The sequence below is a fragment of the Tamandua tetradactyla genome, chromosome X, assembly GCF_023851605.1.
Source record: "Tamandua tetradactyla isolate mTamTet1 chromosome X, mTamTet1.pri, whole genome shotgun sequence".
NCBI lineage: Eukaryota > Metazoa > Chordata > Mammalia > Pilosa > Myrmecophagidae > Tamandua > Tamandua tetradactyla.
This window is the reverse complement of record NC_135353.1, coordinates 102,833,658-102,905,746: the sequence shown is the minus strand read 5'-3', so window position 1 is coordinate 102,905,746 and position 72,089 is coordinate 102,833,658. Positions and strand designations below refer to the sequence as shown.

The 72,089-nt window shown below is 44.0% G+C and overlaps 1 protein-coding gene across 1 annotated transcript; it reads left to right on the top strand.

Moving 5' to 3' along the window:
* The first annotated feature begins 35,186 nt into the window (after positions 1 to 35,186).
* NALF2 (NALCN channel auxiliary factor 2) lies at positions 35,187 to 68,610 on the top strand. Its single transcript, XM_077144813.1, has 3 exons — positions 35,187 to 36,056; positions 65,100 to 65,271; positions 65,682 to 68,610. The coding sequence occupies exons 1-3, from the start codon at positions 35,187 to 35,189 to the stop codon at positions 66,065 to 66,067; spliced, it is 1,428 nt and encodes a 475-aa protein (XP_077000928.1). The 3' UTR covers positions 66,068 to 68,610.
* Positions 68,611 to 72,089: the final 3,479 nt, after the last annotated feature.

The following is a 72,089-nucleotide window of genomic DNA, read 5'->3' as shown; positions in this document are numbered from 1 at the left end:
TCCTAAGTTAGGTCATTATTAGTGTATAGAAACATGGCTGATTTTTGTGCATTAGTCATGTTTCCTACCAGTTTGCTGAATTTGTTTTAGCTCAAGTAGCTTTGTCGTAGATTTCTCAAGATTTTCCAAATATAGGATCTTGTCATTTGAAAATAATGAGAGTTTTGTACTACCTTACAGATTTTGGTGCCTTTTCTTTCTTTTTCCTGCCTAAGTGCTCTAGCTAGAACTTCTAGCACAATGTTGAATAATAGTGTGACAGTGAGCATCTTTGTCTAGTTCCTGATCTTAGAGGGGAGGTGTTCAGGCTCTCACTGTTGAGTATGATGCTGGCTATGGGTTTTTCATATATGCTCCTTCTCAAATCGAGGAAATTTCCTTTGGTTCCTATCTCTTGAAATTTTTTTATCAGAAAAAGGATGTTAAACTTTGTCAAATGTTTTCTCAACATCAATTGAAATGATCATGTGACTTTCCCTTTTGATTTGTTAATGTGTCTTATTACATTGATTGATTTTCTTATGTTAAACCACCTTGCATGCCTGGAAAGAACCCCACTTGGTCATAGTATATAATTCTTTTAATGTGCTTTTGGATTTGATTTCCAAGAATTTTATTGAGAATTTTTGCACCTATATTCATTAGGGAAATTGGCCTGTAGTTTTCCTTTCTTGTAGTATCTTTATTCAGTTTTGGTATTACAGTGAAGTTAACTTCATAAAATGAGTTATGTAGTGTTCCTTTTCCTTCCACTTTTTGTAAGAGTTTGAAAAGGAAAGGTGTTAATTCTTTTTGGAATGTTTGGTAAAATTCCACTGTGATACCATCTGGCCCTGGGTTTTTCTTTGTAAGAAGGTTTCTGATGACTAATTGAATCCCTTTATTTATGATTGGTTTGTTTAGGTCTTTTATTTCTTCTCAAGTCAGTGTAGGTTGTTCATTTGTTTCCAGGAAATTGTCCTTTCCCTCTAAGTTGTCTAGTTTATTGGTGTACAGTTCATAGTGTCCTCTTATGATTTTTTAATATTTCTTCATGATCCATGGTAATGGTTCCTCTCTCATTTCTGATTTTGTTTATTTGCATCTTCTTTCTTTTTCACTTTGTCAGTCTAGTTAAGGGTTGGTCAATCTTGTTGATCTTCTCAAAGAACAAAATTTTGGTTTTATTGATTTTCTCTATTGTTTTTCTGTTATCCAGTTCATTTATTTCTGCTTTAATCTTTTATTTCTTCTCTCATACTTGTTTTAGGGTTAGTTTGCTTTTCTTTCCCTAGCTTCTTCAGTTGTTCAGTTATGTCTTTAATTTCAGCTTTTCTTACTTTTTAATGTATGGGTTTAGAGCTATAAATTCCCCTCTCAGCACCACCTTTTCTGTATCCTATAGGTTTTGATATGTTGTATTCTCATTACCATTTGTCTCCAGATATTTACTGATTTCTCTTGCAAGTTCCTGTTTGACCCACTGGTTATTTAATCATGTATTATTCAATCTCCATATATTTGTGAAAGTTTTGTTTCTTTGGTGGTTATTGATTTCCAGCTTCATTTCATTATAGTCAGAGAAAGTGCTTGACTAATCTCAATATTTTAAAATGTATTGAGACCTGTTTTGTGCCCCAGCACATGATCTATCCTGGAGAACATTTCATGAGCACTAGAGAATGATTTATATCCTGGTGTTTTGAAATGCAATGGTCTACATATTTATGTTAGATTTAATTCATTTATCACATTGTTTAGGTTCTCTGCTTCCTTATTGACCTTCTGTCTGGTTGTTCTAGCTATAAAAGAGAGTGGTATATTGAATTCTTCCACTATTATTGTAGAAATGTTTATTGCACCTTTCAGTTTTGCTAATGTTTGACTTATGTACCTTGGAGCTCTTTGATTGGGTGCATAAACATTTATGATCATTATTTTGTCTTGCCAAATTGTCCCTTTAATTAACATACAGTGTACTTCCTTGTCTCTTATGACATCTTTGTCATAAACTTTAAAGTTTATTTTTTCGTGGAATTCCCATGTAGCAGAGACCCTGAGGTGAAAGTTAGCTGCCTTTCCCCTGAAGAACTATAAGTTTTTAACTAAACAAACCCCCTTTTATTAAAAGTCCACCCATCTCAGGAATGTTGCATTCTGGCAGCTTTCACAGACTGAAACACATACCAAACTCTGCAATCTGTTCTACAACTAATTGTTGCAATGTGCTTTGAAAGTTATTGCTTTATTGTATATATGTTATTTTTCACAAAAAAAGAAAAAAAGCCGATTGTGATGATAAATGCACAGCCATATGATAAAAAATAATGCAATCATGCACTGCATTAAAGAATAAAGAATTTAGGAGACTTCTGGGAAAATGGCCAAATAGACTAGCTAGAGCTTAGCTCTGCTCCATGGAAAAGTTAGAGAAGGGACAGAAGGGTAACTGAGGTGGCAATTCAGGAGCGCAGCTGACCTGGGAGTGTCTTCTGCACCACATGTGGCAGCCCTGGTTGCAGAGGCTGAGAAACTGAGAGGCAGAAAGCTGGAGCGTGGGTCATAGGTGCAGAGATGCAGAACCTGCCAGGATGCATTCCTTGGGTGCACTACCCTCACCAGTGCAGCCCCATGACTGGTAGCTAGCGCCACACCCCATGCACCTGAACCCTATTATCTGCTAACATTCCCTGTGCTGCAGGTGCCCTCACCCCACCAGCCGCCAGTGCAGGTACCTGCCCCACACCTACACCCCAAGTGCAGCCCAACCCACATCTCCTGCTCCCCTCCCAAGCACTACCTCCCCCTCCCTGTTCCATGAAGGTTGTTGCAAGTGCATAAAGGCTGCATACACTAACCTTCATAACCAGGCTACCCCTACCCCACCACCCCCATGTGCACAGTGTTGCACAGCCTCACTCTGCCCCACCTGAGCTCTGTGCATCCATTTCCAGCACTCCTAGGTCCACACATGTGCACGGGCACCCAATCATGTCATTCAGCTCTGGAAACTGCACATTACAGCAGTCCTAGAACTGCACATGCACAGGGCCCTGAAGTACACTTCCCAGCTCAGAAAGTGCTGCCTGAGCAGCCGGGTCACATCTGCCCCCAATCCACAAAGGCATAACGCTGACCTGCTGCAACAGCTCTACATATGCACATAAAGGGCCCCGTGCCTTAGACTGGCACACACCAGGGTTATGTCCCCCAAGACCAGTGCACCCACACAGCTACATCCTCCCTGGCCGCTGGGTGCCCATGTTTACAAGTATCAGCATAACATCCCCAACCTGTGCCTATACATGCCCTGAAACAAAACACCGCACTGAGTGCCCACCCCATGCCTCCCTCCCTGCTGTACAACCATCCCACAAACACAAGGCCTTAGACTACTAAAAGAAATCAACTTCCAAAGTAAAACAATCAAGATATTTACATGCCACAAAGACAGCAGAAGATCACTAAGCATATCACAATGCAGAAAGATATAGTCCTGCCTAATGACCAAATTAAAACACCACAGGAGACACAGATGTTGGAAGAACTAATCAAACATGTTCATACAACTCTACTTAATAAAATAAGTGGGATAGCAAATGACATAAAAGAGATCAAGAAGACAATAGGAGAGCATAAAGAAGAATTTGAAAAAAATAAATAGAAAAATAGCAGATATCACAGATATTAAAGACTCTGTTGGCCAAATAAAAAACATACTAGAAGCAAACAGCACCAGATTTGAAGAAACAGAAGAAAGAATAAGTGATATAGAGGACAGGATAACTGAATTTGAAGACTCAAAAAAGCAAATGGCAAAAAAGATGGAAAAAATTGAATGAGAACTCGGGAAATAATAGAAATAAAATAATAGGAAAAAAAGGACAAATATAACAATCATTGGTGTCCCAGAAGGAGAAGAGAGGAGTAAAAGGCTAGGAAGAGTACTTGAGGGTATAATGGGGGGAAACTTCCCAACCCTCCTAAAGGACATAAATATATAAGTCAGAGAAGCCCAATGAACTCCAAACAGAATAAATCCAAATAGGCCTTACCCAAGGCACATACTAAACAGTCTTTCAAATATTGAAGAGAAGCAGAAAATCCTGCAAGCAGCAAGAGAAAAAAAAATCTACTACATACAACAGAAATTAAATAAGACTGACTTCAGACTATTCAACTAGCACCCTGGGGGTGAGAAGGCAGTGGTAGGATATATTCAAGATCCTGAAAGAGAAAGAATTCCAGCCAAGAATTTTGTACCCAGTCAAATTGTCCTTCAAAATTGAGGGAGAGATTAAAGTTTTAACAGGCAAAGAAGTCCTGAAAGAATTTGTCAACAAGAGACCAACCCTACAAGAAATACTAAAATGTTTTGCCAGCTGAAAAAAAGAGACAGGAGAGGGAGGTATAGAGGAGGGCACAGAAGTGAAGAGTACCCACTAAGGATAATTTAAGGAATACAAAGAGAAAGAGGGAAAAGAATATATAGATCTGACAAATAATATAACAAAGACAAAAGGGTGGAATCAATAAATGCACTTTCATTAATGACTTTGAATGTTAACAGACTAAACTTACCAATTAAAAGATACAGATTGGCAGAATGGATTAAGAAACATAATCCAGCTATATGCTGTTTACAGAGACACAAGGATACAAAGGGATTGAAAGTGAAAGGATGGAAAAAGATTTTCCACACAAGTTGTCACCAAAACAAAGCAGGAGTAGCTGTACTAATATCTGACAAAATGGACTTTAAATGTAAAGGCATCATAAGAGATACAGAGGGACATTATATACTAATCAAATGGTCAATTCACCAAGAATATATAACAATCATAAGTCTTTATGCTCCCAATCAAGGAGCTCCAAAGTACATGGGATAGACATTGGCAAAACTGAAGGGAGAAATAGATGTTTCAACAATAATAGTAGGAGACTTCAGTAAACTACTCTCCTCTGTAGATAGAACAACAAGACAGAAGATCAACAAGGAAATAGAGAAGCTAAATAACTTGATAAACGAATTAGACCTAACAGACATATATAGGTCATTAACCCCAAAACACAAGGTTATAAATTCTTCTCTAGTGCTCATGGAATATTCTCCAGGTTAGATCATATGCTGGGGCACAAAACAGATCTTTATAAATTTAAATATATTGAAATTATTCAAAGCACTTTCTCTGATCACAATAGGATGAAGCTGGATCTCAATAACCACCAAAGAATGAGAACACTTGCAAATATATGGAGATTTAAAAACACTCTTAAACAAGTGGGTCAAAGAAGATATTGTTAGAGAAATCAGTAGCTATCTGGAGATGAATGAAAATGAGAAAACAACTTATCAGAAGCCATGGGATGTGTCAAAGGCTGTGCTGAGAGGGAAATTTATTGCCCTAAATGCCTATATTGAAAAACAAGAAAGAGTAAAAATTGAGGACTTAACAGCAAAGTTGGAGGAACCTGAGAAAGAATGGCAAACTAACCCCAAAACAAATAGGAGAAGAGAAATAACAAGGATTAAAGCAGAGATAAATGAATGGGAGAACAAAGGAACAATAGAAAGAATCAATAAATGTACACGTTGGTTCTTTGAGAAAATCAATTAAATCGATGGGCCACAAGCAAGACTTACAAAGAAAAAAGGAGAGAGGATGCAAATAAACTAAATCAGAAATAAGAAGGGGTGTGTTACCACAGACACTGAAGAAATAAAATAAATCATAAGAGGATACTATGAACAACTATCTACCAACAAACTAGACAACTTAGATGAAATGGACAAATTTCTGGAGACACACAAACAAGCTACACTGACTCAGGAAGAAACAGAAGATCTCAACAAATCAATCACAAGTAGAGATTCAATCAGTCATCAAAAATCTTCCTACAAAGAAAAGCCCAGGGTCAGATGGCTTCACAGGGGAATTTTAACAAGCATCCCAGAAAGAATTAAACACAGTCCTGCTCAAAATTTTCCAAAAAATTGTGGAAAAAGGAACTCTACCTAACTCATTTTATGAAGGTAATATTTTAATACCAAAAACTGGGTAAAGATGCTATAAGAAAGGAAAACTACAGACCATTCTCCCTAATGAACATTGATGCAGAAATTCTCAATAAAATTTTAGCAAATCGAATCCAACAGCACATTAAAAGAATTATACCCTATGACCAAGTGAGGTACATACCAGGAATGCAAGGATAATTTAACATAAGAAAACCAATTAATGTAATACAGCACATTAGCAAATCAAAAGGGAAAAATCACATGATCATCTCGATTGATGTTGAAAAAGCATTTGACAAAATTCAGCATCCTTTACTGATAAAAACACTCCAAAAGATGGGAATCAAAGGTAACTACCTCTATAAGATAAAGAGAATATATGAACAACTGATAGCCAGCATCATACTCAATGGAAAGAGACTGTAAGCTTTCCCCCTAAGATCAGGTACAAGACAAGGTTCCCCACCATCACCACTATTATTCAACGTGGTGCTAGAAGTTCTAGCTAGAGAAATCAGGTAGGACAAAGAAATAAAATGCATCCAAATTGGAAAGGAAGAAGTAAAATTCTCATTATTTGCAGATGAAATGATACTATACATGGAAGATCCTGAAAAATCTACAGCAAAGTTACCTGAGATAATAAACAAATTCAGAAAGGTGGCGGGATATAAAATTAATGTGCAAAAATCATAACATTTCTATACACAAGCAATGAGCTAGCTGAGGAGTCAGTTAAGGAAAAAAAATCCATTCAAAGTAGCAACTAAAAGAATCAAATATATAGGAATGAACTTAACTAGAGATGTAAAGGACTTGTACACAGAAAACTACATAATATTGCTAAAAGGACTCTTAGAAGACCTAAATAGGTGGAAGGACATTCCCTGTTCATGGATAGAAAGGCTAAATATAGTTAAGATATCAATTCTCCCCAAATTGATCTACACACTCAACACACTACCAATCAAAATTCCAAAAACTTACTTTGAAGATTTGGAAAAGCAAACTACCGAATTCATCTGGAAGGGAAAGAGACCCCGAATAGCTAAAAGCATCCTAAAAAAGAAGAACAAAGTGGGAGAATTAACACTCACTGACTTTAAAATCTATTATGAAGCCACAGAGGTGAAAACAGCATGGTACTGGCACAAAGACAGAAGCACTGACCAATGGAATCTAATCGAGAGTGCAGAAATAGACCACTAAATCTATGGTCAACAGATTTTTGACAAGACCCTCAAATACTCCAAACTGGGACAAAATAGTCTTTTCGACAATTGGGCGTGGAAGAACTGGATATCAATAGCCAAGAGAATGAAAGAGGACCCCTATCTTACATCCTACACAAAAATTAACTCGAAGTAGATAAAACATCTAAATATAAGAACTAGCACCATAAAGCTTCTGGAAGAAAATATAGGGAAACATCTTCAAGACCTAGTAATAAGAGGTAGCTTCCTAAACTTTACAACCAAAGCACAAGCGCAAAAGAAATATAGATAAATGGGAGCTCCTCAAAATCAAATGCTTCTGCACCTCAAAAGACCTTGTCAAAAAGGTGAAGAGGCAGACAACTCACTGGGAGAAGACATTTGGGAATCACATATTGGGCAAAGGTTTAACTTACTGTATATACAAAGAAATTGTACAACTCAACAACAAAAGAACAAACAACCCAACTATAAAATGGGCTAAAGATATGAATAGGCAGTTTTCTGAACAGCAAATACAGTTGGATCAAAAGCACATGAGGAGATGCTCATTTTCATTGGATATAAGGGAAATGCAGATCAAGACCACAATGAGATACCACCTCACACCTATAAGAATGGCTCTATTAAACAATCAGGAAACTATAAATGTTGGAGAGGATGTGGAGAAACTGGGACACATATGCACTGTTGGTGGGAATGTATAATGGTGCAGCCACTATGGAAGACTGTTTGGCAGTTCCTTAGGAAAATAAATATTGAGTTGCCCTATGACCCAACAGTAGCACTACTTGGTATATACCCGGAAGAGCTGAAAGCAATGACACAAACAGACATTTGCACACCGATATTCTTAGCGGCATTATTCACAATCACCAAAAGATGGAAACAAACCAAATGCCCATCAACAGACGAGTGGATCAACAAAATGTGGTATATACATATGATGGAATATTATGCAGCAGTAAGAAAAATGACATCCTGAAGCACATGACAAGATGGATGAGCCTTGAGGACATAATGTTGAGTGAAATTAGGCAGCCACAAAAGGACAGATATTGTATGATTCCACTTTTATGACCAGCATAAAGTATAATCAGAGCCTTATAATACAGAACATAGGGGACTTAGAGACACATAGAAGATAGAGATGGGTGAACCATTTACTAATGAGGTTGAACTCCAATGTAAAGGAATAAATAGGAGCAAAGGTGATGCTCTAGTGGGTCTAGCAGTAATATTACCATAATGAAAATGAACAAGGTTGAAAGGGGTTGTATAGAGCTACATGTCCCACTGATACACAGTAGAAATATGAATGAGTTTTGTAAGAATTATTTCAAAGATATGATTCTTGTACACAGAGTGTTTAAGTCCAAGGTACAAGGGGAAAACTGCTATTGCATGTATAAACTATGTTCAAAAGGAAACCATCAGCACTACCACAGCAACAGCAGAGGTAAATAATGGGGAGAAGGACAAGAGTTAAGAGGAGGTTTAGATATCCTATTTAGCAGAGGTGTGTTTATTGGTTTTCTTTCCCTTGGGAATAATGAAATTATCTAAAATTGAGACTGTTGATGAGCTGTGGACTTTGGGCCTTCTACATGATGCCCTATAAATGCAGGTGGCTGAAAGATGTGCTGATGGAGAAGTAGATTGGCAAACGATGGTAAATGCTTATGAATGAAGGTTGTGCTGCTACAAAAAGGAACACAGTCGTGAGGCATGTAATGATGTGAATGAACATGTGGGACATTTGGTGAGACAAAACAAGCCAGAAACAAAAGAACAACAATGGTGTGGTCACCTTTAGAAAATGCTTATAAGAAAACAGGGTCCTAGATTGTAAGCTTTTAGAGCAGACACATTAAGTCTGGAGTGGTGATTATTATTTCTGGATTTTGAGAGGCTCTTTTATATATATAACTTGATATTTAGAGATAAGAATGAAGCCAAACAGGTTGGATTAAAGTAATTCAGAACTTAGGGGTAATGAAGATAGTGTCTATATTTTAGAACCACACATACTCTTTGAGACCAATGGAACAAAGATTTATTTGATCTGGAACTGAAATTTTCTGTAGTGCATAATCTAATTCAACCTATCTGTATAGCTCACTTGAACAATTGAAACACAGGGGGCACAGAATAAAAAAGAGGTTCTTTAATCCTTTATAGATTAGTGTAATGCCTGGATACACATCCTACAGTATATTAAGCAGATAATCAAAAAGTATTGGCAAAGTTCCCTGAGGTAGGGGAGAAAGAATATGGAACTATTAAACTTTACCATCAGGGAATCTCCTGATACTGTGTCAAACTATAGGGACACCCAAATCAACAGGCCATGTCCTCGATCAGGAGGCTTACTCTTGTGAAGCTTATGTAGGTAGCAGAGAAACTTAGACTCCCTATAGGCATGCCTAAGAGTTACTTCTGGAGGATCTCTGTTTTGCTCAGATGTGGCCTCAGTTTCTCTAAGCCCAACTCTGCAAGTGAAATCATTGCCCTCTCCCCTACCTGGGACATGACATCCAGGGATGAAAGTCTCCCTGACAACATGGGAGATGACTTCCAGGGATAAACCCAGACCTGGCACTGTGGGATCAACAATTACATCTTGACCAAAAGGGGAAAAAGATGTGTAATGAATAAAATATCAGTGGCAGAGAGTTCAAATACAGTCTAGAGGCTACTCTGGAGGTTGCTCTTATGCAAGCTTCAGGTTAAGTAGACCTTGCTACCTCTCATAATCTGCCAACCCCCAACCAGGACCATTCCAGCCAATCCTAAAGAACACCTAGGTTAATATATAAGATTCCAATTCCACAAGGGTTCCATGCACTAAAGTAGCTTTCCAGAAACCTACAACCTCCAGTTGGGTCCCTGGTCCAGATAAGTCCTGACACCTAGCCCAGTCTCTCCAGAACATCAGATAGTTCCATCTCCCTACCCTATATTAATGACAGACCCTTCCAATATAAAAAATTTATAATTGTCATAGCCCACACAACCCTAAAGAGAGGTATGGAAAGATTAAAGGTGATGTTGGAGTTATACAGTGAAGATAGGATTTAACAAATAAATATGAATGCTGAATCATGAAATTGATATTTCTTTTTAGGCTTCAGTATTTTAGAGCAGCTAGAAGTAAAAACCTAAAATTGTGAAATTGTAGCCTATATCAAAGTCTGAAATATGTTCTACAACTACTTGTGGTGCTGTGCTTTGAAATTTATAGCTTTTTTGTATATATGTTATTTTTCACACAAAAAGATGGAAAAAAGTCGATTGTGATCATAAAAAAAATATTTAGCCCCTCTAGCCTCCTATATTCTGGAGTAGCTAGAAGGAAAAATTTGAGAGGATCATACGGTAGCCCATGACAAACTCTCGGATCTTTCCTGTAACCACTTGTTGAAGTGCTTTGAAAACTATTGCTTTTTCATTTCTTTGCTTTGTATATATGTTATACTATACAATAAAAAAGTTAAAAAATGATTTATGGAAGAAAGAAAAATAATAAAGAACTTAAAATCTTTTTTAAAATTTCTATTTTTTCTGATATTAGTATACCTACCCCTGCTTTCTTTTGGTTACAGCTTGCATGGAATTTTTTTCCACCCTTTCACTTTCAATTTGTTTGTGTCCTTGGGTTCAAGACGAGTCTCTTGTAAACAGCATATAGATGGATCATGCTTCCTAATCCATTTTGCCAATTTGTTTCTTTTAATTCAGGAGTTTAATCCATTCACATTCAAAGTTACTACTGCAAATGCAGTATTTGAACCATCCATCTTATCCTTTGGTTTTTGTCAGATCTATTTTTCCCTCTCTCCTTTTTATCCTTTAAGTTACCCTTCCTAATCCCGTTCTCCAGACCTCTCTCTTCTGTTTCTTTCTCCACCTGACAGTTCTCCCTTAGTATTTCTTGAAGGGAAGGTCTCTTAACAGATTTTCTCAGCATTTGTTTGTGAAAATTTTAAACTCTCCCTCACTTTTGAAGGACAGCTTTGTTCAACAAAGAATTCTTTGCTGACAATTTTTCTCTTTCAGAATCATAAATATGCCATACCACTGCCCTCTCACCTCCATGGTGTCATTGGGTAGGTAGTGCTTAGTCTTATGTGGCTTCCCTTGTATGTGGTGTATCACTTTTCTTTTGTGGCTTTCAGGACCTTCTCCTTCTCTTTGGCATTTCACAATCTGATTAGTATGTGTCTTGGAGTTGGTCTATTTGGATTCATTCTATTTGGAGTTCATGAGCTTCTTTGATTTGCATATTTATGTCTTTTATAAGGGTTGGGAAGTTTTCCCCAATTATCTTTTCAAATGCTCTTCCTAGCCCTTTACTCTTCTCTTCTATTTCTTGGATACTGATTCTTATATTTGCATGTTTCATGTTGCCCATCATTTCCCTGAGATCCAATTCAAATGTTTCATCTTTTCCACCTTTTGCTCTTTTGTGTTTGCATTCAATTGCCCTGTCCTCTTGTCAACTCATTCTTTCATCTGACTAAACAAATCTGCTGTTGTATGTCTCTAGCATATTTTTAATTTGATCTACAGTATTGTAGTAGTTAGGTTCAGCTGTAAACTTGGCCAGGTGATGGTGCCCAGTCTTGTTGCCATGGATTTAAATCATCAGCATGTGAAGTTTATCTACAGTCAGCTAAGGGGAATGCTTTTGCAATGAGTGACATTTAATTTAATTAACTTCAGGTTTAACAGAGAGAGCTCAGTTCAGCCCAGAAGAGCTTAGCAGAAGCCCAGTATACCTAGGCTGAGAGCTCAGAGCCAGCTCAGACCCAGACATTTGGAGATGCAGAAAGTAACTACCCTGGAGAAAACTGTTTGAACCCAGAAGCTGAGAGAGGGGCTCAGCAGACATCACCTTCTGCCTTCCCAAATTGGTAAATTTGTATCTAAATAAATTCCCTTTATAAAAGCCAATCCATCTCTGGTGTATTGCATTCTGGCAGCCTTAGCAAATTAAAACAAGTATCTTTCATTTCCATAAGATCTGATATTTTTCTATTTATTCTTTCAAATTCTTCTTTGTGCTTTTCTAGTGTCTTCTTGACATCCTTTGTGTCTTTAGCCAACCCACTGAAGTTATTTTGGAGATTTGCATGTACTTCTTTGATGAGTTATTCCAAATTCTGTGTCTCCTCTGGCTTTCTAATTGGTCATTTGGCTTTGCCATATCTTCTTGCATCTTCATGTGCTTTGTGATTTTCTGCTGATTTCTTGGAATTTGATTATGTGATAAGGTTATTTATTTTGAAAGTTGATTTCCCTTGTTTGCCTAAGATTTTATAGTTGCTTGGGTTTACGCTGGTCTCTTTTGGTTCTTAGTTTATCAGTAATTCCCATTCAGACCAAGGTCAAGTCCTCCCATGGGAGATGCAAGTCTGTTTGAACATCTGTAGAAGATTTGGCAGAACGAGTTTGCCAGACTGCACTTTCCCCATCTTCCCAGCAGATGCTGATCTTTTGTCCCCTCTTCCCTCAAGCCAACTTTTCCCTGACTGTGACAACCAGCTGGTGGAATCCAAGCCAGGTAAAAGTCCAATAAGTGCAGCAGGTCTCTGCGCATGCTGGAGACCATCAGCTCCTGGGATGGGGGTTGGGCACTGTGCACCTCGGCGAGAATCCGCTTGAAAACACACTGGGTCTGGTAATTCCCAGGTTTCTGAGTGGAATAATTTCAGGCTGTGGGACTGAGAGTTTTACCTTCCCCAGCCCTCAGCCAGCTCAGAAGTTCCCTGCTATTCATCAGCCAGCAAGATCACTGTCTGCCATGCACTCACAGGCCTCTGGGGTGGGGGTGTAGCTCTTGGTGCTTCTGTGTGGCTCTCTCCCTTGTCCCCATCTCTCCACCATGCATGTGGTGAGTGCCAAAGGCCTCTATGGAGAAAGGATACAGGCAGCGGAACATAGAGTGTCTCTCTCACCTGCTAATTATTGGATCGGCTCTAGTCTATCCCCTCCTTTGGAGAGGAGAGCCCTCGGTCTTTCCCAAAATCAGACACCTTCAGCCACCTGCCTGAGAATTGGGGTTGCTGTCCATCACAGCAAGGTCTCTGTGTGTGGCTAAAATAAGTCTGCTGGTTTCCTAGTTCTTACAAGGGAGCTCCTGCCTGCAGGACTGAGAGTTGAGTCCCTAGTTGGTTGTGGAGATGGGAATGTAGGAATGCTACAGCTGGCCCATTGCAGCCAGCCCCAGAGGCACTCATGATTAAATAAACCTACCCCATCCTTTTTGTAATAATTTCTCCACTTTTTCATCCAGGCCCTCCCTATATAATGTGTAAGTCCCTCTCTGGCCGCTTGTACCCTGGAACCTTTTCTGGTCATTTTCTGCCTTTTCTCTAGTTTTTCCATGGTGAAGAATTTAGCTCTGCCTTTCTTATGCCACTGTCTTCCCAGAAGTCCTAACTCTCCCACCACTTTTGATACTCTAGGCTGAATCTCCCAGCCTAGAAGAATTGCTCAGAACAGCTGCCTCAGTTTCTGCTTCAGTTTGCCCTAGCAATGACTTTTTCCATGTCCAACACACTGGCCTTTCTGACTTAGCAGAGTCATCTTCTTACTTTTATGGTCTATATAGTTAAATTATCCAGATATGGTCAGAATGCAGTTCAGGGACTCTGGAGTTTCATCCTTGCCCTAGGTACACCAGAGGTGTAAGTGATCTGTAATTACTTGGAGAAGAGGGTGAATCTGGCAACCAGTGTTATCTCAATTAGTTACTAAACTCAGAGGACATTGATCATCCATGTTCTGCAAATGAACTGAAAGTCAGAAGCACTCCTACAGTAAAGGGCCTTACTGAGGTGTCTATATGTGGTCCCAAGCTTCAGAACAAAAAGAGAGCTTGTTAAGTGACTCAGCAGAAACCAAGATGACATCCACTTCAGAGACCACAAGGCTGATAGAGTAAACAGGCCCAGGTGTAGGTTCAGACCAACTAATGAAGGTGGGAAGCTTCCCTGAGAGATGGACTGGGGAAGCCTCGTATGCATTTCCTCTTAAGCTCCCAGACCATGTATCAGGTTCAGACCAATTCCAGGAGAACATCTGGCTACCTTTCTGCAGGCCTAATGACTTAGTCTCTTTTCCTTTCTTCTCTAAAGTTGTCATTGACACTTGTTTCAGTTTTCTAAAGCTGCTGGAATGCAATATACCAGAAATGGGTTGATTTTTTTCGATGGGAATTTGTTAGGTTACAAATTTACAGTTCTACAGCTATGAAAATGCCTAAATTCAGGTATCAAAAGGAAGATACCTTGATTCAAGAAAGGCTGCTGGCATCCAGGTCACATGGGAAGGCACATGTTGATGTCTGCTGGTCCTTTACTCCTAGGCTTCTTTACTCTCAGCTGATTCCAGTGGCCTTCTCTCTGAGCCTTTCTTAGGGTCTCTGGAACCTTTCTCCCTCTGTCTCCAAATGTCTCTGAGCTCTAAGCTCTTGGTGTCCAATCATAAAGGACTCCAGTAAAGGATTAAGACCCACCTTGAATGGAGTGGGTCACATCTCCATGGAAACAACCTAATCAAAAGGTCACACCCACAAGAACAGATAAAAGAGATGACATGGGTGGTTCAGTGGTAGAATGCTTGCCTTTCAGGCAGGAGACGTGGGTTCAATTCCCAGACCATGCACTCCTCCCACTACTCAAATAAAAAGAGATGACATTTTCTGGGGTACATGACAGTTTTAAATCAGCACAACATCCTAATCCTTTGGACAGAGGCAACTCCCCTTTGGGCTAACTAAAGAATGGGTTATGAAATAACATCCAGAGAGAGTGCCAAGATGTCGGCTTAGCGAGATGTAGGATTTAGTTCATCCTCCAGAACAGCTACTAAATAGCCAGGAACAGTACAGAACAACTGCTGGGGCCACATCAGTGGCTGGACACACAGCATACCTCTGTCTGGATCAGCTGGACCGGTTGTGAGCCCCCCCAGAACCGTGACTGCCCCAAACTGCGGCAGCCGGTGCCCCGCCCCCACAGGCTGCTTCCCAGAGGGGAAAGAAAGGGACTTTTTATTAGCAGCAGGAACTGAGTGCAACTAAGCTCCAATTGTGGAATTAATTCACAAATTCTGACTACTAAAAATAGGCCCCTAGCTCAGCTGAACCTCGTCAAAGCAGAGGTTGCTGATTTTTGCCCCAGTGCCAAGGGGACAGGGCTGACGGAAAAAGAAAAAAGAAGAAAGGAAACAGAGCTTTTTGGATGGGATATCACATAATACTTGAAAGCATCTGGGCACTGAAGTAAAGGAGGGGGCACATAGGATCTGAAGGTACACAAAGCAATATACCAACTTATGCTCTTGATTGGCAAACCCAAGGAACATGGGTCCTGCTCTGAGAAGAAGAAGGTCCTACCCTTTCTTTTTTGTGGTTGTGTTTCTACAAAGGCTTGACTGCCTTTGGATAGAGCAGCAGGGCTTCTCGGGCTGCAACTGTCCCATGCATAGGCATAAACAAGCTTGTTTGAGAGCTTCTCTGGAGACTGTGAGTTCCCCAGGAGAGGGGTGTGGCCCAGTTCATGTGGATTCCCTCCCTCAAGGAATTCAGAACCCAGGGTTTGGGAAAATGAAGTGATTAAAGCCAGCCTACAACCACTCCTCTGTCTCCACCATGCCCTCATCAGGGAGAGTCTGCTAAAGTTAAAGATATTGCATCACCTTATGCTTTTGGGGCCTACAGGCAGAAAAGCACCACATACTGGGCAGAATTGGAAAAACACAGAGTCCAGAGACTTCATCGGAAAGTCTTTCAACCTGCTGGGTCTCACCCTCAGGGAAAACTGGTGCAGGTGACTCCTCCTGACAGGAGGCCAGTTTGGTCTGGGAAAATCTGGCTGTGGCCTATGATACCTAAGTAGACCCTCCTAAGGGGGATGGGGGAGGCACCATACAGGCAGGGCAAGAGACAAGAAAACAAGAACAGAAAAATTCTGCTCTGTTAACCAAACCTAAGCTAGTGGTGCAGAATAAGCTGAACTGAATGTCAAATAACAGATAGAAAACAAAGTCATCCAGCAAGAAAATCCTGGAGCAAGACAAGGATGTCCACTGTCACCATTGCTTTTCAACATTGTACTAGAAGTTCTAGCCAGAGCAATTAAGCAATAAAAAGAAATAAAAGGCACCCAAATTGGAAATAAAGAAATAAAACTTATGGACAAGTTCCTAGAAAGGCATGAACAACCAATTTTGACTCAAGAAGAAATAGATGACCTCAACAAACAAATCACAAGTAAAGAAATTGAATCAGTCATTCAAAAGCTTCCCAAAAAGAAAAGTCCAGGACCAGATGGCTTCATATGTGAATTCTACCAAACATTCCAGAAAGAATTAGTACCAACCCTGCTCAAAATCTTCAAAAAAATTGAAATGGAGGGAAAGCTACCTAATTCATTCTATGAAGCCAACATCTCCCTCATACCAAAACCAGGCAAAGATATTACAAAAAAAGAAAACTACAGACCAATCTCTCTAATGAATATAGATGCAAAAATTCTCAACAAAATTCTAGCAAATCGAATCCAGCAACACATTAAAAGAATTATACATCATGACCAAGTAGGATTCATCCCAGGTATGCAAGGATGGTTCAACATAAGAAAATCAATTAATGTAATACACCATACCAACAAATCAAAGCAGAAAAATCACATGATCATCTCAATTGATGCAGAGAAGGCATTTGACAAGATTCAACATCCTTTCCTGTTGAAAACACTTCAAAGGATAGGAATACAAGGGAACTTCCTTAAAATGATAGAGGGAATATATGAAAAACCCACAGCTAATATCATCCGCAATGGGGAAACATTGAAAACTTTCCCCCTAAGATCAGGAACAAGACAAGGATGTCCATTATCACCACTATTATTCAACTTTGTGTTGGAGGTTCTAGCCAGAGCAATTAGACAAGAAAAAGAAATACAAGGCATCAAAATTGGAAAGGAAGAAGTAAAACTATCACTATTTGCAGATGATATGATACTATATGTCGAAAACCCAGAAAAATCCACAACAAAACTACTAGAGCTAATAAATGAGTACAGCAAAGTAGCAGGTTACAAGATCAACATTTAAAAATCTGTAGCATTTCTATACACTGGTAATGAACCAGCTGAGGGGGAAATCAAGAAACGAATCCCATTTATAATTGCAACTAAAATAATAAAATACCTAGGAATAAATTTAACTAAAGAGACAAAAAACCTATATAAAGAAAACTACAAAAAACTGTTAAAAGAAATCACAGAAGACCTAAATAGATGGAATGGCATACCGTGTTCATGGATTGGAAGACTAAATATAGTTAAGATGTCAATCCTACCTAAATTGATTTACAGATTCAATGCAATACCAATCAAAATACCAACAACTTATTTTTCAGAAATAGAAAAACCAATAAGTAAATTTATCTGGAAGGGCAGGGTGCCCCGAATTGCTAAAAACATCTTGAGGAAAAAAAACGAAGCTGGAGGTCTCATGCTGCCTGACTTTAAGGCATATTATGAAGCCACAGTGGTCAAAACAGCATGGTATTGGCATAAAGATAGATATATCGACCAATGGAATCGAATAGAGTGCTCAGATATAGACCCTCTCATCTATGGACATTTGATCTTTGATAAGGCAGTCAAGCCAACTCGCCTGGGACAGAACAGTCTCTTCAATAAATGGTGCCTAGAGAACTGGATATCCATATGCAAAAGAATGAAATAAGACCCGTATCTCACACCCTATACAAAAGTTAACTCAAAATGGATCAAAGATCTAAACATTAGGTCTAAGACCATAAAAGAGTTAGAGTAAAATGTAGGGAGATATCTCATGAAACTTACAATTGGAGGCAGTTTTATGGACCTTAAACCTAAAGCAAGAGCACTGAAGAAGGAAATAAATAAATGGGAGCTCCTCAAAATTAAACACTTTTGTGCATCAAAGAACTTCATCAAGAAAGTAGAAAGACAGCCTACACAATGGGAGACAATATTTGGAAATGACTTATCAGATAAAGGTCTAGTATCCAGAATTTATAAAAGAGATTGTTCAACTCAACAACAAAAAGAGAGCCAACCCAATTACAAAATGGGAAAAAGACTTGAACAGACACCTCTCAGAAGAGGAAATACAAATGGCCAAAAGGCACATGAAGAGATGCTCAATGTCCCTGGCCATTCGAGAAATGCAAATCAAAACCACAATGAGATATCATCTCACACCCACCAGAATGGCCATTATCAACAAGACAGAAAATGACAAGTGCTGGAGAGGATGTGGAGAAAGAGGCACACTTATCCACTGTTGGTGGGAATGTCAAATGGTGCAACCATTGTGGAAGGCAGTTTGGCGGTTCCTCAAAAAGCTGAATATAGTATTGCCATACGACCCAGCACTACCATTGCTAGGTATCTACTCAAAGGACTTAAGGGCAAAGAAACAAACGGACATTTGCACACCAATGTTTATAGCAGCGTTATTTACAATTGCAAAGAGATGGAAACAGCCAAAATGTCCATCAACAGACGAGTGGCTAAACAAACTGTGGTATATACATACGATGGAATATTATGCAGCTTTAAGACAGAATAAACTTATGAAGCATGTAATAACATGGATGGACCTAGAGAACATTATGCTGAGTGAGTCTAGCCAAAAACTAAAGGACAAATACTGTATGGTCCCACTGATGTGAACTGACATTCGAGAATAAACTTGGAATATGTCATTGGTAACAGAGTCCAGCAGGAGTTAGAAACAGGGTAAGATAATGGGTAATTGGAGCTGAAGGGATACAGACTGTGCAACAGGACTAGATACAAAAACTCAAAAATGGACAGCACAATAATACCTAATTGTAAAGTAATCATGTTAAAACACTGAATGAAGCTGCATCTGAGCTATAGGGTTTTTTTTTTGTCTGTCTGTTTGTTTGTTTGTCTTTTTTTTCTTTTTCCTTTTCTTTTTTTTACTATTATTATTATTTTTATTTTTTTCTTTATATTAACATTCTATATCTTTTTCTGTTGTTTTGCTAGTTCTTTTCCTAAATCAATGCAAATGTAGTAAGAAATGATGATCATGCATCTATGTGATGATGTTAAGAATTACTGATTGCATATGTAGAATGGAATGATTTCTAAATGTTGGGTTAATTTCTTCTTTTTTCTTTAATTAATTAAAAAAAATGCTAAAATTGAAAAAAAAAAAAAAGAAATCACAGAAGACCTAAATAGATGGAAGGGTATACCGTGTCCACGGATTGGAAGACAAAATCTAGCTAAGATGTCAATTCTACCTAAATTGATTTACAGATCCAATGAAGTACCAATTAAAATCCCAAAAACTTACTTTTCAGACATAGACAAACCAACAACCAAATTTATGTGGAAAGGCAGGGTGCCCCGAATAGCTGAAAGTATCCTAAGAAACAAAAATGAAGATGGAGGTCTCATACTACCTAACTTTAAGGCATATTACGATGCTACAGTGGTCAAAACAGCATGGTACTGGCATAAAGATAGATATATTGACCAATGGAATAGAATAGAGTGTTCAGATATAGACTCTCTTGTCTATGGACAATTGATCTTTGATAAGGCAGTCAAGCCCACTCACCTGAGACAGAACAGTCTCTTCAATGAGTAGTGCCTAGAGAACTGGATATCCATATGCAAAAGAATGAAAGAGGATCCATATCTCACACCATATACAAAAGTTAACTCAAAATGAATCAAAGACCTAAACACTAGATCTAAGGCCATAAAACTGTTAGAAGAAAATATAGGGAAATATCTCAAAAATCTTATAATAGGAGGCAGTTTCCTAGTCCTTACACCCAAAGCATGAGCACTGAAGAATGAAATAATTAAATGGTAACTCCCCAAAATTAAACACTTTTGTGCACCAAATAACTTTGTCAAGAAAGTAAAAAGACAGCCTACACAATGGGAGACAATATTTGGAAACGATATATCAGATAAGGGTCTAGTATCCAGAATATATAAAGAGAATGTTCAACTCAACAACAAAAAGACAGACAACCCAATTATAAAATGGGCAAAAGACTTGAACAGACACTTCTCAGAAGAGGAAATACAAATGGCCAAAAGGCACATGAAAAGATGCTCAACTTCCCTGGCTATTAGAGAAATGCAAATCAAAACCACAATGAGATATTATCTCACACCCACCAGAATGGCCACTATCAATCAACAGAAAACAACAAGTGCTGGAGAGGATGTGGAGAAAGAGGTACACTTATCCACTGTTGGTGGCAATGTCAAATGATACAACCACTGTGGAAGGCAGTTTTTTGGGTCCTTAGGAAGCTAAGTATAGAACTGCCATATGACCTGGCAATACCATTGCTAGGTATCTTCTCAGAGGACCTGAGGGCAAGAACACAAATGGACATTTGCACACCAACGTTTATAGCAGCATTATTTACAATTGCCAAGAGACAGAAACAGCCAAAATGTCCATCAACAGAAGAATGGCTAAACAAGCTGTGGTATATACATATGATGGAATATTAAGCAGTTGTAAGACAGAATAAAGTGATGAAGTATGTAACAACATGGATGGACCTTGAGGACATTAGGCTGAGTGAGATTAGCCAGAAACAAAAGGACAAATACGTATGGTCTCATGGATATGAACTGACATTAGTGAATAAACTTGGAGAATTTCACTGGTAACAGAGACCATCAGGAAGTAGAAATAGGGTAAGATATTGAGTAATTGGAGCTAAAGGGATACAGATTGTGCAACAAGACTGATTGTAAAAACTCAGAAATGGATAGCACAATACTACCTCACTGTAATACAATTATGTTAGAACACTGAATGAAGCTGAATGTGGGAATGATAGAGGGAGAAGGGCTGGGGGCACAAATGAAATCAGAAAGAACGATAGATGATAAAGACTGAGATGGTATAATCTAGGAATGCCTAGAGTTTATAATGATAGTGACTAAATGTAGAAATTTTTTAATGTTTTTGCATGAGGAAGAACAAAGGAATGTCATTACTGCAGGGTGTTGAAAATAGATGATAATTAATATTTTAAAATTTTAACTTATGTGTGAGACTAAAATAAAAACTGTTTATTTGGTACAAAATTTATATTTTGACTAGTGCAGTTCCTAATATAACTTTAGTGGACAGCTTAATTGAACACCATAAGTACATAAAACCTTGAGTAGGGCATAAGACTTTGTAGGTTTGTCCAGTGATGCCCCAATAAATCCAAGAGTGATTTGAACAGTGAGTAAAAAAGTATTTGCAAAGTCCCCTTGGGGGAATGGTGAGAAAGGGGGAAAATTTAACTCCCCCAAGTGGAGAATTCTTGATATTCTCACAAGCAGTGGGGACAACCAAAGTAATAGGCTGAGTCCCCAGTCTTGGGGTTTGTTCATATGAAACTTAACCCCACAAAGGATGGGTCAGGCCTACTTAAAATTAGTCCTAAGAGTCATCCCCAAGAGAGCCTCTTTTGTTGCTCAGATTTGACCTCTCTCTCCAGCAAACACAACAAGCAAACTCACCGCCCTCCCCCTGTCTACATGAGACATGACTCCCAGGTGTGTGGACCTTCCTGACAACATGGGACAGAAATCCTAGATTGAGCAGGGACTCAGCATCAAGGGATTGAGAAAACCTTCTCAACCAAAAGGTAGAAGAGAGAAATGAGACAAAATAAAGTGTCAATGGCTGAGAAATTCCAAATAGAGTCGAGAGGTTATCCTGGAGGTTATTCTTATGCATTAAATAGATATCACCTTGTTAGTCAAGATGTAATGGAGCGGCTGGAAGGAACTGCCTGAAAATGTAGAGCTGTGTTCCAGTAGCCGTGTTTCTTGAAGATGATTATATAATGATACAGCTTTCACAATGTGACTGTGTGATTGTGAAAGTGTCTGATGCTCCTTTTATCTACCTTATCAACAGACAAGTAAAACATACAGAATAAAAAATAAATAATAGGGGGAACAAATTTTAAAATAAATTTAGTAGATTGAAATGCTAGTGATCAATGAAAGGGAGGGGTAAGGGGTATGGTATTATGAATTTTTTCCCATTTTCTTTTAATTTCTTTTTCTGAATTGATGCAAATATTCTAAGAAATGATAATGATGATGAATATGCAACTATATGATGATATTGTGAATTACTGATTATATATGTAGAATGGAATAACCATTTGTTAAGAATGTTTGTCTTTCTTTGTTGTTATATTTTTGTAAAAATATTTAAAAATTAATTTAAAAATTAAAGGAAAAGAATGGGTTGTCCTGGCACTCTCCAAAAATGGATTTAAAGATAACCCTCAGGGAGGCAACTCTAGAGGTCACTCTTACAAGTTTCAGTTAGACATTGCTACCTACCATAACTTTCCGAACCTGAACCAAAACCATTCCTGCCAATCCTAAAGAACACCTACAGTGTTATACAAGATTCTACAAAGGTTCCATTTACTAGGGTAACTTTCCAGAAACCTACAACCTCCAGATGGGTCCCTGGACCAGATAAATCCAGAAATGCAGAGGGGCAAGCCTTTCCAGAGCATCAACTAGTTCTGTCCCCCTATCCCATGGTATCAACAGCCCCTTCCAAGATGAAAAAGTTAGAATGGGCATTGACCAAATACTCCTAAACAGTTGGAGAAAGGTCAAAGTTGATGATGGAGTTATACAGAGAAGTTAGGGTTTAACAAATGCATATGATTGCTGAATCATTATATTGATATTTCTTTAATCTACAGTATCTTAGAGCAGCTAGAAGTAAAAACCTAAACTTGTGGAATTGTAACCCATACTGAACTCTGAGATCTGTTCTACAACCAATTGTTGCGATGTGCTTTAAATTTTATTGCTTTTTTGTATATATGTTATTCTTCACCAAAAAGAAAAATATATATTTCTTCTAGCCTCCAGTGTTTTGGAGCAGCAAGAAGGAAATATCTGAAATAGTGGAATGGTAACCCATAACAAACTCTGAAATGTGCTGTGTAACTACTTCTTGAAGTGTACTTTGAAAATCATTGCTTTTTCTTTCTTTTCTTTGTATATATGTTATATTTAATAATAAAAAGCACTTTTTTTAAAAAAGATAAGCTCATGGGTGGAAACTCTGAAATGTGCTGTGAAACTGCTTCTTGAAGTGTACTTTGAAAATCATTGCTTTTTCTTTCTTTTCTTTGTATATATGTTATATTTAATAATAAAAAGCACTTGTTTAAAAAAAGATAAGCTCGTGGGTGGGCCACAGAACTCAGCAGGTAGAGTTCTTGCTTGCCATGCCGGAGACCTGGGTTCGATTCCCAGTGCCTGCCCAAGCAAAAAAAAAAAGATAAGCTCAGGTAAATGGTGCTACTGACCACCACCAAGGCAAAAGACAATAGAGGTAACAAAAGCAACATATTGCACATACTAGGTTTGGTGAACCGTTACAGTGGAATGAATATAAAATGGCAAAGTCTCCATTGTCTTCTAAAGTCATCAGATAGCTGGGAGTTGGGCCCAAGCTCTTGACTCCCTTCTGAGGTGGCCATTGGAAATCCTGTCAGCCTTCCTCCTTGTTTCTCTTAACCTGAGGGTGGGGATTACTTCCCCCAACACCTTCAACAGACATTTCTTTCACTCATAGCTTAAGTAAGGGCAGGTTCGTCTGCTCTGTCTGCATGGGTAATCTATGTCTCTGAGGATGTTCAGCCTGGGGGCAGAGTAGCACCCAACCCACAAGACTTTGCTACACACCGAAATTGTGCCCTCTGGAAATTTTCTCCAGACTTAACCATCCCAGCTGGAAAAAACAGTGTGTCAAGCAACAAAATAGAACAGAAAGAGACCAGGAAAGAAGAAAAGAGGAGTGTTTACCTTGCCCTACAAAGAACAGTTTGGGATCACATATGAAGAACTTTGGAACCGTCATGAGGTTTTATGAACACTACAAATCTATGAAGTAACTATTTTTCCCATTTTACTGATTGATGAACAGGCTTAGGAAGTTCACTTGTGCAAGGAAGTGTTGGACAGAAATGCAAACCCAAGTTCATCTGACTCCAAAGTCTATGCTATTTCTACTACCAATGTGATACTTCCTGAATAGGATAGGAGATCTAGGATTTCAAGAGCCAAAGACTAAACCTGACAAGGCCAGGTGAAAGAGGCAATTTATAGGCCATTGTATCATGACCCAAGCCTTAGGAGGAGAATCACAGCCTGCCCCCTGCAACACCCCCCCTCCCCCGCCGAGGATACAAGGCAGCTTTGGCTCTGTAGAGCCAAAGTGCAGCACATGACAGATTATAGAACACCCACCCAGAAAGAAGTGTAGGAATAGGTTGTGGGAGGGGCTGAAGACAAAGCTCATAAATTCAGGTAAGCCAGGTCTTCCTTGGGTCAAAAGTTCCAGGTCAACATTCACAGTGATTCAGATTATTGCGCTCAGCCCAGTTCTGCTTTTTAAAGACTTCTACTCAACTCCTTCCTATGTTCAGCTCTGTTGATGGCAGGAGATGGGGCAAGCAGTGACCTGGTATTCAAGACAGACCAAGTTGTGGAGGGTGGAGCTCCTTTCTTGCCCCTGGGCCAACCTTTCGCAACCTTTGCTAGGCAGCTCCTTCTGGTACAATTATGCAGGAAACAGCAGAGGGGGGATTTCTGGCCTTCACAAGCAATCTGCACCACATCTCAAGCCAGTAACTTCTTGGCCAAGGCCTTAATCTGCCTAGGAGGCTGGCTTCAGGGAGGACTGAGAAGTAGTGCTAGAGAAGCCCCATATGTCCAACGCCACCTGTGAAATCTACCTGTTTCTACAAGTAGGTCTCTTGCTGACCTATGGGAAAGTACCCAATAAATAAACTGCCTTCCTTGTTAGGAGACACATAGCTTCCAAAGTTAAGCACTGAAGAGGGTTTCTCCATGGGAGAAGTAGTCCCACACCCCCATCCATCTCTGGCCCTTTGAATCTCTCCTGCCTTAGGGCTGTAGGTCACACTCTGATCTTACCACTGTCACTTTCTTAGTATAACGGAACATGGAGTCTCCCGGATTGGGGCAAATAAGACTTTAGGAAGGAGGACATACAGGAGGGAAGCTGTCACCCCCAGTACCCCTGCAGTGGGCCCCATGGCAGGGCTCTTTCTCTTTCTTATTGCTCCTGCCATCACACACTCAGTCCCAGGCATGTGCCATTCTCCTTTTAACACTCTGGCCTAAGAAGACCACAAAGTCCATCATTGGTTTTCCTTGGGCACAGTTGAGACAACAGGAAACATCTGCAAAAAGAACTTCTTGAAATGCTCTGGGAGGAGCACAGAGCCATGCCAGAAGACCAAAGAGCCCAGCCTCCACAGCACACATATCTGAGCCAACCACAGTGAACTGGTCTCTTGGGGCTCACACGTTCTGCCTGTACTAAAATCCCTGGAGAGAGTTCATAGGGTGTGAAACTCTTACCTTCCACCTCAGGGAGCAAGTGTTTGAGGGCTAGGTTCTCTTCCTAGCCAATATTAAGAAAACTGAATCCTAGACTTCCTTGAAGATTCCCCCTCAGCCCTGGTTATTTCTTTCCCAGGTGATTGTCAAGACCCTGTGATGATTGATACCATTTATTATCCCACCATTCAGGTAAGAATCAAATCCCTACATTGAGAGGCATGCCTTTGACACTTATAGGCACTGCAGTCTAATATCATCTCAGTCTTACAAGACCCTTAATAGCCAAACACCACGAGTTCCCCATATACAGTATAATAAAGAGCTGATTCTGTCACAGATTTTTGCACCTCAATTTTCTGTACTGTGAAGTGGGGGGAACTGCACTCAACCCCCAAAAAACTACCTTATGCTATAAATATGAAGAAACAGCTTTAAATTTAAGCAGGAAAGATGAAAATTAGAAACATGATTTCCAGTGAAAAATGGAACCAAGAGAGATTTGGAAGTTGTAGACCCTCTACCCAACGGTGATCATTAATGTTGGGAAAATGCTAGTGCCCTCAAATGTGGAAGCATCTACTGGAAGGGAAGGAAATGAATGAGGTGATTTTAGTTGGAGCTAGGAACTTAAAGACGTTTCTTCTATGGCTTTTCCATCCCAGAGGATATCTGAATCCTCTTTGCTCAAGGCACCCTCTCTATGCACCAAACCCTAGAATCACTAAACCTTGGATGGTAAAGACTTTACAGGTCACTCTCCCAACTCCTACCACTTATAATATATCACCGAAAGCAGTCATTTGACTTCCACTTAAATACCTGCTTGAATACCTTCATCAAGGGGAATTCACCACCTCTGGAGGCATCTATAAGGGAATGACCCTGTTTCTACAAGTTTTATATTAAAATACAATCATACTAGTAGGTCCATTAGGGCAAAACTACACTCCTATGATGGGGTTAGGATTATCTCATTTGAAGTGTCTATTAATTTACTCACTCATTCACTCATTAATTCACTCATTCAACAAATACTGAATACCTATGTTCTAGGCAGTATGCTTACTGCTGGAGGAAAAAACACGGACATGGTTTCTACTCTGATGGAATTTTGAGACTAATGAGAGAGACACTAATTAACTAAGTAATCACACAAATAAGGTTGTAAATGCAACTGAGTTACATGCTATGAAGAAAGGAAGACTGTTCTATAAAAGATATAACAAAGGAACTTGATCTAGCTTGGAGAGAATGGTTACAGAAACCTTCCCTGAGGAAGTGATGCTGAAACTGAGATCTGAGTAATAAGCCGGATTAATCAGGCAAAGTGGATGGGAGTAGGGAATGGAAAGAGTGTTTTAGGAAGAGGTAACAACATGTGCAAAGGCCCTGTGGCCAAAGGCATGGCATATTTGGAACTGAAAGAAGGCCAGTGTGGCTGGAGCACAAAGAATGAAGGAGAAAGTGGTGTGGCTGAGGCTGGAGAAGTAAATTGGGGGTGAGACCTAGCAGGATCTTGTAGGCCCCAATTAAAAACTACTATTATTTTTCTTTTTTAGAAGTAATATGATATTAGTGGATGTTTTTTATACAAAGTGATAACATGATCAGATTTAATTTTTGAAAACATCACTTTGGTTGCTGTATAGGGAATGGATTGGAGGGGACCCCGGGTGGATGGGCAGAGACCAGTCTATTATAATATATTAGATGAGAGATGATTGTAACACAGACCAAGGTGGTGGCTGAAAGTGTAATTGGACAGATAATGGACAGACTAGGATGCATTTAAGATGTAAAAATAGATAGAACTTAGTGATGGATTGGATATGAGGCATGAGGGAGAGGAGTGCCAAGGATGACTCCTAGGTTTCTGAATTGCATAACTGGATGGTTCATTCACTGAAAAAGGGAAAACTCATAGAAAACCAAATCTAAGGGAGGAGATCATGGTTTTGGTCTTGGATATATCAAGTTTGCATTGTTTTTCAGTCACCTAAATAGAGACATAAATATGGTATACATGACATGGGCAGGGATGAGATTTCCCAGGGAGAGTACAGAATGAAACTGCTTCAAGGAACTTCAATTTAAAAGCCAGTTAAAGGAAAATGAGCCCCCAAAGGAGACCAGTAAGGAGTTGTCAGAGAAGTAGGAGAAAATAGAGAGGAGGTTAATGGAAGGAAGCATCTCAATAAGGAGGAAGGGGTCAATAATGTCAAAAGTTACTCAGAAGTCAAGTAAGATAAGGATTGAAGGTGTTCTTTGGATTTAATGATATGAAGGTCATTAGTGACCTTAGTGACATCATTTCCAGAGTAGTGATAAGGCAGAAGCCTGATTGGAGGAGGCTGAGAAGTGAATGTAGCCATCTGGTTTGAGAAGTTTATTGAGAAGAGAAGGAAAGGCATATGGGGTTGAGGGGGAAAATATTTTAAGATAGGAGAGACATAAGCATGTTTACCTGCTACTAAGGATGATACAATTGAGAAAAAGAGGTTAAATACATAGGAGAAGAAAGGGATAGCTGATAATGTGAGGTTCCTGAGAAGGTGGGGAGGGATGGACCTTCAAAAGACAGGTGGAAGGAGTGACCCTCTGAGAAGAAGGGATACCTCCTCCACTGTTACAGAAGGGAAACCCTACAGAGGATGTAGATGAGGTAATATGTAAATAAGGTGGTGGGAAGAGGCGGCTTTACCTGATGATTCAATTTTCTCATTGAAGTAGGTGAAAAGCTTATCTACTAAGACTGATAGGTTTCAAGAAAGAATGGAGAAGATTTAAAATAGTCATCTTGTAGAATGAGAGATACAAAAGAAACCTAGCCCCTAGTAGGATTGTGAGACAATGTTGAGGGTCCAATTGAAATTGGCAATCTATAGTGGGGCAGGTTCAGTTTGTGACAAAGGGAATAGGTAGTTAAAGTAGAATGGAAGAGATGAGAAAGCCTAGGAACTGGGAAGAACTGGTACAACCATCACCATGAATACTGAAGTCTCCTAGGATGATGGCAGGACTCAGAGGGGTGGGAAAGTTGGGGAAAGAAGCCAATGAAACAGAAACCAAAGCCTTCAGTCAAAAAGATGGTATGACCAGGAATTCTATGGATGACAGCAATGAGGAGTGAGTAATATATCAAAATAATGGGCATCTCAGAAAAGCTGCAGTTTTTGCAAAAGGGAGGAAAATAAATGGCCTGAAAATAGTAACAGGAAGCAAGAAAAACGCCTGTCTCACCTCCTGACCCTAAGGTACTGCGAAAGGCAGCAAACAGCCTTCACCTAAGAAGGCAGCAGGGGAAGTGGAACCCCTCAAAGAGAACTAGGTTTCTATTAAGGGAAAGAGGTTAAGGAAGAGTGCTGATTAAGGAGCAACCAGTCAAGAGGCCCCTAGTGGAAGGCTTGGGGAGGTGGAGAAGAACTGGAGGGCTGGGTTAGTTCAAGAATAAAGCAAAGTAGTATGCGAATCAATGTGAGGAGGGAGATGGGACTTACACTCAGGAAGGTGACTGATGACTATGGGAGATGTGGGGCAGGATAAAGTTAATCCCCGTATCTTTGAGACAGGTGAGCTCTGGGGCCTAATGGCCAAGAAACTGGCTCTCTCAATCTGGGATGGTGACAGCTACAGTAGCTTCAGGCTCTTGCACACTACAAGCTCTGGAGTATTGGTGACCCCAGAGGTGGTCACATTTGTATCTGTGAATACAAGTGGAACAGATCCTAGAGTGAGGCTAGTCTGTTAGCAACCTGGGAGCAAGGCAGGATCCCACATGCTAATAATTGGAAGTGAGAGGCGAAGCCCAAGATGGGCAATACTGCGGACATTTACTTCTCTTGATTTTGACTGAGAAAGTATCAAAATATCTAGGAGGGATCCCCTGGGTTGTAAGTCTTAAAATGGGGCCCTCCATCTCTTTGCCCCATCTGAGCCAAGCCACCCACTACTGGCAAACAATCAAGCAAGCTGCAAAAGTATCTGGTGTTCAAATCTAGGTAATTACTCAGAATTCCTAACCCTCTCCAGAATGGTGATAGGGTTCGTGGCAGATGCTACCAGTTGCCTAACCAAGAACCATTCCCCTCTTCTTCCTTACTTACAAAACCCCAACTTTGTCCAAGTAGAAGCACTGGATTTCCCAGTTTTCTTTGCCCACATAACATTGTTCTAGCCAAAGAGATGTAGGTGGAAAGAGTGTTTCATTCTGAATAAAAAGGCAAAGCCTCTCTAGAAGGCCCTTTTTCCTTAGCCTTCTTAGACCTTTGCCTCTTCCCTTCTTCCTGTCTAGAATACAGACATGAGACCTTGGGCTGCAATAGCTATCGTGTGGTCATGAAGCAAAAAACATGAGAATGAAAGCCTAGGTCCTAAGGATGGTGGAGGTGGAAAACCATGGTCTTGATGGCATCATTGAATTGCCATACCAGCCTTGGACCATCTACTCAGAGAAATTTTGTTGAATGAGACAAATAAACCTCTATATGTTTAAGCTACTATTGTATAGTTGTCTATTATTTACAGCCCAAAGCATTCCTAACTGACACAGGGTTCCAACACAGGAAAAATGGGGATTCAAATGGAGGGCAAAACATGATTACAGGAATTCATAAGGAGGTAATATTTAGAAATACAAGTGGGAAATTGGGATTAAGGGAGTCCATCAGCAGGTTACCAGGCCTCAGTTGCTAAGTTAGGGTTTGAGGTCAGGATTCCCTCTCTGGATGGTGAACAAAAATGGCATGACTAGGCCTTGATGGGGGACTGGTGTATCAGGCAGGCTCTTTGACTGGGGGACACAGACAAAGAACACAAGATAGAACGTTAGGGATCAAAACTAGGTAATAACAGAGACTCAGTGGAAACTTGAGCTCTGTCTCAGACTAGCAGCAAAGGAATGATTTGACACTGAGTTCCAGTATGTAGGCTAGGGTCACATCGACCTTTTCTGTATTAGGACAGGCATAGCCTGCAGGTTGGAGGAAAATTACTAACTATGGAATGAAGAGGGGGACAAAGGGTGAAAGCCAGAAAAGCCTGCAGACTTCAGCTTAAGCTGTGTTTTAGCCATCCTGACACTCCTTTTACAGGAGCTTAGGTTCAAACTTAATTACATGCCCTTCTTTCCATCTTTTTCCCATGACTTTTTAAAATCTGAGCAGACCAGAAAGCTTCCTGTGGAGTCACACTGGTCTGTTTAAATGGCTCCCATTTTTCTTTCTTCCTAATTATCATAATTTCACTGTGGAAGATCTTCCCGTTCTCTCCTGGTCCCAAGTTGTCTTCCCCTCTGCCCAGTCTGAGGGTATTCTATTTCTCTTCTCGGCAGTCTGGGTCCCCTCAGAAGTGACCCAGCTTTATCATCAGCTTTATCCTCTGCTGTCCTGAGGGCAGGTGGAGATGAAGGTCTGGGAAGAAGCCTGGCCAGGGTCCATCGCTCTGAGGAGCAGTGAGCCACCTCAGTCTTTCTCCCCACCTTGGCAACTCTGCCCCAGGATAAGGTCAGATTAGGAGCCAATGTCTTCCTTTCCCCCACCCCAATTTCTTGTATCATCTAGAGAGAGAGAATGAGAGCCTTCTGACTGCTGGTGTGCTACCACTTCTCTTATGTGTACAGCAGGTAGTATATGGTTAGTTATTGTCATATTGTGCTCCGATGATAAATGGACCTTTGTGAGACACTTTTCGCCCTGTGGGTGCTGGGGAGAGGGAGGAAGTCTTCTCACAGAAGGCTCCAGTGGTGCTCCAAGATGATAACCTAGGACTGGAGGCTGTTCTTTCATTAGCACTCGAAGATGTCAATCTCTCGGACCCTGCCAATCAGCTCTAAACTAGATATCTGTACATGATTAGCATTTGTTGTTAAAACAGAACACCGAACCCTCCAAGGACTAAACAAAGAATGACTCTGGAAAGACAGTTCCTAAGTGGGCAGGGGCAGTAGTGCCAGCATCACTAATTCGAACCCTTTGGTTTCATCCTCCTTCTTCTAGCCCTGTCTCTACTTTATTCCTTACAGCTAGGCCAGTCTTAGGCCCTTTCAACCTACCTCTTTCCTATCCATCACATGTGCATTTCTTCCTTCCAATTCCCCAGCTGCTGCCTTCATCCAAGCCCTCAACACCTTTCACCTGGACTACTAACCGGTCTCTTAATCAGTCTCCCTGCCTTTAGTGCCCACCCCCCAACTCACTCTCCATCCTGCAGCCAGATCAATTTTCTACAAATACCAACCTGCTTGTGGAGTCCCTGCTGAAAACCTTTCAACCCCTTCAGTGGCCCCCTAGTACCCTTGGAATAAAGTCCAAATTACTCAGCATGGCCCTTCATGATTTAGCTCCTGCCAAATCCTCAGCCGCATTTTTGGCAGTGCTCCCACTTCACACCCAGTCACAATAAGATACTTTGCAAGTTTCTGAACATGCCATTCTTGGCTTTGCTTCTGGGCCTTTGCACATGAATTTTCTCTGTCGGGGCATTCTTTACACACCAACTTCTCTGCTATCTGTCTAGATAATTCCTACTCATCCCTTAAAGACTCCAGCTGAATAAGACATATTTTACTCGTATCTATATCTCTTTGCCTAGTAAAGCACCTGGAACATAATAGATCCTAAATAGGTGTTTTTCAAGTGAATAAATAAATGAATGCCCCCAATAAATGGCTGTTTGCAAAACCATCTCTGAGGGCAGCTGGTAGAGCTGACTGGTCGTTGCCTGCATGGGATTGACCTCTCCTTGATTTCACCCTTAATGCACTGGGTCGCAACTCCTTCAACATGTCTGCCTAATTCAGCTGTGAGTATCTCAGGGGCAGGGGCTATGTCTGATCTGCCTCAGTATCCTACCTAGTCCCAGCACAGTGCTTGACACAATAAATGAATAGGTCTCCCAGATGCCTGACAATTTTGTTCTTTGTCTCATCTCCTTCTGTTTCCCTTCCCACAAACTCTCACCATCAATAGAGCTGAGACTGTCATACTCATGACTTCACAAACATACAAGCCTCCTCCCCACCCCTGAAACTTCACTTGCATTCCACTTACCTGGAATGCATCCCACCCACCACCCATGCAAAGCCTGCTACTTCTTTAGGAACCAGCTGGAATTCTCCCTCTTCCAGAAACCTTTCATACATGCCCTTTCTCCCTCCCACCTCGGACTGTGCTAGTAATTCCCACCCATCTCATTTCACCCCTGGCACCTTCTTATATTGACCAGGAAAAAACCAAATCTCAGAGAGGGAGCAGCCTCTCTCAAGGGCACACAGCATGTTCAGTGGTAGACTATCACCAGAACCAAAGTTCCCTGTCCACTACTCTCCCAAAATAGCCAATACATATGTCACGTTTCTTCGTGTAGACAGGGTGGTGTCTTCTACTCCTCTTTCTTCAGAGCCTTACTGGAGAGTTAGGAGAGTTCAGGACCAGACTGCCTAGGTTTCTCTCCTGGCAGCACCTGTTACTAGCTGTGGGACCTTAGGCAACTTAACCACTCTAAACCTCAGCTTCCTCATGTGTAAATAAAGATTACAGTAGTCCCTATCATAAAATGGTTGTGAAGATTAAATAAGATAATAAATGCAAAGTGTCTAGAACAGGGCCTAACATGACAAAGCTCAATAAATAATATTTTCTGTTATTGTTGTTATTATTAAGTTTAACAAATCCTTGCTGCAATGAGTTATTAAAGATTAGAATGTGGGAGTTTACAGGTAGTGGGAGGGAGTGAGGAAAGGAAATAGACAAACCGACCAGTATGAGATCTGGTGGGGTCCAAACAAGGTTAGTGGCACGGAAGGACGTTTGTACGTCTGAGTTCCTAGTGCCATGTGACTTCTTGAGGGCCCCAAGCACATGGTTCCATCCGGGCGGCACAGCTTCCCAAACTCTCACTCAGCTCTTCTCAGCAACCTGTAGGGGGAGCCAGGAAGCTAGGACGGGGGAAGGCTGCTGGAAATCGTACTAAGGGCAGAAGCGACACCCCATCACTACCACCCATTTCAGCCCCACTGCCTTGCCCCCTCCAGGACGCTCTCCAAGCGCGGTCCTCTTCTGCAGCTCAGCTGGGAGCTGTCCTTCAGCACCAGAGGCCGCCTGGGCCTCGGACAGGACAGTGACGGCGATAGCGGAGTTGGGGATATGGGACCCAACCGAGCAGCAGCAGCGGGCTCCACCGTCTCCTAGTCACGGGGACGGGGGAGGAGACCCGGGAAGGTAGCGAGACGCTACGGAGCTGCCTCCTGCCTCCTGACATCCTCAGAAGTCCCCTGGCCCTCGGCGGGAGTAAGGGGCTGCCCCAGGGAGGGAAGCAGGCACCCGGTTGGCGGGGGAGGGGGAGCGCCAGGGCCTGAGACTCAGCCTGTGGTGTATGCACGCGGGGAGCGGGCGGATGAACGGAGGTGCTGAAGTGAATGGAGTTGGGGGTGGACTGGAAATATCCCCAAACAGCACAGGCTGCAGCCGGCGGGGGCTGGGGGCGGGGGGAGTCCTGAGGCGCAGGCGCAGTCGGGGCCCCAGTCCCGCTCCCTCCTCCTCTCGGTGCCTCTTTCTCCGCCCCGCTCCCCCAAACACACTCGCACACGGGCTCTCAAGGTGTTCTCCGCACAGCGGAAGATGGCGACAGACTGAGGGGGCATGGCCAGCGGGAGCCACGGGGCCGTGCAGCTCCGCGGCCGCCACAGCGGTGCGAACGAGAAGCGGAAGCGAGAGGCGCACTAAGTAAAGCCCCGCGCCCGCGTCCGGAGCCTGTGGCGCCGCCGGGAGCCAGGTGGCCCGCCTGAGCCGGAACTCCGGGAGCAACGGGCGCGGAGCCGGAGTGAAGCCGGCCCGGGACCGGCCCCGGCGAACAGCCGGTGCGCGAGCGAAGCCCGAGGGCCAGGCAGGGCACCGGTCGGCCGGCCTAGGGAGGGCGCGAGCGAGGCTGGGAGCCTCGCGGAGCGGGCTGCAGACGGGCGAGCGGGCGGGCGGGCGGGAGAGGAGCCGCGCGGGGCGAGCGAGCCGCGCCGAGCGGAGCGCGGTGGCCGGGCCCGCACGGCGGCGCTGAGGGGCGCAGAGCTGCGCTGAGTCGAGACGGCCGGAGCAGAGTGTGAATCGGGCTGCCGCCAGCGCGGAGTAGAGTGGCGCGGAGCCAAGGGGAGCTGAGGGGCCCGACACTATGAAGAGTGCGGCGACGCCGCCGCAGCCGCCACCGCCCCAGTGCCCCGCACCGCCCCCCGCCGGGACGCCGGGCAGCGCCTAGCCGGTCGGGCGGCGGCGCCCAGGCTGGGAGCGAGGGAGCGCGGGAGGGGCGCGGGATCGGGACAAGGGCGCCCCACGACTCCGGCCTGAGCGGAGCCCCGGGCCGGCCGGCCTGCCTCACCATGCGGCCCCCGAGGTAGAGCCTGGACGGCGCCGAGAAGCGCGGAGCGGCGCGCAGCCCTCCCGCCGGAGACGGCCGTCCGGCCTCGCGCCTGCCTGCCCCCTCCAGCCCGGATCCCCCTGAAATATGTTCAGGGGCGCTTGGATGTGGCCCGGGAAAGACGCCGCCGCGCTGACTATCTGCTGCTGCTGCTGCTGCTGGGCTCCCAGGCCAAGCGACAAACCTTGCGCCGACTCCGACCGGGCGCAGCGATGGCGACTGTCCCTGGCGTCCCTGCTCTTCTTCACCGTGCTGCTCGCTGACCATCTGTGGCTGTGCGCGGGGGCCCGGCCCCGGGCCAGGGAGCTGAGCAGCGCCATGCGGCCGCCCTGGGGGACCGGCCGTGAGCGGGAGCCGGTGCCTCCTCCCGCGGTGCTGCCGCTGCCGCTGCCGCCGCCACCGCCGCCCGGCGAGCCCAGCGCGCCCCCGGGCACCTGCGGCCCCCGATACAGCAACCTGACCAAAGCCGTCCCCGCCGTCGGCCCCTGGCCGGACTGCGGCGGCGTCCCCGAGCCCACCGGGCTGGACGCAGCTTGCACCAAATTGCAATCTTTGCAGAGACTTTTCGAACCGACTACCCCGGCCCCCCCTCTGCGGCCCCCCGATTCCTCTACCCGTGCCCCAGCCGAGTTCCCCTCCGCCAAAAAAAACTTGCTCAAAGGCCACTTTCGGAACTTCACTCTCTCTTTTTGCGACACCTACACGGTCTGGGACTTGCTGCTGGGCATGGACCGCCCCGAAAGCCTGGACTGCAGCCTGGACACCCTGCTGGGGGACCTGCTGGCGGTGGTGGCCAGCCCGGGCTCCGGGGCCTGGGAGGCGTGTAGCAACTGTATCGAGGCGTACCAGCGGCTGGACCGACATGCTCAGGAAAAATATGACGAGTTCGACCTCGTGCTGCATAAATACTTACAGGCAGAAGAGTACTCAATCCGGTCCTGCACGAAAGGCTGTAAGGTAGGGACCGGCATCCGCGGCCACAACGGCTGCTTCGGAGGCGGCAGCAATAGCTGTGGGACCGGGAGGAATAAAAAGGAAGTCGTCCCCCCTAAAACCCCACCAACCCTCCCCAATCCTGCCGTGTTCAATGCAGCGCTATGAGTGCCACCTAGAGACCCTCCCTGGAGAAGGGGCCTCAGGGATTCAGGTCAGATAATCACCTGGCCAACTTCTATTAATGCTGAGTTTGAGCAAGGTAGAGCTGGAGCTTCCTGGTGCCCAGCCCCGTTAGTGAGGAAGGAGGGGTCACAGGGCCCCAGGGTGGGCGAAGGGGTGGAAAGAGGGATTCTGCTCCCACAGCCTCCATCTTCAGCCAGCCATGCCCCTTTCCTTTCCTGGGTTGCAACTGAAAGCTCTAGAGGGGCCCAGGGACTGCCTGGTTCAGGGGGAAGGCCAGAGATGGAGGAAGAATATTTGGTAACCTAACCTCACAGCCTTGACCTCTGCCTAGGAGGGGTGAGAGGAGGAGGAGCACTCCTGGTGGTGGGGCAGCCACACTGTTGACCTTACATGACCTGAAGTGGCTGGCCAGAACCTGAGCAGGTAGATCCCAGGGGTGCTTGTTTCCTCCCAAAGCAGGAACCCACCCACTCCTCTCCCCTGACAAAAGGAGCTGGGGACAGGGCCCAGCAGCTTGTAGGAGGCCACCGAAGGTTGGTGCATTATAAACTTCCCTCCCTGGTACCTTTTCAGTGCACTGTGGTGACAATGGAGGGAAAGCTGGCTTTCTGGCTGCTGGAGACAGTCATCCTGAGGAGAGGCAGGCAGCTGCAGAACAGCCTGCCTAGGGCCCAGCTGAGTGTTGAGAAACTTCCTGACCCTCACAGCAGGGTCATTCTAGACAGTAGGTTGATGGGGGCTGGGATAATTTGGGACATGGTACCACTACTCTGTTCACCCATCCCTGCGAGGTGTCCTGCTTCTGGCAGAAAAAGAAACAGCAAGGTCAAAGGGTCAAGTGACAAGGAGACCAGGTGGGGTGGTGGCCTCACATATCCTCCAGTTGGGAGCTAAGAACTGGAGAGGGAAACAGTTGCCTCCCAGCCCAACTCATCTCCCTCCGAGGCTGTGGGGATGGGCAGAAAGTGCCCCTTCCCATCCAGCTCAACCCCTGTGGGCCTCTGCAGGACATCCACATTCTCGGTGGGCTCCCTAGGGATTTGTGGCAGTGGTTTGGGGAAAAGAGGGGTAGCCCATTGCTCCTGACTTCACTTTCCCCTTTTTCTTTTTCCTGTTCTCCTAACCTAGCAGTCTCCCTCCCGCCTCCCTCAGCCTCAGCTGACTCACTGCCTCACTCACACTACCAAATGAGATATTCCACTTCTTAAAGGTGTACAGACAGACACACACACATGTTTTCATACACCACCACCACCACTCCCCTCTGGGGGAAATCACACAGAGATTCAGAGAGGTCATCACACCCACAAACAGTGCCACAGAAGCAGACACCATGTCACACACACATGTGCACCTCCCCATGGTTACAGACATACAGACAGAAGGACTGTCACATGAAGAAGGACACATATAGAGACAGAGACATATACTCCCTGTCAACCGCAGACACACACACACTCAGTGAGAGCAGAGGGATGTGGTCCACTAGTGGATGGAATAAAGGCTGTTTGTCTTTTGTAGCTCTCCCTCCAACCTTATGGCCCCAATTGGATTTTTTCTCAGTCACCAGGATGAATGAGATACCACGCCACAATTTTCCCATTGGGTTTTCTCCATGTTGCAGTCAGCTCCAAGTTCCTATCCCACACTAAATTAATTGTTTTTGCCAAGCAGTTTGATGTAGGAGAAAGACAACTTACCGACCTCTCGGCATTGAGAGGCCTTACCACCTCTACTACTTGTTAGCAGTATGACCTTGGGCAAGCCACTTTTCTTCTGTAAGCTTTTGTTTCTTCATTTGTAAGATAGGTATATTCATCCTTGCCCTGCCCACATCCTGGGTCTTATGGAGGTTCAAGTGAGAAGAGGTAGTCAATAGTATTTTGTAATAACAATATAACACCTGGCATGGATGTACTGCTTTATGGTTTTCAACCCGTCGCATACCTCATGAGATCACAGTTGCCCAGAGAGGTTGGTAATACGAGCACCATTGCCCCCATTTTACAGATGAGGAAATTGAGGGCAGAAGAGTCTAGCAGGTTGCCCTAAGGTCACCCAGCAAATGAGCAGAAGTGCCAGGAATCAGACCCACATGTTCTCAGATGCTTTAGCCTATGTATTTGCCATAGCCCCACATCTAGTTCCCAATGGCCAAGACCCACCCTTCTCTCCTTTGTCTCCTTGTCTTTCCCAAATGAACTTATGCTCTCTCGCTACCTGCTATGCCAGGAGAAAGGTAGTACTAGCTCCACAGCTCTCTTCCTGCCTTTCCCACTCCTCTTCCAATGCCCTCTCTCTCAGCAGAGGCCTAGACCCACAGGACACTCAATTCCAGCTGTTTTATGGACCACTAAAGGAAAAGATTGTCCTGCTCTCCTCCCTTCTGGGGATCCTTCCCTCTTCAGTCCCTCACCCTCACCTCCTTCCCAGACTCCGTTGCTTCCTTTGCCCATCTCTGCACCTGCCTCTGGCTCCAAGCCCTCCTATCCAAGCCCGTACTTCAAGTGGGATCCCTTGGAGATGAAGTGCCCAGGAGCTTCTCCTGGCCAGAATAAGGAGGCTTCCTCTAGTTCTGGAAACCAAGCCTGGAGCTTCTGCTCCAGGGCCTGGTGATACCCTCCCCCTCCCCAGGACCCTGTCTTAGTGCCTCAGTCATATCTTTCCTGGACATTCCCAGAAACCCTATTCTCTCCCTTTGCAATGTCTGCCCCTGTTTCAGGCTATGCAGGGCCCCACAAATCATACCTGTCCTCACTGCTGCCTGTGACACCTCCCAATTTAGTACCAGCTGCAACATTTCCTTAATGTGCGACTGACTTCCTCTCACACAGCAGGGCGATGTTAACTTAGGCAGGCCCCATACCCCATCCCCACCCTGGCCTCTCCCAACTGGTTGGTCCAAGCTCCACTCCTCCCTTATCACTCTGTGCACATCCTACAAAGCTCTACACCCCCCAATACCATGGCCCTCCTGGCCGTGCCTTGGCTTACTGGACAAACCACCCTCACTGCTGGACCATGGTGGTTTCTTCCTCACAACTTTCCATCCTCCCAGTCTTGCCATACCCCTACCTTGATACTGATGGCCCCTCTCCCCTCCCCCACCTCTTCATCTTTCTTGTTGTAAATTCAGAACACTCAGAGTATGGGGAGTGGTGGAGGTGGGAGCAAAACCCTGGCCTCTTCTCGCCCAGCTCTTGATCCAAAAGAAGATAGAGGCCCAATGGAAGGACAATTCTCAGCTCTCCTACTAGCCATAGAGCTACATAAGCAAAGGGAAGTGCCCAGGAGGGATGTGATCGTTCTACTCTATTTTGGGCTGGTTCAAACCCACCTGGCAGACTGTGTTTGGTTCTGGGCCTCATACTGACCTGGTTTGGAGAAGAGTCTGGAACCCAGGTCCCAGGAGAGAGAGTTGAAGGAGCTGGGGCTGTTTCACCTAGCGAAGAGGTAACTCTGGAGGATGTGGTCTCTGACTTCAGACATCAAAAGACTTAAGTTGCAAAAGAAGAAGCATGTTCTGCTTGGCCCCAGAGGGACTTCATAGTTAGAATGCCCTGCATTCAAAACCAGCTCTCTTATTTATTACCTGGGTGACCTTGAGCTAGGAACTTCAGCTCCTGGGTCTCAATTTTCTCATCTGTAAGATGGGACTAAAATTCATCATAACAGCCTGGTAAGGTCATTGTTAATGAGAGGTCTACACAGCACCTAGACCCGGCTCATCAGCATTGCTCTGTTAGCAGTTATGTCCTGTCCCCCTTCCAAAGAAGGAACAGGCTGTCTTTGAAGGAAGTGAGCTCCTGTTTTCAGAAAATGTCTGGGCTGATATGTGCAGGCCACAGGGAAATGCTGTGGAGGTTATCTAATACCAGATTGAGGGGAAAATTGGACCAGGTGACCTCTGATTTCTGTTTTAGCCAAGAGTTTAGGCAGAGCCTGCTCACTGAACAGCAGCTTTGGAGGTCTGGGGAAGGGGTTGAGCCCAATACTCATGCATTGGGAGTGGGGGTAGGGGCTCTGCATTATGCCAGAGCCCAGCTCCTTGCCGTCTGCCCATACCCGCTGGGGGCCTGCTCTTCCTCCACTCCGGCTGCACTCCGGCTGGCAGCTGTTTCTGCCTCACTGCCTTCCTCTCTCCTCCCACCTGCCATAGCTTTCCTGCCATGCAGGACTCCTGGGCTAAAGCTGGGTGTAAAGGGTGCTGATTGCCAGGAGTTTAGGGCACTGGGCAGAGGGCAGGAGCCCCAACTTGGCCAGCGGTCTCTATTGTCATGAAGACTAAAAGACAGCTCAAAGCAGTGTTTCACAGATAGCCTCCCCAACCCAGAGTCCTTGCAGCCCAAGAGGGTGCCTTTATCTCTGTTTGGGGCTAGGGGAAAGGGCAGGCAGTCAATAAATGGCCTCCTGGGAATCATGACAAGGCCTCCCTTTGGGGAGGGACCTCCAGCCCAGAGAAGCTCATCTCCTCATCACCCAGGAAAGTGAAGCTGGGGTTCTGGGAAAGGACAGGTATCCCTGATCCTGAAACAGGGATATAAGAGGCTATGTTTATAGCTAGAATGAGGATATATTAGATGAAGCGTGGCTACCCACACTGCTCCTGAGTCCCTCACCCCTAAGTTTACCCCCTCCATCCTTATGCCCCATATTCCTCCCAAAGTTTAGCCTATGTCCAACACCCCTTTGACTGCATACCAATGACCCCATAACCTTTCCAGTCTTCTATTTTATCAACCTAGACCCTTCCCGAACTACTCTTTACACCTCATTCTCTAATTCTTACCCCACACATATACTTATGTCCTTCCAACTTCCACCCACTCCCAACAGTTATCTCCACCCCCACTCCCCCTTACCCTAGACCTGCTACTCCACCTTGCCCAACCCACACCCCATCCGCCTCCTGCCCCGTAGCCTCACCTCACTTTCCACACTCCCTCCCTGTCCACAAGTCACCCTTTCCCATCACACGCTCCTCTCCCCTCTTGCTCTACCCTTCCCCCACTTCCTCACTTTTCACCTACACATCTCTCCTTCCCCTTTCCCCTATCTTTGCCAACCCTCACCCCATTTCCCTTTCCCACATCTCACTCCAGGCCCCTCTTCCAGCCATATCCAAACATCATCCTGTTTTCCACTTCCTTCTGCCCTTCCCTTAGAGAACTGACCCCTCTCAACTTACTTCTAACCCTCTCAACCCACTTCCTTCTCATCCTTCTGCTTTACCCCCTTCTACTTCTCCCCAATCCACCCTCATCCTCTTCTTTCCCTATTCACACATTCCTTCATCTACCCCTCCCTTTAACCCTACTCTTCATTCCTGTTCACACTTACCTCTCTTCCTACTCCTCAGATCCCATCCCTTCTGATATCCCGCAACTTTTCCTCTTCCACTCTCCTCCCTCCCCCACCTCTCAGCCCACACCCCTCCTAGCCCTTATACCACACCTATCCCCCTTGCAATCTTATACTCCTTCCCCACCCCTCCCACGCTTTACCCCTTACCCCACTCCCCACTCCACTCCTCCAGAACAGTTGACCCTGTCAACTGTTGACCCCCTTCCATGATCACATCCCCCTTCCATGATCACATCCCGCGTCACTGTCCTCACAGCCCCCCCCCCCACCCTTTACCCCATGTCCCCCACCCTCTTCTCTCATTCCCCTGGCACCCACTGTTTTCCCTGAATACCTTAGTGCCCCCTCACCCCTCACATCCTTCACAACCCACTGTTGTTTCACCGCCCTTATCCCCCCTCCTTCCTCCTGTCTCCTTTCATCTTCTGGTCCCTTCTTCCCTCCCCCTTTCCTTCTCTGCTTTCTTTCTCTTCTCCCTTTTCTCTCCTCCACTCTCAGGGTGAGCATGTGCATGTGTGTGTGCATACACACTCAGACACAAAGACACACACACACAGACACACATATATCCCCCAGTCTTCTTCATGGCCACTTCCCATCCTTCCCACAGGCTGGTGCCTGACTACTATAGTCACCATAGCAACGGGAACCTCCAGGAAGGATATACTGGTATCTCCTGAAGGTGGGAGTGGGAGGAGTTAAGTGGAGGAAGGGAACCCAGCAGCCTCCCATCCAGTGTGGTCTGGCTGGAAGAGTCTGCTGGGCAAGGTGAAGGTAAGGGAAGACAGTGAGTGAGGCTGACATTAAAAGAAGGTCAAGGATCTCTGACTACAGCCTAAGCATGAGAGGGTGCTTCTCAGCTAGAACAGTATGTGGGGATACCCTCCCAGGAGTCCTCAAGAAAAGGATAAACACCCATACTGTGGGTGGGGATTTAGGCCAACATCTCAGGCTAAGTGGTAGGAATTTTTCCTACAAAAACTTCTCTCTGAAGGCAGTTCCTTTGTATTCCCACCCTCCTAGGCTGCTTACCTGCCATGGGCACATGCAGGCTAGGAATCAAACATGCCATCCCTTCTCAAATCTCAGATACACACAGATTCCAGCTGTAGCTCCAAGAAAGCCATAGCTGCTGCCCCTAAATGTCCCCCTGCCATTCCCTGCAGCTGGCTCTGGGGTGGGGGTGGGAGGTCACCTCAGCCCCAGCCACCTAAACCAGCAGTGCATGAGGGTGTTTTCTGGAAAGCCAAAAGCAGCATATCTGGGTCCCCAGAAGCACCATTTCCCCATGCTGGCCTGGTAGGTTTCTGAAGAATGGGCATGTGCAGTGGCCAGTGATGCCAGACCAGCCTTTTATCCATGGGCATAAAGGTGGGGGGGGGGTGTGCATAGAAAAACCTGATTTTTTGAGACCTGAGCTAGGGAGGTGCTTAGAGGGAAGTGAATGGGTCCCAGGAAAGCTTCAGCTGGCTGTAGGGAGGAAAGGAGTGACAAAGTCTTACAAAGCTGAAGTTCCAGCTTGAATGGATTCTGAGTCGCAAGTCTCCAGGCCAGAAGACAAGGCAGACTGGCTCCAAAGAAGACATGGACATGAAAGAGAAGGGAGAAAAGAAAACTGCCAGCTTTCAGTGCCTGAGAGATGCCAGAGGCTTCACATGTGTCTGTTTAATCCTGACAGTGACCCTAGCAAGCAAGTACTATTATTATCCCTATTTTACAGATGAGACAACTGAGGCTCTGCAAGGGAAAGTGACCTGCCCAGACCATATATCTAAAAGGTGGGAACAATGAGATTTAAACACAGCTCTGTCTGATTCCAGAGTCTATGTTCTTTCCCCAGTACACAGATGTATGAAAAAAATGTTAATCTCCTCCAGCTGTCATAGGCGATGCACAGCTGGCTACTGAGAAGCTGGACTACTGAAGGGGGAAACCCAGCAAACCCTACTGAGGGCTTGTACAGGCCTCTTGGAGTCATTCAGACCCAAAGTAGGAACACACCAACATCCTCTTTTTTCAACATCCCAGACTCTTGCCCTTGAGACCATTGACAATGACAAATATCCTCCTGGGATATCAACAAGAGGCTGGGCATGAGGAAGGGCAGTATTTGCTCACTCCATTATCTACACATTTCTGCAAAGGAGATGGTAGAGCTGGACTACTCCTGCCTTCTTCCTCCCACCTGGAGGGATATTATCACTGTTACATGCGCAGCCCCAATCTACTGGGGGGGATCAACCTGAGCAGGAGGGGAGAAGGTCCCATAAGCAAGTCCAACGCATACAGGTAGAGCTGGAAGGGTAAAAGAATGCAATGAGGTCTTGTCACCTGAGAGCGTGCTGAGGCCAGGCTTGGGGTTTGGAGACCTGCTTCTCATGCCTGGGTTTCAGTGAGTCCATGCTGCTGGACATCTAAGCGCCTCCTCAAGTACAGGAAGTGCCAAACCACCAACTTCTGTTTTGGAGGGGGGATTTTGGTGGTGGCATATGTTGTCAGTATTTCCTGTCTTTTTATTTGGTTGTAAGCAGATAGCAGTGGCTCCCTGGCTGATCTATGAAAGGTGAGCCTGTCTAGTTCAGTGTTGAGTTCAACTAAAACATCCAACAAAGTTAATGCCTCAGAATTACTATAGACTCAAAATCTTTTTCAAAATACTTTCGCAATTACCAAAAGAAACGGTCTTCAAGAAATGTTTGAAAATAGAAATATAACAGTAAAAAAAGTCCCAGAGACACTTTTAACGTTATAGTATATTTCCTTCTAATATATATTTCTGTGATTCTTATTTATTGTGGTAACATAGACAATGTATAATTTCCCATTTTAACCACTTTCAGGTATACAATTCAGTGGAATAATATACCATATCTTTTTCATCTATCTATTGATAAACACTTGGATTGCTCCTACCTTTCCACTATTGTGAAGTTTTGGTATGAACATTGGTGTACAAATGTCTGCTCAAGTCCCCACTTTCAATTCTTTTGGATATATACTTAGAAGTGGGATCGCCAGGTCATATAGTAATTCTATGTTTAACTTTTTGAGGGACAGCCAAACTGTTTTCCACAGTGGGAGCCCAATTTTACATTCCCACAAACAATGTACAAGGGCTCCTATTTCTCTGCATTCTCATTAAAACTTATTTTCCTTTTTTTTTTAATAGTGGCCATCCTAGTATGTGTGAAGACATAACTGACTGTGATTTTGATTTGTATTTCCCTAATTGCTAATGATGCTGAGCATCTTTCTATATGCTTGCTGGCCATTTGTATCTTTTCTTTGGGGAAACATTTATTCAAGTCCTTTACCCACTTTTTAATTAGACTTTTTGTTGTTGAGTTATAAGAGTTCTTTATATATTCTGGGTATTAAATATTAAACTGTCATCAGTTACATTGTTCCAAATATTTTCTACTATTCTGTAAGCTGTCTTTTCACTTTCTTGATCATATCCTTGTCAAGGACATTTGATTCTTGATAATACAAAGATGCAGAAAAGTTTCTAAGTTTAATAAAATTCCATCTATCTATTTTTTTCTTTTGTTGCTTGTTCTTTTGATGTAAAGCCTAAGAATCCAGTGTGTAATGCAAGGTTTTGAGGACAGTTCCCTATGTTTTCTTCTAAGACTTATAGTTTTAACTTTTTATAGTGAGGTTCATCCATTTTTAGTTAATTTTTGTATATGGCACGAGGTAGGGGTCCACTTTCATTCTTTTGCATGTATACATCCAGATTTCCCAGCACTATTTATTGAAAAGACTCTTCTTTCCCCATTGAGTAGACTTTGCATAGTCAAAACCCAGTTGACTACAGATTTGTGGGTTTATTTCTATGTACCAGTATCACAGTGTTTGATTGCTGTAGATTTGTAATAAGTTTTGAAATTAGGAAGTCCTCCAACTTCATTCTTTTTCAAGGTGGTTTTGTTCATTCAGGGACATTTGCACTTCTATATGAATTTTTTTTTTTTACATGGGCAGGGACTGGGAATCGAACCTGGGTCCTCTGGCGTGGCAGGCAAGCATTCTTGCCTGCTGAGCCACCATGGCCCTCTATATGAATTTGATGAGTGACTGTCAGTGGACAGGTCCTTTATATCCTTGGTTAAATTTATTCCTAGCTAGTTTATTCTTTTAGTTGCTATTATAAATGCAACTGTTTTCTTGATTTCCTTTTCAGATTGTTCATTTCTGGCAAATAGAAAAACAAGTAATTTTTGTGTTTTCATCTTGTACCCTGCCACTTTGCTCAATTCATTTGTTGGCTGTAGTAGTTTTCTTCAGGATTTTCTATATATAGGGTCCTGTCATCAGCAAATAGGGATAGTTTTACTTCTTCCTTTCCAATTTGGATGCCTTTTATTTCCTTTTTTCTTCTAATTGCTCTGGCCAGAACTTCTAATAACAGCATTGAATAGGAGAGATGAAAGCAAGCATCCTTGTATTGTCTCTGACCTTAGGGAGAAATCTTTCAATCTTTTACCATGGAGTAAGGTGTTACCTGTGGGTTTTTCATATATGCACTTTTATCGTGTTGAGGAAGTTTCCACCTATTCCTATTTTTCTGAGTGTTTTGTCATAAAAGCATGTTGAATTTTGTCAGAAATCTTCTCTGCATTAATTGAGATGATCTTGTGATTTTTGCCCCTTAATTCTGTTAATGTGGTATATTGCATTGATTGATTTTCTTATGTTGAACCTCCCTTGTATTTCTGGAATAAATCCCACGTGGTTGTGGTATATAAACCTTTTTATGTGCTGTTAGTCAGTGTGCCCATATTTTGTTTTGGATTTTTGCATCTAAATATATTTAATTGTGATGTTTTTATCTGGCTTCGGTATCAGAGTAATGCTAGCCAGCCTTATAGGATAATTAGGAAGAGTTCCCCCCTGTGAAATTTTTGGGAAGACTTTGAGAAGGATCAGTGTTAATTCATTGAATGTTTGGTGGAATTCACCAGAGACGCTATCTGGTCCTGTACTTTTCTTTGTTGGAATGATTTTTGTTACTGATTGAATGTCTTTACTTGTTTTTGGTCAGTTGAGATATTCTACTTCTTCTTGAGTCAATTTTGTTAATGTGTATATTTCTAGGAATTCATCCTTTCATTTAGGTTATCTAATTTGTTCATGTACAATTATTCATAGTATCTTCGTATAATCCTTTTTATTTTTGTAAGGCTGATAGTAATATTCCTCCTTTTTCATTTCTGATCTTAGTCATTTGCTTCCTCTCTGTTTTTTCTTTGTCAATCTAGGTAAAAGTTTGGCAATTTTATTGATTTTTTTTTCAAAGAACCAACTTAGGTTTCATTGATTCTCTCTATGGTTTTTCTGTTCTCTATTTCATTTATCTCCACTCTAATCATTATGGTTTCCTACTTTCTGCTCGTTTTGGGTTTAGTTTGCTCTTTTTCTAGATCATCCAGTTGTCAGGTTAACTATCTTATTTGAGATCTTTCTTTTTTCTTGTAAGCATTGACAGCTATAACTTTCCCTATGAGCACTGCTTTTGCTGTATCACATGAGTTTTGTTGTTTTCATTTGTCTCAAGATATTTCCTAATTTCCCTTGTGAGTTCCACTTTGACCCATTGGTTTTTTAATAGTTAACCACATACTTTACTTCCACACACAAATTTTGAATTTTCCAGTTCTCCCTCTGTTATTGCTTTCTAGCTTCAGTCCATTGTGTCAAGTCCTCTATTTCCTTATTGCTCTTCCATCTAGATGTTTTATCCAGTATTGAGACTGATGTCTTTAAGTCTCCTACTATTAACATGGAACCATATATTTTTCCTGATTACATATTTTTACTATATATATATATATATATATATATATATATATATATATGTATTTTTTTTTTTTTTGCATGGGCAGGCATCAAGAATTGAACCCGGGTCTCCAGCATGGCAGGCGAGAATTCTGCCACTGAGCCACCAACACACCACCCAAGATATATTTAATTAGAAATATATATTTATTGTTAAAATCATATAGGTTTTTATCCTGCTCTTTTTTAACAGATTGCCACTCTGAGTATTTTCCATGTAACTAAATATTCATAAACATCATATTCTTGGTAAGTTTACAATATTCTCCATATGAATATGATGTAATTTATTTAACTAGTTGTTCTAGTTTGCTAGCTGCCAGAATGCAATATACCAGAAACAGAATGACTTTTAAAAAGGGGAATTTAATGAATTGCTAGTTTACAGTTCTAAGGCTGAGAAAATGTCCCAATTACAACAAGTTTATAGAAATGTCCAGTCAAAGGCATCCAGGGAAAGATACCTTGATTCAACAAGGCCGATGAAGTTCAGGGTTTCGCTTTCAAGTGAGAAGGCACATGGTGGACACAGTCACAGTTTCTCTCTCATCTGGAAAGGCACATGGTGAACATGGTCAGGGTTCCTCTCTCATCTGAAAGGGCACATGGCGAACACGGCGTCATCTGCCAGCTTCTTCTCCTGGCTTCCCGTTTCATGAAGCTCCCCAGGAGGCGTTTTCCTTCTTCATCTCCAAAGGTCACTGGTTTGTGGACTCTCTGCTTCATGGTGCTGCAGCATTCTCTGCTCTCTCTGAATCTCCAATCTCCAAAATATTTCCTCTTTTATAGGACTTCAAAAACTGATCAAGAACCACCCAAATGGGTGGAGACATGTCATCACCTAATCCATTTTAACAACTACTCTCGATTACATCCCATCTCCAGGGACAGGATCCAATTACAATTTCAAACATACAATGCTGAATAGGGATTAGAAGAAACAGGTGCCTTTACAAAATGGGATTAGGATTAAAACATGGCTTTTCTAAGGGACACACATCCTTTCAAACCAGCACATTGCACCCTCTGGACCCTAAAAAAGACATGTTTTCCCCATATACAGAATATATTAATTTCATAATAATATCAAAGAACCTTAAACCATTTCAGTAACATTTCAAATACAGGATTAATACAAGATTAAAATCAGTACAAAGTCTCATCAAAGTTAGTTAAAGGCATGGACAGTCCTAAGGTAAAATTTTTCTCCATTTGCTCTGGACCTTTGAAAGCTCATAACAAGTAATTTGCTACCAACATACAAAGGAGGACCATTCATAGAATATATATACACATTTCCATAGGGAGGAAGGAACACAGGGGTCACCGGACCCAAGTTTTGAAAACTTTCAGGGCCAAGTCCATTAGATTTCAAAGTCTGAGAGTTATTTATCCTCAGGGCTTCTGAAAGCGGCAGTCCCACCCTTTCCGAGGGCCTAAGCAGAGGCATGCCTCTCTTTGAATGCAACCTTGGGGAACATTGGGGAGACCACCTTGTTCTAGGCTCCACCCTCTCCAAGTATTAGGGCTGCACCCAGGCTCTCTGCCATCTCTGGGGCACATGCCCAACCCCACCATGTGGTGGCAGCCAGGCTCTCCCCAAACCCCAAGGAATGGGCTTCACTCTCTCCAAAGCCTAAGGCAGCATGACTCTTCCACTGCAATAAAGTAGAAGACCCACCCTCTGCCTTTGGGGCAAACTCACCCTCTTCATGGGCTTGGGTGGGTCCACTCTCCTGACCCAAGTCTTCTTGACCTCAGACCTCAGCCTCCATGGTTTTGCCTCTGAAGTTATTTTTCCTCCAATATGTCCCTTCTCTGTCCCTCTCAGTCCTGACTGGCAGTGGTTCTCTTTATACAGATCTTGCAACACTCTCATTGGCTTTCTATGCAGTAGTGTTGGATCATGCCCATCAGACATAAGGAGTTTCCACAAATTCTTCCTGGATAACTCCATGTACAATCCTGGCTTTCTTTGAAATGGCTGACTGGTTCCATATTTGGTCAAGTTCTCATGTGGGGCACTGTTCTCTGGGGTCTCCCTTCCAGGAAGCCCAGAATTCTCCAGAACATCAACTTCTGGTTTCTTTGTACCCAAGAGTTCAGTTCTCAGCTTACCTCTTTCCTGTTGCATTTCACTATAAGCTGTGAGGAAAAACCAGGCTGCACTTTTGACATTTAATTTGGAGATCTCTTCTGCTCAATATCCAAATTCATGGCTTTTAAAATCTGCCTTCCAGCCAAAGCCACTGGTCAATTATGCCAGATTATCTGCTATTTTAAAATAAGGGTCGCCTTCCTTCCAGTTTGCAATAGCACATGCCTCATTTCTGTCTAAGGCGTCATCAGAAGTATCTTTAGAGTTCACACTTCTACCAACAGTCTCTTCAAAGCATTCTAGGCATTCTCTATCAAGGTTCTCACAACTCTTCCAGATTCTTTCCCTTATCCATTTAAAAAGCTATCCCAACATGTTTGGTATTTGCAAACCGCAGCAGCAGCACCCCACTCCTGGTACCAAAATCTGTTCTAGTTCGCTAACTGCCAGAATGCAATATACCAGAAACAGAATGACTTTTAAAAAGGGGAATTTAACAAACTGATAGTTTATAGTTCTAAGGCCAAGAAAGTGTCCCAATTACAACAAGTCTATAGAAATGTCCAGTTAAAGGCATCCAGGGAAAGATAACTTGATTCAACAAGGCTGATGAAGTTCAGGGTTTCTCTCTCAAGTGAGAAAGCACATGGTGAACACAGTCACAGTTTCTCTCTCATCTGGAAAGGCACATGGTGAATACAGTCAGGGTTCCTCTCCCATCTGGAAAGGCACATGGTGAACCTGGCATCATCTGCTAGCTTCTTCTCCTGGCTTCCTGTTTCATGAAGCTCCCCAGGAGGCATTTTCCTTCTTCATCTCCAAAGATCACTGGTTTGTGGGCTCTCTGCTTTGTGGTGCTGCAGCATTCTCCGCTCTCTCTGAATCTCCAATCCCCAAAATATTTCCTCTTTTATAGGACTTCAGAAACTAACCAAGACCCACCTGAAGAGGTAGAGACATGTTGTCACCTAATCCAGCTTAACAACCACTCTCGATTACATCCCATCTCCAAGAAGATGATCCAATTACAGTTTCAAACATATGATGCTGAATAGAAGAAACAGGTGCCTTTACAAAATGGGATTAGGATTAAAACATGGCTTTTCTAGGGGACACACATAATCCCTTATTGTTAGATGTTTAGATTACTTACTTTTTCCTATTACAAATAATGCTGTCATGAATATCTTTGTTAGATCTATGATTATTTTTCTAATAAATGCTACCTCAATCATTTTTTCTTATTGTTTACTTTACTGAGTTTTTTTAAATCACAAAATAATTTCTGTTCATTGTCCCAAATCTAACAATATGGAGGTTTATAAAGAAAGCATTAATGATCTCCTCATTTCCTCCCTTCTCAGTCCCACCTACCTGAGGTTGCTAATGTTAGCAATTTGGTGTATATCCTTCCACCTGTTCTCTAGGTTTACCCGAACATTTATGCACAAATTACTTTTTTCTCTCCTTTGTTTTGCATTCATATAGGAGCATAAACATTATTCTTGTTCTGCAGGGCAAATTTTTGGAACTAGACTTAGAGAATTAATCTCTTTAAGGCTCTTGATGTACATTATAAAATTTCTTTCCAGAAGGATTTTTCTAGTTTATATTCTCCCCAAAAGTGTAAGACTACCTATTTTACCACAACTTTCAATGTTTGGTATCATGATATCTTTAACGCTTTACTACTTTGGTAGCTGAAAAATGGAATAGCATTGGTTTTAATTTGCATTCCTTAGGTCAAACATTTGTTTTTCTTGTTTATAGGCCATTTGTACTGCCTTTTCTGTGAATTGTCTGTTCACATTTCTGTTTTTTATTGATTTATATGTACTCATTTATATATATTAATGGTAACCTTTTTATTATCACATTTGTGGTACATTTTTCCCTTTTGTTATTTGAATCTTAGCACTAAGAGGAGGAAATGGAAAAGAAGACAACTATCCCAGGCCCTTTATATACTTTATCTTACTTAATTTTTACATCTGCCTTGTGAAATACATATATATTCATCCCCATTTTACAGAAGAGAAGACAGGCCCAGAGAGGTTAAGTGACTAGCTCAAGATCATCCAGCTGGTAAGATTTGGAGCTGGATGACCTTGAGTTAGTCACTTAAACTCTCTGAGCAACAGGTAATGATACTACCCAATCTATGCTGGTGTAATTGTGCTATAGGTAAAACTTTGTTCTAGTTGCTTTACAGGCATGTAAAGCCTTACAGAAATATAAGGGTAGATACTTATCTCCACTTTCCAGGTAAAGAAAGTGTGCATCAGGGAAGTTAAGTAACTTGCCTCAGGTTTCAGAACTGATTAGACCAGACCTGGTATTTGACCCAGGACTGTTGGAATTTAAAGATTTTTGACCCTGTCTTCAAACCATACATGCTACTTGTCTAGGGACCATCTTTCTGGATCTAAATTGAGGCCCAGAGAGAGGAAGTGCTTTGCTCACAGGCCAAAGCAGAATCTGAACCCAACCCTAACCCCCCATCTGGCTGAAGCAAAGAAAGCTGTCACAATGAAGAAGAGCATTTATGGATTAAACTGGGAAGGAGTAATTGGGGGAGTGTGTAGCTGCCCCCTGAGACCTTGCTGAAGGAACTGTCTCTAGCATTGGAGTCTTCCAAGGCAAGGCTGTTTCCAGAAGCCCCCAGATGGTAGGAACTGGGTCCGGATAACTCATGACCTAAGGCAAGAAAGCCTTTCTGCTAGACACAGCTGCTCTCCCTTCATCAGTTGCCAAAGATTAGAGCAGGAATAGTGCGCCTCAGGCTCCAGGTAGGAAGCTGGTGAGTTTGGAAGAAGCAAATCCGTCGCTACCTCTTTTCAACATCTCTATCTTCCAGGTTATAGATGTATGCATTTAGAGGAGAGACGGGAATGCTTTGATGGGGGGATAGAAATGATCATTTGTATCCCCTAGTGCCCAAATATTCTTCCCCCCACACCCATATGCAAAGAAAACCTTACTTATGTAAGGTGTGGATTGAATAGATAGATTGCAGAAATCACCCCTCCCCCTCTCCAGACCTAGAAATCTCTCCCCAACTTGACCTCAAATTCCATCAAAAAGAGATGAGTAACTGGCTAATTACTTAGATGGTAATGGTTAATTGGAGAGACCATCCCAGGGGCAGTGTGGTATATAAGAGCTTCGGCACCAAAGAAGTCAAGTAATTCTGGCTTCAAATTCCAGTTCAAAATCTGTCTTCTCCATGGAGTACTTCAGAACTTGAACACATTCTTTAACCTCTTTTGGAACCACACTTTCTCCACCTAAGAAATTAGGGTCATTATGAGGCTTAAGTGACATGCAGCAGGCTAATCTCTTAAGAACACAGTGCCTGCAAGGTGGAAGGTGGTCAAGGAATGCTAGCCACTATTATTTTTATTGGCTTTGTGGTCTTGGAAAACTTTATTTCAACTCTCTGGGCTTTCCTGTCCTTATCTGTAAAGAGCTGTCCCTACATCTGGGAGTGACTGTGAGGACTCAATGAGTTAATAAATGTCAGGTACTTAAAGTAGAACCTGGCATATAGTAAGCACTTAATAAGTAGTAGCTATTATTATTCTGACCTTAATTAGATGTGTGTTAATCCAAGTGATTGCTAATGCCCAGTTGAGATACAGTACTGGTGTGGGCTGCGTAGGGGAAGGTTATTTGGAAGCAGGAGATGAAGCAGGGCCAAGGGGGGGTGAGTTGGGGGGGCAGAAGGTGTGTGTGTGTGTGTGTGTGTGTGTGTGTGGTTGAGAACCAGAAGGCAACTGGGGAGATTCTGGTGAGTGAGGGCACAAAGACATGCTTAGATGGGGAAGGGGAGAGGCAGAGAGGGAGATGGAAGGATGCCAAAACCTTGATTCACCTCATCCTCAAAGATGCAGCTGACAGTCACCTTTTACCAGGTTCCTGTTTTCCCCAGCATCTCATCTGTCTAGGAAGGCACAGCATTTGGGAAAGAGGTCAGGCAAGGGCAAGGAGCTGGTTTCACAGTGATCCCCACAGAAGGCTAAAGATTGCTTCCTAGACCTGGGCCAAGGATGAGCTGTATGTGGCAAACAAGTGCCTGAAAGGTGGAGTGGAATTTTATGCCACACACATGTGTATGTGTGCAACTCAAAGGAAACTGTGGTTTTCACTATCACACTGGTACCATTCTTCAAATAGCCTGCACAACTATGGCACAGAAGCCCCCAAAGCTCCCTTTTTCTCATCTTATTTCCTCCCTCTGGTTATGGGATCCCACATTAGCTCTTTTGGCCTAAGTTTACCTGGCCCTAGCCTATGGCCCATTCACTGGTAATGGAACAGATGAGCTGGGGACAGGGCTGGGGTGGGGTGACAGTGGCAGCACAGGGCCTGGGGCTTTGGGGCCTCTCCAGTGTGAGGCTATCTGGCAAGGTTGGTCAGGTCAAATCTTGGGGATTTTGTTTTGTTGTCTTTGAGGTTCCTGGCTGCAGATCATGTTTTTATTCAATTTTTATTTTAGCAAACTAATATATTTTTGTAATTTTAAAAGATATGTACAAGCTATAAGGATATATATATATGCATATATGCATATCCAGCTAATAAATGACTATAGCCTTTTATTTTTATCCATCTAGCTAATCTAACCTATATCTATCTATCCATCACTAGCTAGCTAGCTGTAATCATTGATTATAATTAAAACAGCAACCCCATCCCTGAGCCTCACTCTTTGGAGTTAAATACATCCAGCTCTCTCAGCTATTTCTTCCTCCATATTTCTAAATGGAGGAAAATGATTTTTTTTATTTTAAATATCCAGACTTTTTATTAAAAGAGTTCTCTCTACTGCCAGCCATACCACATGTGCACACACACTTCCCCTCCCCTCATAATCCAATATTGATTATGTATACTTTTAACAATATTCTAAATGTATACTTTTAACAATATTCTAGGTATACATTATTAGGATTTTAAATATTGTTCATAGCTGAGTTGTGTAGAATACTGTGATTAAATTTCATTGCTTGGACAACTTGCTTTCCCTGGAGTTAATAATTGCCTCTTTTTTCCTGTTTGCTTGGTTTTCTATGTACGTTTCACCAATGCAGTCCCAATTTCTCTCTCAGAGCTATAGAATTCCATACACAGACATTACATAACCTATTACTTCCACTTTTTCTTGGGCTCTTCACCTTGCTCCAGTCTGGGCTAGTTGCTAGAGCCTTGGTTTCCAAGTATTTGGCAAGCACCTCTTTTATACCCAGCTCCATGTAAGACCCTGAGCAATGCAAAGATATGTAAGATACAACCCTGTCCTCAGGGGATCTACAGTTTCATGGATGCTTAAATTATATAGATATCTCCCCAAAAGGGTTTGGGCTTGGTGTTGGGACTTTGATCTTGGCTCTGTCTTTAATCCCAGATTCAGGGCAGGCCTTCCTTCTCCATCTCTAGTGAGTTACCAAAAGAATACAAATATATCAATACATTCCCCAGAGAGCAGATGTGATCGTAGGCTCCATTATCAGAAACAGAGTTTATAGAACAGAAAAGCTGATACCTCTACTTGACTCTGTGTTGTGGCTCATCCACTTCTTTGGCTTTTAGTACTGCTGTGTCAGTCAGGGTGGGCTAGGTTATGCTACAGTAACAAAGAGTTGCCAAATCTCAGAGTTTTAACACTATAAGAGGTTGTTTCCTACTCACAATATAGGTCCCAAACAGGTCCTCAGGGGGTTTCTGCTCATTATGTTCACCAAGAGACCTAGGGTATTCAAGGATCCATCTCAATACTGCTTCCATAGTCAGTAGCAGAGAGAAGAGAGCATGGCAAATCATACACCAGTTCTTAAAGCTTCTCCCCAGAAGTGATTTGCATCACTTCAACTCACATTTCACTAGCCAAGGTAAGTCACATGGCCATGTCTAACTTCAAAGGGTGTGGAGAAGTGTAGTCCTGCTATGTTACTAGTAACATACCGCCTTAAACCTTGGTGACTCTCAAACTTTTGTCTCTGGCCTAGACCCTTTCTCCTGAGCTTAGACCATTATATCCAACTACCTCCTGGATATTTCTACTTAGCTAACCACATATATTTCAAAGTCAGCATAACCAAAAACTGAATTCATCTTGTTCATCCCCCCAAACTACTCTTCCTCTTGTTTTCCCTGACTTAACAAATTAAACTACTGCTCATCCAGCTAGAAATCTGGGGGCCATCTTGGACTTCTCTCTCTCTGCCTCCTTCCCCACATCCATAAGGAATCCTGTTGATTCTCCCTCCTTAAAACCTGTTCTCACATCGAGCCCCCCCACCCCATTTCTTAACTCTACTGTAACCAAGATTTAGGATTTAAGGGATGATTAGGATTACTGAATCATTATATAGATATTCCTTTTTTACTTTCTGGTATATTGGAGTTGACAGAAGGAAATATCTGAAATCTCTGAACTGTAATCCAGCTGCCTTGATTTCTGATAATGATCGTATAGCCTTTATCTTGTGCCCTTATGATTATAAAAATCTTGTGACTAACCTTCACTTAATCAAATTTATCCAGTTTTTCAACTTTAGTGTCTTGTAATCACTAAAGACAGCCCCCCTAATGTTTATTAATGAGTGGTCTTGGGTCCACCCAGAACTTTGCACCACAAGTACAAAGTTATCTTGATAACCAAAACTGGATCTAACCAAAATAGGCCCACCTGACAAATGCAATAGCTTAGACTTTAACCTATAAGTGACCTGTACCTCAGTATAACACTAAAAATCACACCCATCATTGTGTTAAGGCAACCGTTTTCATACATACATTCTGTGACTAAGCATGTAAACTGTGTGTGCATGCTCAATAATTAGATCACCTCTACTTACATCATCTAGAACCATTGTGCTCATTATCCTAAAACCTGGCCATCTTTTTTTTAATTTTTTTATTGTATTTTTTTAAATACCAAAAAACACTAAACAAATGCAAACATTCCTATTTTGATCATTCCGTTCTACATATATAATCAGTAATTCACAATATCATCACATAGTTGCATATTCATCATCATGATCATTTCTTGAAACATTTGCATCTATTCAGACAAAGAAATAAAAGAAAAACAGAAAAAAAAATTCTTACATACTGTACCCCCACCCCCACCCTCACCGATCACCAGCATTTCAGTCTAAATTTATTTTAACATTTGTTCCCCCTATTATTCATCTTTATTCCATATGTTTTACTCGTCTGTTGATAAGGTAGAAAAAAGGAGCATCAGACACAAAGCTTTCACAATCACACAGTCACATTTTGAAAGCTACATCTTTATACAATAATCATCTTCAAGAAACATGGCTACTGGAACACAGCTCTACATTTTCAGGCAGTTCCCTCCAGCCTCTCCATTACATCTTGAATAACAAGGTGATATCTACTTAATGCGTAAGAATAACCTCCAAGATAACCTCTCGACTCTGTTTGGAATCTCTCAGCCATTGACACTTATTTTGTCTCATTTCACTCTTCCCCCTTTTGGTCGAGAAGGTTTTGTCAACCCCTTGATGCTGAGTTCCAGCTCATTCTAGGATTTCTGTCCCACGTTGCCAGGAATGTCCACACCCCTGGGAGTCATGTCCCACGTAGACAGAGGGAGGGTAGTGAGTTTGCTTGCTGTGTTGGTTGGAGAGAGAGGCCACATCTGAGCAACAAAAGAGGTTCTCTTGGGGGTGACTCTTAGGCCTAACTTCAAGTAGGCTTGACCTATCCCCTGTGGGGTTAAGTTTCATATGAACAAACCCCAAGACTGGGGGCTCAGCCTATAGCTTTGGTTGTCCTCACTGATTGTGAGAATATCAAGAATTCAACTTGGGGAAGTTGAATTTTCCCCCATTCTCACCATTTCCTGAAGGGGACTTTGCAAATACTTTTTTATTCACTGTTCAAATCACTCTGGGATTTATCGGGGCATCACTCTACTGTCCATCTTTTGATACTATAAAACTATCAGAATTACTGCAGTTTGGGGAGACAGAGTTTTGGGCCAATAGGCCATCTGATCTACTGCTTCATACCTAGCAATAAACTTTTTTCCTTCCTTGAAACCCCAGCGCCACAGGAATTGGTCATGTGAGTGCATCAGGCAAAAAAAATCCACCGTCTTTGTCCGGTAACACTACTGCCTTAGTTGCTGTTTTCATTATCTCTCACTCAGATTGTTGTAGTAGTCTTCTCATTGGTCTCCCAGCTTCCAATCTTTATGCCTCACACTCGATCATCCAAACTTTCAGACATATGTCTGAAGAGTTAGTGTCAACTCACGCCTCTCCTATTCAGAGATGGTTTCTAGTCCCTTGGCCCTCAAAGCACAGTTGATCACTCCTTCCTTTATGCCACCACTGTACCAAGTACATACCATTTATCAGGACTTAGGATTACTGATCAACGTAAGCATATGTCCTGCTCTTTGAAGACAAGAATCTTGTCTCTGTTATCTTAGGCCTCCATCACAGAAGATGCTCCAAAAGTGTCTGTTATATCAAAAAATGAATGGGAAGGCAAGATTCAGGAAAGTCTACAAAGACCTACAAGGTAGGCATGGGGAACAGGAAGCAGGCTGTTCTGTGTGGCCCCAGAAGAGCTGGTTAGAGCCATGAGTGAGGCCACAGGGAGGTGTTATCTCAGTACAAAAGAAAGAAGAGCTTCTTGAACTGTTAGGATTGTTGGAAGATCTGGACTGCTGTAGAACAGTGAGTTCCCTGTGACAAGAGGTGTGCAATCAAAAGCTGGATAATGCTTTGTGGTGATTTGGGAGTGGAAATTTCAACAGCTTGTAGGGTGATGGAGAGATGACTCTCAGTGTCCCTCCCATTCTGGAGAGGTCAGGGACCTGCCACTGCTCACCCATCCGTCATGGACCATCTAGGCACTTTCAAGCTGCCCTGCATTAGAAACACTGCTGCTCCACTGACCAAATTAACCCTAGCCAGGCCAGGCCCACCCAGCCACTGACCTTTAAGCAGATGGCCTAAGAGGCTGGAAGGTGAGAGAACCCTCTGGAGCTCTGTTGGCCCTAGGTTCTTACCCACCCCTCCAAGACAGACAAAGCCATTTTGATTCACAATTGCTCATTCTGAGAAGCAGGGCAGCTGTTGCTTATTTCTCCAGCCACTTAAGTAAAACCCGATCATCCACCTGGATTTGCCCTCTAATACCTCTAATCCTTCTGGCTCTGCACACCCAATGAACTACTGCTGCCCCTGGGGTCATGTCCGAGACCATGGGGTGTGGAGACTGAGTTTGACTTTATCCTGTCTAATCCAACTCTTTGAAAGCCCAGAAACAGGAATAGGAGCACTTGGCTTTTTCTCAGACCCTGTGCAAGGAGGGCAGTGGATGAAGTGCAAAGAGGCTTGGATTAGGGGTCAGGGGACCTCCATTCTGGTCTTGGCTTTGTAGTTCACTACTTGTGCACCTCTGGTTTAGCTAAGCCATTCCCCTTCTCTGAACCTCAGTTTCCCCATCTGTAAAGTCTGAATTGGAGGACAGTAACAAATAGGCCGCAGCATCTGTGGAGAGTGGGTTTCATCAGCAAGCCCAGCCCAGATTGCTGCGTTCCCTCCCTAGGCTCTGCAGCTATGGCTCCTGGCCAAGGGTCCCAGGGGTACATTAAGAAGACAAGCAGCCATGAAGAGAATATCTGTGGGGAGGATATGGATGGGAAAATAGGAGAAGGAAGCAAGTTAGAATCCAAGAAGGGAACTGCCAACTTCCTGGCTGGAAAGAACTGAAGCTCTACTCTCTGGAGGGTTTTCTAGCCTCAGGATGGCTTCATCTTTCTAAACTCTCTCACTCTGATTCCTGGCTTCGGTGTTTGTGGTCTCTGTGTGTGTGTGTCTTTACACGCTTGTGCATACAGCATGTGGGGCCCACAAGGAGTCAGGCATTTCTTTCCAGAGGAGAGTAAGGATGACTATGCCTGGGACAGGGCTGCAGGTTTGCAGCAACTCCTGCCCCGCCCTAAACTAGCCGATGCAGGGCCTGGGGGTGGGGGTGGAGGAATCCCCGTTAATCTTGCCCCTCCCATTTCAGGAGTGGCTCAGCAGCCCAGCTGGGAGGAGGAGTGGGTCAGACTTCCTAGCTTCCTTTTTGGGTTAATTGGTGTTCCCTCTAGTTACTCCCTGCTTCCTTCCCTTCCCAGTTCCCATAGCAACTGGGCTGCAGCAGCCAGAACTTGATTGAGCCCAGCGGTGGCCGGACCGAGGTGGGAAAGGGGGTTTTGTAGGAAAAGGAGGACACTGCCAGGTCAAGGCTTCCCACCCCACCCCCCACTGCTACCCTAAGGGTCCAGGATAGTTAAGCTCAGAGGACATGGTGTGAATCAAGAAGTCCTTCCTGCCAGGGCTGGAGTTTGAAGAGCCTGAGACCCCAGAGCAAGCCCGATTCTCTTCAACTCTGCCGACCCATGCCCTTGTATCCTGCCCCCTGAGTTTAGAAATGGCAATAGGTGGTAAGATTATTCAATAGGAAGGGCCCGAGATTGAAGTCAGGAGACCAGGTTTCAAATTCCTCCCTCTGCCACTGTTTCTATGTGAGTGTAGACAAGCCCTTCCCCGCTTTCTGGATTTCAATATCCCCATCTATCTCAACCCTGGCTGCATATTAAAATGACCTGTAGTGTCTTTTGAAATGATGTGTGGGCCACACCCCCAGGGGTTTCAGTTCGTCTAGGGTTTGATGTGGGCCAAGCAGGGGTAATTTTTTAAAACTCTCTGAGTAATTCAAATATGCAGCCAGGGTTGAGAAACTATACAGCCAAAGATCTTTGAGGATCTTCCATCTCTGACTCTTGTCTGGTTCTGAGACATTTCTTCCTTTTGCCTGCATGCGCCTCCAGCAAGCCTCACAGTTCTCCTAAACCCAGCTTTCCAGGCTCTTTCCTCATCCTTGTAGATGAGTGCCCTGGCTCTGCGTGTGACTGCGCAAACAACGCAGCCCTGACTCACTGAGTCCTAAAATGAGGTAGGGCAAGCTACTTAGGCCCATCTAGGGGCCAGGGCCGCAGATGCCTTAGGCGAGCTTGTCACCCAGGTGGTAGCACTGAATGCCAGGCCTTTAACCTGAGAAGGACCCCAGGCCACTTCTGAAGCAGGTGGGCCAGCAGTGGCTTCAGCTAACCATCTGTGGGGCCAAGGAATCAGATTACCTTCCAGCCCCACGTCCCTCTTCTTCCTCCATTCCCCTCATTAGCTCCTTGCCTGTTCCTGCCTTGCCACCCACAGGCCTGGTGTCCTCCCCAGGCAATCTGCTCACCCACTTGTTGCCATGGTGATCCTGGATGGGGGTGTGGGGACTGGGGGGGGTCGTCTAATTAAGGAGAAAGGCTGCACTCCCACTGTCAGGCCACCCCTTTCACCTCCCCCATCCCCCTTGCCTATCCCTGCTCCCTTCCATTAGCAGGGGAGCTGGGGTACCCCAGCCACCATAGCTTGTTATTAGGCTATTTGCCATTGCCTGGCAGGGGGCAGGAACTCCACCGGGGCTTCCTCACCTAAGAGAAGGAGCATTGGACTTGAAGGGCCAGGAAGAATCCCACAGGGGCCTGTGAGCCCTGGTGATAAGAGGGGGGACCACAAGTGCACACAGCTTGGGGTGATGGTTGAAGTGGGCTCTTTGTGCAAGCTGCAGAAATTGGGTAAGCAACTGTAGACAGAGCCTCAGCTTGGCACTCAGGGGCCCAAAAGATGGGCAGGAATGGGGCTCTGAGATACGGGGGCCCTTCGTCTTGTGATTTCATTTTCTTTCTCTCCTACCTGACTTTTATTTCTTTCTCTTATTCCCCTTCTACTCTCATGTCCCTCTTTTATTTATTTATTTATTTATTTATTATTCATTCATTCATTTATTTATTTAGTATACTGTATAGCAAGAGTCACATTTCATTCTTTTTTCCATGTGAGTTTCCCCTTATTACAGCACCATTTGCTGAATTTTGTTTGTTTGTTTATTTTGCTTGTTTGTTTGTTTGGGAAGTGCATGGGCCGGGAATCAAATCTGGGTCTCCTGCATGGCAGGCAAGAATTCTACCACTGAACTACCCTTGCACCCACTTATATCCCTCTTTTTGACCCTACTTTCTTACACTTCTCATCGTTCTCACAGGCTCCTATTCCCTTACTCTATTCCCTGCTCATTCTTACCACCACCTCCTTCTTAATCTCCTTTTTTCCTCCTTTCTAATAGCCCCTTATTATCTCCCATCTCATCCCCTTTTATGACCGCACCCTTTCTTATCCCCTTTCATTTTTGCCCTTTCTCTTCTCTTACCCCCACTCTGCTCTCTTCTTATTCATTTCTCTCTTACACCCCCCATCTCTCTGAATTCCCTGCTCTTTCTTCCCACCCCTTTCTTCTTACCCCAATGACTCCCAATTTTTACCCTAATCTCCTGCTCTTTCTTGCCGCTTTCTCTCCTGCCCATCTACTCTCTTTTACCCCCTCACATTGCAGCCGCTATCTCTTCTCTTATCACTGTTCACTCCTACCCCTTACCCCCTCTCTTACCAACCCCTCTCTTACTTCCCCTTCTTGCCTCTCCAGTACTCTGTTACCCTGCCTCTCATCTTTACTTGTTCTTTTTTATTCCCTCCCTTCACTCAATTCTCATTGCTTTGCGCATATCTTTTATCCCAACAGTTTCACTTCTAGGCATTTATAAAAATGAAGTCTAAAATAGGCATGCAAGACATGTGTACAGAGATATTCACTGAAGCATTGTTTACAATAGTGGCAATTTGGAAATAAATATCCATCAACAGGAGATTGGTACCCTTTGTATTCCATTCATTCTCTGTTCTCTTAGCACACTTATGCATTTGCTTAAGCTGTTGCCTCAGCCTCGAATGCTCTTGTATGCCTCATTTCTACCCATCCCACCTAAAACCCTACTCTGAATCCAAGCTTACCTATCATCCCCTCAGTGAAGTGTGTTTCCCAGCTTCTCTACTTTCTCCCCTTCAGTGGTCCTCAGTTTGACCTCTCCTATAGTATAGATCATATTATACCATAGATTCAAGTTAGGTAAGTGTTTCCGTGAATCTGGAAGCTCACTGAGAGTAGGAACATGTCCTCATTTACTGACTCTGCTCATTCAATCAACAGATGTTTTTAGGTATATTGTGCAGAGCACGCAGTGGCCAAAGAGACACACCCATGTCTGCTTTCATGCATCAGACGTTTTAGTGGGGTTGACAGCTAAGAAAACTAGAATGCATACAAAATTATACTTGTGGTTAAGGAACAATTAAGGGAAAGAAGGGAAGAATAGGGGGGAAGTGAGAACTCTAAACACTAGGGCAGTCAGGGAGCCCCTTACTGAGGAGTTGACATTTAAACTGAGACCTGAAGGATGAGAAGGACTTTGTGCCAAAAGTGGGAGGGAAGAACCATTCCAGGTCAAGGGAACAGCATCTGCCAAGGGCCCTAGGTGGAAAGAAGTAGGGCATGTTCAAGGGAAAGAATGAAAACCTCTGTGTGTGGAAGCATGATGAGCTTGAGGGGAGAGGTAGAAAATGAGGTTGGAGAGAGAGACAACAGCCAAGGTTTGCAGGGGCTTGAACGCTATGGTCAGAAGTCTGAGTTTTATTCGAAATGCTTTGAAGGGTTTGAAATAACACTATCTGAATGCATTTTGAGGGTGCTCTAACTTCTGTGTGGATGGTGGATCGTGGGGGTGGGGATGCCAAAGAGGAGACTGTTTGTTGCCCAGGTGATAGATTATCATGGCCTGCACAAAGGTATGGAAGTGGAGATTGAGGTGTGTATAAAAGGACTCAATATGCCTTTGATAACTAGAATTGGCAGGCCTTGCTGATGAGCTGGAGGTGGGGAAAGAGAGGAGTGAAGGTTGACACCTAGGCTTCTTCTAGCTTAAATGTCTGGGTGGATGGTGGCAGCACTTACTAAATTGGTCAAGACTCAGGAGTAGGGGTAGATTTGGCATTAAAAAAAAATCCAGAACTCCATTTTGACATTGTGAACATGTTAAATTTGAGATGCCTGTGAGATACCAAAGTCCCAAGCTATGTTCTGTTCCTCAGGGGTTGATTTTGCAGCTGCAATCCCACTCCTTCCACCCCCACTTTAGAAAAGGCCAGTGTGGGCTTGCATTGTCAAAGTTCATGTTCACAGTGGGATTATCTTTTAGTATAAATGTTTAAAGTGAATGTACAAAACTGTGACAGAGTGCTTCTGAGACCATGTTGCTCAGAGTGTGGTTGAACAGCCTCCTGCAACAGAATAACCTGGATTCCTTGTTCAAAATACATATTCCCAGGCCCACCTCAGTCTTCTAGAAGCTGAACTGGAGGTGGGCATCTGCATATTTAACAAGTGTCCCAGGGATGCTAGAGGGTGTCCCTGAAGATACTAGGGGCTGAATGTGGGTAGCTCTCTACCCCCATGCGTGAAATTCACCTAGGCACTCTGTTCAAAACGCAGATGCTGACCCCACAGGTCTGAAGCCAAACCCAAGGTTCTGCATTTCTAAAAAGCCCGTAGATGATACTGATCTGCTGGTCCAGGGCCAAAGATTAAGTAGCATTGGTTCTCAATGGGGGGCAGTTTGGTCCCTCAGGAGACATTTGGCATTTGGAAATGTCTGGAGATAAGCTTTGGTTGTCACTTGGGGGGAGGGGGTGCTAACGGCACCTAATAAATAGACACCAGGGATGTCATCCTACAGGACAACCTCACAAACAAAGAATTGTCCTGCCTCAAATGTCAGTAGTGCTGCTGTCTGTCCCAAAACCCTGATGATAACCACAGAGAATGGAGCAGAGAATATCTGTTAGCCAGGACCCAGTGCCTGGTATGTGTGGGCTAGATGAGGGACAGGAAATAGACCCAGGAAACTGCAAAGGAGAAGTTCCAAATGAAATGTAGCAGTGTCTGTGGCATCGGCCCACACCAGGGCCCAAGTCAACAGGATAGCACACGAGTTAGGTAGAGCTTGAAGGCACATGGCTGCCTGGTAAGCCAGGTCCCTGTTTTGATTAAAAAAATAACACTTCACATTTGTGTTGTACTTCAGAATTTAGGAAACACTTTCATTTGCATCCTATTATTTCATCCATAGAGCCCCCTGATGAGGCAGAGCAAGGATTATTCTCTCCATCTCTTTCCTGAATTCGGAAAATTCCACCAAGAGCCAAAGAAATGTTCGCTGAATGTAACAAAACTGAACTGTGCCTCATTATAGGTAACCTTAGACAAGTCAGGACACCTGTTTGGGCTGACAGTAAAATGATAGAGTTGGATGGAGTGATTGGCAAGGCCCTTTCTAGCTCTGACATGTGAGTAATTTTGTCAGCACAAATTCTAAGTCTTGGGTGACTGCAGATTGGGGGACCCAGGAGTCCTGACCATGAGATGGGAGTTGGATAGGATATATGGCCTTGAGCCATACCCTTCCTCATCTCCATCACTCGGATCCTAGAGTTGGGTTGGTGAGGTTCCCCTTGATAGACTGCAAGTGCACCCCCCCCCCTTCTCCTCTGAGGTGGGAAGGGCTGGCAGTGGGCTGATGCTCTTTCCTTTCCCCACAGGCTGTCTACAAGGCCTGGCTGTGCTCAGAATACTTCAGCGTGACCCAGCAGGAATGCCAGCGCTGGGTGCCCTGCAAGCAATACTGCCTGGAGGTGCAGACCCGGTGCCCCTTTATACTCCCCGACAATGAGGAAATGGTGTACGGAGGGCTCCCTGGCTTTATCTGTGCAGGTAAAGGCAGAGCACTGGGAAGAGGGAGGAGGCCGGGGTCTTGGGGCAGGCACCAGGCTCAAGGCAGTGGGAGCAGGGAGGACAAAAGGCAAGTCAGGTGAGAAGAAGTTTAAGAGGCCGGAGGAGTGAGTAGGGAGGTTCCCAGGTTGGGACAGGGCCAAGTAGAGTAGGGAAAAAGGCCAAAGTGACCATCTCTACCCAGAACATTTCCAGCCAAGTAGTCATCATGGAAAAACCAGCTGGAGTCCAAGAGAGAGAAAGATCCATGAAGAGAAGGCACTGAGGGGCAAAGGGAAAGGAGACTTGGGCAAAAGACTAACCGAGCAGTCCCAGCTTTGACAGTCTCTCCAAGTGAGGCATAGCCAACTGTCCCCCAAGTACCCCACCACACCTTCCTTATCCATTGGCAGGGTTGCTGGATACTTCGCCAAAGCGGCCAGAAACCAAGTGCTGTGATGTGCAGTGGGTCTCCTGTGAGTCGGAAAAGAAGAAGTTCAAGGAGTCCAAGGCCCCGAAAACCCACCACCAGCAATTCCACCACTCCTTTTTCCACCATTACCACCAACAGTACCACCACTACCACCCCCGCCACGATCCCCCAGGCCGCATCAGCCACAAGCCCTCCCTGCTGCCGGTCTCTGGGGGCTCCCGCCTCAGCCCCAGCAGGATCCGGCTCTGTGTCCTTGTTCTCATGCTCCTCCACACCGTGGTGTCCTTCTCCAGCAACCAGGATGGTGGGAGAATGGGGCTGGAGGCACTGCCTGCCCTCGACGAGGGCCTTACACGGGAAGAGTGACAGCAGGGAGGGAGGAAAGACCTCCACCACACACTGACATCAGCTCCAGCCCCTCCCCAGGTGGGGGGGAGGGGGCTCCTCCCATGGGAGGTACAAGGCCAGGTGGGGGGCGGGGGAACATGGGGGACCATACCCCCTCCAACCTACCCGCACCCCAAAAGCAGCGCCAACAGAACGGCCAGAGGGCCCCAGGAAGCTGCAAAACTCATCCAGGAGAAAAAGGCAGGAGCAGTAGGCGCCCCCTGCCCAGGCCCCCATCCATGGGGTTTAGCAAAAAAAAGGGGGGAGTGGGGGCTGGAAATGCCCACCACGGCTGAAAGCCCTGACCCTGGGAAAGGAGACTGCTCACCCAGCCTCAGCCCTGCAGGGAATGTTAGTTGGGCACAGAGGGGAGACGTTCTTTCCCCCCCTCCACATCCCTTTTGTTGCCACGATCCTTAATTCCTTCCTGCCCACATCCCTACAGGCGATGGCAGGCAATGCAGCACCTCTCCTCCCACTTCAGGGCACCTTGCCCATGTGGGGCCATCGCAGTTGTAGTACCAGGCTGGAAGATGAGGTGCGCACGGTTGGAGCTAGGTCAGGGACCCAGTTAAGCTGTGCCCTACCCCCCTGCAATGAGGGGTAGAAATGGGGTACCAAATGAGTGGCACAAGAGAGTGGAGATGGGAAAGGGGGAGAACAGAGGAGAGAAGTGGACAGAGGATTTAGAGAGGGTATATGGCCGAATAGGCTACTGTCATCTGGCTTTGGGGTGGTGGGGGATCGGTTTTGAGGCAGGCTCCAGGACAGCTCCCCAAGTCAGAGAAAGTTGCTTAAGGAGTCCTCTTGGGAACTGAGGACTGAGGAACTGTCCTCAGGAACTGAGTTGTGGCACCTCAAAATGGAAGGCAGAGAGCATGTGGTCAGGCTGCTGCTGTCTGAAGGGTCATTATCTTACAGAAGGTGCACATACTCCCAAGGGCCACTCCTTCCCTGGAGATCTTGGCTTTGGGGCCAAAGACATTTCCATTTCTGATCTCCATGGGGAGGAGGGACTTAAGCCCAAGTGGGTCAGGCCTGGCCTGGGTCTTCACATGTTCTCCCCTCCGCATCTTATCATAGCCCAGGCCTCCATGAAGGAGAATCTGGTGGCAATGCCCCCAGAGCTCTCCAGAGACAAGCCTCCCCCACCCCCACCCTGTCCCCTTCCCCAGCCTACCAAAGAGTACTCTTGTCTCCCCATTCCTGACCCCAAGGGTTCCCATCCCAAGTTTGGGGCAACCGGACTACTCCTCATCCTGTATTGGGTCCCCTGCTCCAGCCACCCATGCCCCTTGCTGGAGAAAGGCCAGAGACTGGCAAGGGGACCTTTTGGAAAAAAGATACTGCACTGTTGTCCCTGGGATGAGAGACTTGACCGGTCTAGTCAGGCCAGAGGACCTGACGAAAAAAGAGGCATTGAGAACCTTTGGTGGGGGGCCTTGCTCTGGTCTGCCAGGAAGGGGAGCTACATTGCCTGGGACATCTGAAAGCCAAAAGGAGCAGTCATGAAAGGGAGCCAGAACTATGCTCCCGGGACAGGCCCAGAGGCTTTTCAGTCCCAGACTGGCCCGTATCATTCATTCTAGGATGTGAGGCCAGTGAGCTAAGGAACAGGGGATGGGGAGGAGAGAGCTGGAACTGGTTGACTTAGGGATGAATGGGAGCTTGCCCTGGAAGAGGGGCATCAGCCAGGTCCCAAATAGACTTAGTGAGACTAGGGAGTCCTTCCCTGCCAGTTTTCTCATTTCTCACAGTGTGCCCCCCTCACCCTGTCCGCTGCCCACACACTCCCCTTTTTGGCCCTCAGCACTTGGGGCTTACCCACATATCCTGTCCCTAGAGTGCTCTTGTCAGCTGGGGAGGGGAAGCGGTGCTGGTTCCTTTCCAGAGATGCTTATACATAAGCAAAAAGGGCAGGTGCTTGGGCTCCAGAGAGACTCTAGGTACTGCCTTCTAAATCCTGCATCCTCAGGAGGGGAAAAGGGACTGGGAAGTAAAGGGGGAACCTGTACAGTACCAGGGGATGGGCCCTTGGAGACTCCCATCCCCTTTTCCTCCTCACCAAGTGCCCAGGAGACCCCTGGCTCAGACTAGCCCAGGGCCTTGCCCACTGGCAGGGGAAAGGGGCACCACACTTCACCTCTTAAGTCATTTGACTGGTCCTATCCACCCCACCACCCAGATTTTCCACCATCCCTTCAGCTGCCCCTCCCTTCCATCACAGGCAGCAGAGCTGGGCAGCTTTCTTATGCCATTTTCTACACTGTGCTTCATGAGTAGGACTTTCTTGCACTAGTTCCTATGACAGAGTCTCCAAGCTGGTTTCCTAGTAGCCCTCCATCCCTCATTCCCTTACCCAGCTATGATTCAGTTGTCTCTGCCCTCCCTCTTACCCCTGCCTCTGTGTTTCGGTGAGAGTCTCTGTATGTGTACTGCTTTCTGTTTCGTTGCATTGTGGGGCAGAGGCCTCTCTGCTCTTGTTTAACCCCATAAAAGAAATAAATGGTAAGACTTGATGATAACCCTCCCTTAATGACTTTGTTCTGTGGAGTTGAAACAGTCTGTGGCTCAGGGAGGGGTGGAACCAGAGGATACTGACCCTGCGCCCTGCCCCTCTTTACTCTAATCTTAGAAAAAAAGGGTCAGCTCTGTAGTCAGCCATTCTTGACAAGGGATCCCTAACTCAACCACATACAGGGATCAGGCAGATAACAGCAAATGAGGGAAGTGGGCCAGGCTGGGACAAAGTGCAGGCTCAGAAGTTGTAAGCAGTGAGAACTGCAGGGCACCCACCCTATCTAAAGGGGTCAGCTAAAGTCCGGAGTTGTCCTGAGGGAATGTGCGCCCAGTGTTGTCAGATCTTCTGATTCTTCAGGGGAAGGCAGGACTCAGGATTTTTATGTGTAACCCCCTACTTCCTAAATGTTGGCTCAAGTCTTTCTTTTTTAAAAAAAAGAGGAAGAAAGAAAAGAAATAAGCCTTTGTATGGACTAAACAAGGCAGCAGGACTCATGTGGTCTGGGAATGACCGGCTTTCCACCTTTGGTTCTAGTCTAACAGCTTCATCTTCTACATGACTTCACCAGCTCCATCTTCCCACCACAGGAGTGAAGGGGACTCAGGCAGAACTGCTGGAGGGGCTGTAGAAAGCAGTCCTCCACTGCCAGCTTTTTCATATAAATGAGGAAAGAGAGAGCATGAGTGAGGAGGGAGTCTGGTGTGCTGAGCTGCTGACTTATTTTTGCCAGTAAAACATTAGCCCTCCAGTTTCCCCCAGAGCAGCATAGCATGGAAGGTAAGGGCATGCACTTGGGAGCCTGAGTCTATGAGTTCAAAGTCTAGCCTCACCATCTTCTACTTGCATTGGACCTTGAACAAGTTCTTTACTTTGACCTCAACCGTCAAAAGAGTTTTTGTGAGAATCAGATGATGTATGTAAAGCACTATACACAGCATCTGGCATAAAGGAACCACTCAAATGTTAATAGTTATTATTACTATTAGTCACTCAGTCTTTCTTCTCTTTCCTTCACCCCCACCTAAAATGGTCACCAAGTTCTCTATCAATTCTGCTTTTGAAATTTGCACAAAATCCTTCCTATCCTTCCCACCCCCACTCTCATTTAGCTACTTCAGACCCTCCATAGCTCTTTCTGGACTATTACAGTAGCCTACTAACTAAAGTTCTATTCCACTTACTCTGACCTCACTCCAGGCTCCACCTAGCACAGTGCCAGGCTATTAGGAAGCACCCAAAATACATTTTTTAAAAGAGTTCCTGCCATGATTGAGTTTCCTAAAGTTACATCTACTCTTCCTAAAGCAAACCTATTACACCCCTGCTCAGAAATATTAGATTGTTCCACATTGCCTGTAGAGTGTAAACCTAGCCTGCCATTGAAGACTCTGCATGTTGAGCCTATCCTACCAGCCTGATCTTCCACCAGAGGCTCCCCACATTTCCCTACTGGCTGTACACTGAATGAGATCTGCTTCTTTTTTTTTTTTTTTCTTTTAACCTCCCCACCTTTGCTCACACTGTTTCTTCTACCTGGAATGCCTTCACTCTACCTCTGCTTCTCAGTGCCTTACCTGGTTTTCAAAGTCCAGCTCAAATGCTGCCTGCCATAAAGACTTCCACATTTTCCCTCCCCCAAGCTGGGAAAGAAGCTCTTCTTCCCCTCTACTTCTATAACCCTTTGTACCTTAATCGTGGTACTTATTACATACTGTCTGCTTTCAACTTAGTAATGCATTCATTTGAAACATATTTACAAAGCAATTACTAGATGTTGAGCACTGTGCTAGGTGTCAGGAGGACAGCAGTAAACAGACACATTATACATCCACAATATAACCTGACCTTATGTGTGTTGGGCAACCATAATATGCTCTGTATAACATTAGACAAAAACATTAGAGTTTTTGTCTCATTGCATGCCCATGAGGAGGGGGCCAAGCTCTCTTGGCCTTGAGCACAGGAAAGAGAGATAAGAGATTGGAGGTCCCCCTTTACCCTCTAATCTGCTACACAGAAGAGTAGAAGGGCTACACACCTCTTCATTGAGTGAAGGGCACCATGACTGTGCAAAGAAAGTGGCCCTTCCTGCTACAGGTTGCTTTGACTCCTGGACTAAGCTAGTTGGCACTGTCTTGCCTCCTGAGTTCCCACCCTCTGCCGAAGCGTGGCTCTGGCACTTTCACTCCAGGCCAAGTCCAACAGCAGACAGCTTTCGTCTCTTCCAGTCACATATTCAGTGTGGATACTTAGTGTGGCAGAATTTACAATAGTGAAAAGTTAAAAATAACATAGTCATTGTAATGTTTGAAATATTGTACATCAAATTTTGGGTTTAGATTACTATGTAGCAGATGTAATAAGTACCACGATTAAGGTACAAAGGGTTATAGAAGTAGAGGGGAAGAAGAGCTTCTTTCCCAGCTTGGGGGAGGGAAAATGTGGAAGTCTTTATGGCAGGCAGCATTTGAGCTGGACTTTGAAAACCAGGTAAGGCACTGAGAAGCAGAGGTAGAGTGAAGGCATTCCAGGTAGAAGAAACAGTGTGAGCAAAGGTGGGGAGGTTAAAAGAAAAAAAAAAAAAAAGAAGCAGATCTCATTCAGTGTACAGCCAGTAGGGAAATGTGGGGAGCCTCTGTGCAAGGAGGGATTATGGCAATGGCTTACAACCCTAGCATCAGAATCGCCTTGAAAATTTTAGCTCTGGCCTCACCAGTAAAGATTCACATCTAATGCGTCTGGGTTGGGGTCCCAGCTTCAGTATTAATGAATTGTACAGGTGATACTAATATACAGCCAGGCTTGACAAGCACTGAGGAGAAGGCTGGGGCTACATGAAGTCCTTATTATTTGAGGATAAGTGGTACTAGAAAAAGGCCACTTAAAATGAATCCACTTGAAATGGGGACCAACATTTCGCTGTGAAGTGGGAGGAAAAGGATTTGATAGGGGCTTTGTCTTGAAAACTGAAGTTGAAACTATGGAAAATATTCTCGTTTAGATCTGAAGTGAGTATGTAATGACTGCAAATATGCACTAATTCTTAGAACGAACAAAAAATGAATTAAAGAATGAGGGAATAATGTAATTTTCCTGACCAAAGTGCATTACAGCACAATACTGACTTTTGTAGCACAGTCATAAATGGAATTTTCGTTTCACTTTGTTTTGTTTTTCCAAAATTAGAGAGTTTCTTCATTTATCCCAAGGGCCTCTTGTGATCCTGGGAGAGTTGAATCATTCTCTTCAAAGACTTGATCCTGTCATTACCCAGGTCAATGTTCTCTTCTGCCATTGTTAACTGATCTATCTCTGCCAAATTCCCTTTTATCAAGGACTTTACATGCCATCAGAGATGTCTCCAACACCACTTTTACTGATGGCATGAAATCCTGAATCTTTATCAAGACCTGCAATTTCACTCAGAAAATTATTTGCATTACATAATATGAATAATTAAGAGGCTGAAAAAGACCTTGG

Coding starts and splice junctions, on each gene's coding strand:
- NALF2 (XM_077144813.1), top strand. CDS start 35,187: ATGTTCAGGGGCGCTTGGATGTGGCCCGGGAAAGACGCCGCCGCGCTG. Junction 36,057..65,099: donor CCTGCACGAAAGGCTGTAAG/GTAGGGACCGGC, acceptor CTTTCCCCACAG/GCTGTCTACAAGGCCTGGCT. Junction 65,272..65,681: donor CCCTGGCTTTATCTGTGCAG/GTAAAGGCAGAG, acceptor ATCCATTGGCAG/GGTTGCTGGATACTTCGCCA.